The sequence below is a fragment of the Aquarana catesbeiana genome, linkage group LG01 (assembly GCF_042186555.1).
Source record: "Aquarana catesbeiana isolate 2022-GZ linkage group LG01, ASM4218655v1, whole genome shotgun sequence".
Classification (NCBI taxonomy): Eukaryota; Metazoa; Chordata; class Amphibia; order Anura; family Ranidae; genus Aquarana; species Aquarana catesbeiana.
The window spans coordinates 141310738-141369353 of NC_133324.1; the positions used below are offsets into that span (position 1 = coordinate 141310738).

At 40.5% G+C, this 58616-nt stretch overlaps 1 protein-coding gene across 2 annotated transcripts; it reads left to right on the forward strand.

Moving 5' to 3' along the window:
- The first annotated feature begins 17476 nt into the window (after positions 1-17476).
- On the forward strand, positions 17477-50373 carry ZNF366 (zinc finger protein 366). 2 transcript variants are annotated; one of them, XM_073624379.1, is made up of 5 exons: positions 17477-17653; positions 32460-33744; positions 38828-39019; positions 44651-44825; positions 46937-50373. In XM_073624379.1, the coding sequence occupies exons 2-5, from the start codon at positions 32467-32469 to the stop codon at positions 47359-47361; spliced, it is 2070 nt and encodes a 689-aa protein (XP_073480480.1). In that variant the 5' UTR covers positions 17477-17653; positions 32460-32466; the 3' UTR covers positions 47362-50373. The 2 variants fall into 2 exon arrangements, with proteins under 2 accessions (XP_073480480.1, XP_073480487.1); XM_073624386.1 differs by lacking the exon at positions 38828-39019.
- The last annotated feature ends 8243 nt before the right edge of the window (positions 50374-58616 follow it).

Genomic DNA, 58616 nt, shown 5'->3' on the forward strand with positions numbered 1-58616 from the left:
CTGGGAATAGCATGCTATACTTGATCCCTTTCTCTCTCAGCATGGCACGGGACATGGTCAAAAAGACTTCCGCTGTCTCTGTGTCTCTACAGAGTAGTCTGGAAAAGATGAGAATTTTCGTGTTTTCATAATGTAGTTCTCCTTGCAAGCGGCCAGAGCGGAGCACGGTATCCCTGTCTCTGTAATGCAGGAGTTTGAAAATGAAGGTGCGCGGCGGCGCTCCCTGTGGGCCTCTGCTGGCAGGCATTCGATGGGCGCGTTCAATGGAGAAGTGCGGGGAAAATTGTGCTTTTGGGAGAAGAGTTGGCAGCAGTTTTCTCCATAAATCCGACCGGGTCTGTCCCCTCTGCACCCTCCGGGAGGCCGAGAACTCGGAGATTATTCCTCCGATTCCGGTTCTCGGCGTCCTCGGCCCTGAATTCAAGTGCTCTCACCTTCATTTTCAGAATCTGAATGTCCTCATGGTGTTCCCTCTGCACATCTTCTGTAGTGGAGATCCGCCGTTCCACCTCCCCCACTCGCTCCCTGAAATGATCCATGTCTCGGCGAATGACATGGACGTGGACGTGGTCTATCTTGATGGTGAGAGTGGCCTGGCATGTGGAGATAGCATGCATCAGGGCCTCAAACGCCTGGGATCCAGCCTGGATCATGCCGTCCGGCGGGGCAGATGTCTGCGTCTCCATGTGGCGAGCCTTAGGAAGAGAAGGCCCGGGCTTCGGCGGCGTTCGTGTATTCTCAGGAACTCGCGGTTTCTGTGCCCCCTTTTTATATCTGCGCATTCCCTGAGTCACAGGGGGGACCTCGGTGTATTTGGCAGGGCAGTAGGTGCAAAATCCACACCAGGATTTTAGAAGGATATAAGTCCGGAATGGGAGCTCTGGTACTACACGTCCGCTCCCAGCGCCATCTTGGACACGCCCCCGGTGAGGCAGCATTTGATGGGCGCTGGTGAGGCAGCATTTGATGGGCGCTTCATTAAAAAGGTGGGGTATACATGGGCAGGACAAAGTGGGTGGAGCCAGGGTGGGAGGCGGCAAAATGAGGTTTTGCCTAGGGTGTCAAAAATCCTTGCACCAGCCCTGAGTGCATATTACTGTATACCGTGCATGGACATACTTTTCAGTAAACAAACATTTCTGTATTAAAAATTATTTTTTTATTGGTCTTATGTAATATTCAAATTTTCTGAACATTTTGGGTTTTCACTAGCTTTAAGCCATAATCATCAAAATTAAAAGAAAGAAATGCTTAAAAATATATCACTCTGTGTGTAACACATCTAAATAAAAATATATGAGTTTCACTTTTTGAATTTAATTACTGAAATAAATTAACTTTTTGATGATATTCTAATTTTATGAGATGCACCTGTAATTTTACATTCCTTAAATACCGCATGCCTGGACCACTACTTAATTACTGCATACATTTATTTATTTATTTATTTCCTTCCGTGAATTTAGTTTAAAGTGTTTGTTACCATAAAAAAAAGATCCTGTTCCTTTAAAGCATGTTATACAGCACAGTGCTTGTGCTGTGTAATTTAGCCCCTTGTTTCACCTGAAAAACCTGGCTGATCCAGGTTGATTGAAGGATGAAGGATGATTGAAGGATGATTGCAATCTGGCATGCAGAAAATCTATTATTAGCAAACCAGCATAAACTTGGGAAGGCAAAGAGTCTTTAATTAGCCCAGAGATCAGCATGTAACTCATAGGAATAAATCTAGTTGATCTGTTTTTTTAATTTCCTGGCTTTAAATTTAACAGCCTGTTATGAAGCACCCAGAATGATTCACATCACTTCATGCCCCAGAGGAGCTTACAATCTAAAGCCACCATTAAAGTCATACATACACACTTTACTGTCAATTTAGCAAAGAAGTCAATTAACTTGTCCCAAAAAGTGGAAATGTGGCCACCTCTATCTCACACTGCTCTGCGCCAAGGTTCACTGAGATGTCTAATGTAGTATAAAGCAGCTGCTTAGATAAAATCAACGTGTATATATATAAGCAATAAAATTATAGACACAAAAAAACAATCAATGCACAAAAAGTCTCTATTCTCTTATTGCAGCAGCGCTGTGTGCCAAACCGGTCCAGACACATGAAAAAACATAATTGATCAAGAAGACCCAGGAAAGTTAAAAAAACTGTGTTCAGTGGAAGTGAGGAGCTTCTTTCACCAAGGGTATTCACCACGTGCAGGGGGGATCCCCCCAATGAAATTGCATTTACCAGAAATACAGTATTGATAAGCCTTAATGATGTTAATGATTAATGGCTTTCCTTCTCCTTCTTCCAACCACCAGGTGTCAGTGCCAGTCTCAGTTGATACCGCATAACATATGGAATGAAATGAGATGACCAAATAGCGTAATATTGCTAAACAATTTTATTCAATCATCCACAATATCCCCCCCTTTATAAGCTGCGTACCAAATATAAGATAAAAACGAGCATTTGTAAAAGTGCACTGTGCCTGCCTTCTCCCGGGAGGTCCTCCTGAGCGTATACTGGATGTGAATACCAGTCCACTTCCTGGTTCCTCTCCGGTGCATGGAATGCACACGTCACTTCCGGTGGATTACGTCTCTGACGCGTTTCGTCACTTCCGGACGTCGTCTGTGGGCGTAATCCACTTTTTGACCGGCCAGTATTTATGTAAATGGTGGGTGCGGTAGCCAATCCAGTGGACACTACTGGCGGGACCCCGCCCCGCTCACAGATAGCTGTCAGCAAAGGGGGGATGTAAGCTCCGCAAGCCATTGTCATACTTTAATACACCTGTCTGCCGCATACCCATCCTCACTGGCTGCTTCACGGAAAATGACCCACATGTCTGTTACAGGGAAGTGTCATGGATACTTTCATAATACTGCACGTGTGGAATTAGCATATAAATATGGTTCTTCACATATAATAATTTGAATATACAGACCGCAATCCACAAGCCTATATATTTCCTATAACTACTCCCAGCATGTGTGATATTCTGATGGGATATACATATAGCACGTATGTTAATGCCTCCTACTTCAGTTTCAATGTTACTACGAGTATAAAATATACCTATAAACATCGAAATTACTACGGCATTCACAATAAAATGAGCATAATAAAATTATCGTAATAACATAATTATCGTAATGACGGTTATGTAAATATAAATATTAAAAATCGAAATATTTATACCCATAAAGGAGGTAATGTCAAATAAGATGATATATTATGGCATTCACAATAAAATTAACAATAAAATTATCCCGATGCCCTAAAAATATAGGTCAAAGATGACCATCACTCAAATTAAAAATATCTAAAATTGGAAATATCTAAAATTGGAATGACAACCAACAAATAGAAACTATCTAAAAATAGAACATGACCTACATGCAATTTAAGAAAGATTACGATCTAAAATAAAGTGTAAAATATAGAATTACACTAAAAACTGCATATAATAGATGTATCAAAGACTCTTCGGAATTGTATGTGCTGGTCAGTACTATATGCCCCTACTACAATACATTATGTATCACTAATGAAACAATTGATATCCAGGTCAATGTTCAGGCCTTTGGGGGAGAGTACGTCCACAGAATAAATCCACCGAGTCTCATGTTTGGACAATTCTCGAATGCGATTCATACCTCTCCAGTGAGTTTGGAGATGTTCAACACCCCAAAATTCCAATCCCGTTGGATCCATATTATGTTTCAACTTAAAATGCAATGAGACGTTGTGGTCCTTATACCCTATTTTAATGTTGTTAATATGCTCAGAGATTCTGACTCGTAGCAATCTCTTCGTGCGGCCTATGTACATAAGACCGCAAGGGCATTTGAAAGCGTAGACCACATATGTACCATTACATGTTATAAATTGTTTGATGTCAAAGGAGCGATTATTCACAGGGGACACAAAGTTGTCAATTCCCTTTAATGGTCTAGCGACTTCTTTGCATGCTTTGCATTTTCTGCATGCGAAGAAACCACTTTGGTCCCAAAATGACTGAGGGCGTTTTGGAGGGTCTATAACCTTTTTAACCACTTTATCCCCAAAATTCGTTGTTTTTCTATAGATAAATTCAGGAGTGGGCGGGAGGACAGGACAGGAGCAGGGGCGTAACTAGAAATAGCAGGGCCCCATAGCAAAATGTTGTATGGGGCCCCCCTGCAAACAGCCCCCCCCCACAGCTGCCCTAGTGTCAATGCAGCGTGACCTGTGCCCAATGCCGCGTGACCTGTGCCCAATACAGCGTGACCTGTGCCCCATACAGCATGACCTGTGCCCCATACAGCCTGGTCTGCCTGTGCCCCATACAGCCCCACCTATGCAGAGGAAGAGGCAAGCCACCCGGATCAGCAGAGAGCGGGATTGCCCGCTGTAATAGCTTTCATTTGAAGTTCCTGTCTTCCCGGGGCTCATCGTCACATAGCCCCACCTCATGGCCCGACGCCTTTGATGACGTCACATGTCCTGCATTGGATCGGCGTTCTGTCTATCAAAGGCATTGGGCCAAAAGGTGGATCTATGTGACGTGAGCCCCGGAACACTGGAAGTTCTAATGAAAGCTCTTACATCGGGCAATTCAGCTCTCTGCTGATACGGACAGCTCGCCTCTTCCTTTCCTCTCTCTTCCCCTGGCTGGGAGACTGTGCCGGCAGTGCTCTTATCCTCACTGGGCCCCACTCGGCTGCGGGCCCCATAGCGCCCGCATGGGTCGCTATGCTGGTAGTTACACCCCTGCTCAGGAGGACCTCCCGGGAGAAGGCAGGCACAGTGCACTTTTACAAATGCTCGTTTTTATCTTATATTTGGTACGCAGCTTATAACGGGGGGGGATATTGTGGATGATTGAATAAAATTGTTTAGCAATATTACGCTATTTGGTCATCTCATTTCCTTCTATATGTTATGCGGTATCAACTGAGACTGGCACTGACACCTGGTGGTTGGAAGAAGGAGAAGGAAAGCCATTAATCATTAACATCATTAAGGCTTATCAATACTGTATTTCTGGTGAGTGCAATTTCATTGGGGGGATCCCCCCTGCACGTGGTGAATACCCTTGGTGAAAGAAGCTCCTCACTTCCACTGAACACAGTTTTTTTAACTTTCCTGGGTCTTCTTGATCAATTATGTTTTTTCATGTGTCTGGACCGGTTTGGCACACAGCGCTGCTGCAATAAGAGAATAGGGACTTTTTGTGCATTGATTGTTTTTTTGTGTCTATAATTTTATTGCTTATATATATACACAAGTCAATTAACTTGTAGGTCTTTGCCTTTAGGGTGGGGGGGATTTGTGAAGGTTATTTCATGAAAGGTATTTGAGACTGACGTATGAAAAGTGTGCTAATAAGATTTATGTTGTTGTTGTTGTATATGTATAGTAGTTTAGTAGCAATCAATCAATCTTTGTTTCTTTACCTCTCCACTGCAGAAATGACAAGTGCACACTGATTGGTTACTATGGGCATTCATTCTTTTTGTTTTGAGCTTTTTTTGTAGCGTTGCTTTAAAAAAGATAAAAAAAAATTTACTTTGTTTGCAAATGTTACCGTACTTTTGAACCAAAACTGTAGCGTCACATTAAATTTTTTTTTAATTTTTTTGATGTGCTATAGTAGCGCTTCACTTCACTACACGATATACACATTAAATGAAACAAGTCCTTGAAAAATAATTGTACTTTGCATCTACAGCACTACTAGTTGATTTAAAACCTTCATTGATAGGCATTAGTAGGTGGCACTGATGGGCACTGAAGGGCACTGGTAGGTGGCACCGATAGGCGGCACTGATGGGCACTGATAGGTGACACTGATGAGGAGTCACTGATTGACAGCATTGATGAGCACTGATTAGCAGCACTGTTGGGCACTGTTGGTACTGCACTGATAATCGAGACACTGATAATCAGTCCTCTGATTATCAGTTTAGATGTTCCTTTCACACAAGCCAGTTATCGGCTCTCCCCTCCTCATGCTGTCAGCATGAGGAAAGGAATGCTGATTGCCGGCTTGTGTTTACATCATGACCAGCTGTCATTGGGCACAGCTGATCATGTGGTGAAGGGCAGCTGTGATTGGCCCTTTACCCCGATCTGTAATTAGCTGTGTCCTAAGGTGGGCAGCACGATCATGGGAGGACGTCCTCCCAGCAATGTAACCCCGCACTGTAGCCATTTTTCGGCTATAGCACAGGCGGGAAGAGGTTAATCAGTCAAACACTTCTAACAGGAGAATCTGAGAATTTTCCCATGATTGGTGGGCAGCTAATGTATAAAATTGGAAAGTGGGTATGGCGCTGCTCTGTAAGTGAGGTTATAGGTTGATTGGTACTGTGTTGGCAGGATGGAAGTGAAAAAACCTTAATGTAATAATGTGTAGTTAAAAACACACTAATTACCAGGCAGTACTAAATAAGTGCCAAGCGCTGTAAACCAGAAATCTGTGGTAGAAACAAATTCTTCATTGGTGTATATGCATACACTAAATAAATACATAAAAATAACAATTAATATAAATGCAAAGTGTGAGGAGTTCATAATAGTGTCAAAAGTGCTAAAATATATCTACAAGTTTAGCGATATAATAAGTCCATAAATAGCTGTTTTTCAAATAAAGTGACAGGTGCTCATTAAAGTGCTATAACAGCTATGGGCGTCCACAGAACTTTTTTCAGTGGGGGGCATCATTTTAAGGTCACCCATGCTCCGCCCCTTTTGGATAATGTAATGAACGGGAGGGGCTTAGTCATTATCACATAAAGCTTAAAAGAAGGATCAAGCTGCCATTGTCTGATTAGCAAGTTCTAATCTTTTTTTTTAGTAGACATGTTTGGTTTGTTTAGTACCAAATTGAAATTCGGATGAATGTTCATTTTTCGGGAAATTCGGATGTATATGAATTTCCAAATTACAACAGTACCAAATTTAATGTATTCCAAAATAACGGAAAAAAATTTGGACAAAATTCAAATTCGAAATGTTTTCAAATAAATTTTGAATACTTTTTTAATTCAAATAGTTTTCGAATTTGAAAGGTTTTTGAATTTTCAAAGAGAATACAATAGAATAGAAAATAAAGTAAGAGAATAGAAAAAAAAATAATAGCGTAGAAAAAAAATAACAGACAATAAAAGAATAGAATATAATAGAGTAAAACAGAGCAAAATAGAATAGAAAATAAAAGAACCAAATAGACTAGAATTTAATAGAAACAAATAGAATAGAATAACATAGAAAGGATATAACCATCTTCTGAAGTTCGAATTTCAAAGAATAAATTGGAATTTGAATACATTAGAAAGGAAAACAATAGAAAAGAATAGAAAAAAAAAAGAATAGAATAGACTATAATAGAAAAGAAAAGAATAGAATTAAAAAAAACAATGGAATAGTATAGAATAGAAAGAATATAACTATTTCCCAATATTCAAATCAATTTGAATTTGAATAGAATAGGAAAGAATAGATTAGAATATAACCATCTTCCGAAATTAGAATTTTGAATAGAATAAATTTTAATAGAAAATAATAGAATAGAATAGAATAGAATAGAAACGAATAGAATAGAAAATAGGATAAAAGAATAGAAAAGAATAGAATAGAACAAAGGGAAAACGAATATAATTAAAAAAACAATAGAATAGAAAGAATATAACCATTTCCCAAAATTCAAATAGAATCAATTCGAATTTGAATAGAATTGATTAGAATAGGAAGATAGTTATATTCATTCTATTCTATTTTGTTTTTTTTCTCTACTATTGTGTTATTTTCTATTCTATTCTACTCTATTCTTTTTTATTCTATTCAAATTCAAATTGATTCTATTTCAATTTTGGAAAATGGATATATTATTTCTATTCTATTCTATTCTATTGTTTTTTAATTCTATTCTTCTCTATTCTGTTCGAATTTCAGAAGATGGTCATAATCTTTCTACTTAATTCTATTCTTTTTTATTCTATTCTAATCTACTTCATTCTATTCTGTTCTTTTATTTTCTATCCTATTTTGTTCTGTTTTACTCTATTATATTCTATTGTTTTATTTTCTGTTATTTTCTTTTCTGTGCTATTATATTTTTTCTATTCTATTCCTTTATTTTCTATTCTATTTTATTCTCTTTGGAAATTGGAAAACTATTCGAAATTCATTTGAAAACGTTTGGAATCGATCTGGAATTTGAATTTGAAAATTTGAATCGATTCGAATACAAATAAACAAAACTAATTACAAAAAGGAATTAAGCGGATTAAACAAATTTAACTAAACAAATTTATGTAAATAACGAATAGAAACAATTTTTTTCGTTCTGCACATGTCTAATTTTTAGAAGGTTAGCAATGATATCTCCCGCTTATCTATCACAAAATAATTAATTTAACACCTTGACCGCAATTATACAAGTAGTGCTGTTAGATGAGCACCAGAGCATGGACACAGGCTACCTCACCTCAGACAGGTACAGGTGGACAGCTCACACTCAGCTCTTCAGGCATGCTCCCTTCCTTCCCTCAGCCTCCTTTCTGCCAAGCAGACCTATTTTATCACTCTCATTAGCACCTTAGCATCCCGTCCCCGTCAACTCTTCTCTACCTTCAACTCTCTACTTCGTCTTCCACCGCCTCCACCCGCCAACTCACTCACTGCCCAGGAGATTGCCAATCACTTCAAACAGAAGATTGATACAATTTGCGCGGAGATCTCTACTGTTCCGATACCCTCCATGCTTTACACTTCATGCCCACAGGCACAATCATTACTTCCCTCTTTCAACCCCACCACTATAGATGAAGTTGCTAAACTACTTGGTAATGTCCACCTTACCACCTGCCCTCTGGATCCTGTTCCCTCACAAATGCTATGTTCACCCTCTGGCTCTATGCTACACTCTCTAACCCACATCTTCAATCTCTCCCTCTCTTCTGCAACCCTCTAAAACATGCACTTGTCAGATCCATACTTAAAAAGCCCTCACTGGACACATCCAATCTTAAGAACCTACGCCCCATCTCCTTGCTCCCCTTCTTAACCAAACTCCTCTAACATCTGGTCTACAACTGACTAAGCGTCCACCTCGCTGATAATAGCCTTCTTGATCCCCTTCAGTCTGGATTTCGTCCTCAACACTCCACAGAAACTGCTCTCCTAAAACTAACAAACGATCTACTAACGGCCAAAACCAATCAACACTATTCTGTACTCCTACTCCTGGACCTCTCTGCTGCCTTTGATACGGTTGACCAACCCCTCCTCCTTAAAAAACTCCACGCCTTTGGTCTCCGTGACTGTACACTTCGCTGGTTCTCTTCCTAATTATCCAACCACACCTTTAGCGTTTCTTACAACTCTTCTTCCTCCTCTCCTCTTCCTTTCTCTGTTGGGGTCCCCCAAGGTTCTGTTCTTGGACCTTTCCTATTTTCAATCTACAACTCCTCCCTGGGTCAACTGATAGCCGCTCATGGCTTCCAATACCACCTCTACGCTGACAACACTCAAATCTATTTCTCTACCCCTCAGCTCACTCCCTCTGTCTCCTCACGTAACACTAATTTACTATCATATATATCAGTCTGGATGTCACACCACTTCCTCAAACTCAATCTATGCAAAACCAAACCTATAATTTTTCCTCCCCCATATGCCCCTTCCCCTGATCTCTCTGTCAAAATTGATGGCACAACTATAGGCCCATCCCCACATGCCAAGGTTCTAGGTGTCATCCTGGACTCTGAACTCTCCTTCAAGCAACACATCCAATCACTGTCCAAATCCTGCCGCCTCAACCTCCGCAACATCTCCAAAATATGCCCCTTTCTAACCAATGACACAACAAAGCTCTTAATTCACTCGTTGGTCATCTCTCGTCTTGACTACTGCAACTCCCTTCTCATTGGCTTACCTCTACACAGTCTATCACCTCTTCAATCCATCCTGCCAGACTCATCCACCTTACCAATCGCTCTGTGTCTGCTACTCCTCTCTGTCAATCCCTCCACTGGCTTCCGCTCGGCCAAAGATTTAAATTCAAAATACTAACAACTACGTACAAAGCCATCCACAATTGCCCCAGCTACATCACTAGCTTAGTCTCTAAATACCAACCTACTCATTCTCTTCGTTCCTCTCAAGACCTCCTGCTCTCTAGCTCCCTCGTCACCTCCTCCCATGCTCGCCTCTAGGACTTTTCCAAAGTCTCTCCAATCCTATGGAATGCCCTACCCCAATCTGTCTGCTTATCTCCTACTTTATTAGCTTTTAGACGATCCCTGAAAACCCTTCTCTTCAGAGAAACCTACCTTACCACACCTAACAACTGTATTTTCATTTTCTCCATCAGCTCATCCCCCACAGTTATTACCTTTTGTTTCCACTTGACCCTCCCTTCTAGATTGTAAGCTCTAACGAGCAGGGCCCTCTGATCCCTCCTGTATTGATTTGTATTGTAAGTTTACTGTCTGCCCTAATGTTGCGCAAACTGTTGGCGCTATATAAATCCTGTATAATAATAATAAGAAGAACACAGGGGATAAACCACCAAAAGACATGTTATACAATGCCCAGAAGTTGGCGGGCTCTTCAGGACAGGCCACAGGGGAAGATTTGGCTGCCACACCAGCAATTTTTGACACTGGGCCTGCAGATGATCACCCAGTGCAGGCCTCCAGTGATAGTACAGACTATACCCATACTGACACGGAGGAGGAAGAAGAGGAGGGGAGCAACCCACCCTGTCTAAAATACTGAGAGCAGTAAATAAATGTACAGCCTCTGTCAATACCTTAAAAGAGCACTTTGGAGATTTAAAGGAAGGAAGTGTTCTTAATAATTCAGGACTTACAAAAAAATGAGAGAACGCACCACTGCAGCAGAGAGCAGAATAAGTTATATAGAAGATAAACTGCACCCCCTTTTAGAGATACTCAAAATCTAGCACGCCTGGCTAGAGCCACAGAGATGCAAGCAGAAGACATGGAGAACCAAGGGGTAATAATGTGCGGATTGTGGGGCTACCTGAGAAGGTAGACGGGAGGGACCCCACGGAATTCGTGTAACGTTGGCTCCTGGAGATATTCGTAAAAGAGGCATTCACTCCTCTATACTCGGTGGAAAGGGCGCACAGAGTACCGCAGAGACCTCTCCCTCCAGGCCGTCCAGCGTGCACTGCTCTGGCATGCCTGCTGAACTATAAAGACAAGGAAAATATCCTTTGTAAGGCCAGAGAGAACTGTAATATCCAATATAATGGTGTAAGAATATCCTTTTACCCAGACTTCTCCGCAGAGGTGCAAACAAGCAAGGCACGCTATGTTGATGTTAACCGCTTGCTGACCAGCGCGCGCCGATGTACGTTGGCAGAATTGGTGCTGGTAGGCAAAAGGGCGTACAGGTACGTCCCCTTTAAGTAGCGGTGTCGCGGGCGCACGCCCGTGCGCCTGCCGCGGTCTCCGTGACCGTGACCGCAGGTCTCACGGACTCGATGTCCGCCGGCTGCCCGCGATCGTGTCACGAAGAGGAAGAACGAACAGGGAGATGCTTTTGTAAACAAAGCATTTCCCCGTTCTGCCTAGTGACAGGACAAAGATCACAGCTCTCTGTCATCGAGAGCAGTGATCACTGTCCTGTGTGTTAAAGCCCAGCCCCATAACAGTTAGAATCACTCCCTAGGACACACTTAACCCCTTCACTGCCCCCTAGTGGTTAACCCCTTCACTGCCAGTGTCATTTACATAGTAATCAATGCATTTTTATAGCATTGATCGCTGTATAAATGACAATGGTCCCAAAATAGTGTAAAAAATGTCCGATGTGTCCGCCATAATGTCGCAGTCCCGATAAAAATCGCATATCGCCGCCATTACTAATAAAAAAAAATTGAAATAAAAATGCCATAAAACTATCCCCTATTTTGTAGACGCTATAAATTTTGCGCAAACCAATCAATATATGCTTATTGTATTTTTTTTTTACCAAATATATGTAGAAGAATACATATTGGCCTAAACTGAGAAAAAAAATAGTTTTTTTTATATATTTTTGGGGGATATTTATTATATCAAAAAGTAAAAAATATTGTGTTTTTTTTTCAAAATTGACGCTCTTTTTTTGTTTATAGCGCAAAAAATAAAAACCGCAGAGGCGATCAAATACCACCAAAAGAAAGCTCTATTTGTAAGAAAAAAAGGACGTCAATTTTGTTTGGGTACAACCTTGCATGACCGCGCAATTGTCAGTTAAAGCGACACAGTGCCGAATCGCAAAAAGTGCTCTGGTCAGGAAGGGGGTAAAATCCTCCTGTTTATATTATTATTGAAACCTGATAAAGACACGCTGGACCCAGGATCTTACAGACCCATATCCCTATTGCAAACAGGTATAAAACTTCTGGCCAAGGTTTTGTCCCTAAGGCTGAATACTGTCATTTCCACTATAATTAATTCAAACCAGACAAGATTTATTCCCCAAACATCCACGGCACTTAACCTATGCAGGTTATACCTCAACCTTCAATCTAATGCAGATAATAAGGGAGATAGGGCCTTTCTATCGTTGGATGTCCATAAGGCCTTCGACAGTGTTGAGTGGGGGTACTTATGGGACACCATGGAGAAATTTGGCTTTGGGGCGAGGTTCTTATCATGAGTCCGTTTGCTGTACAGTTCTGCCCAGGCGGCAATTGGAGTAGCAGGCAGACGTTCATCTCCTATCTCCCTGGGCAGGGGTATTCGAAAGGGATGCCCGTTGTCTCCTATTTGCTATAGCCATTGAGCCACTGGCAGCCATGATCCGGTTAATCCGGCTATCAGGGGCTTTCAATACGGGGATGTACAGGACAAAATTATGTTATACGCAGACGACAACTATGCTCCTGCTGGGAGACACCGATGAATTCCTGCGGGAAGCAATGTCTCTTGTTAATAAATTTGGGAAATATTCTGGCCTCAAAAAAATTGGATGAAATCTGCCATTATGTCTCTGGATGCTGTACAGCAAGACCCCACTACAGCCCTGCAAAATATTCCAGTATCCACAAGTTTAAGTACTTAGGAATATATGTCACTCCACGACCCCTAGACCTTTTCTACTTGAATTTGTCACCTTTGCTCACCCGCCTGAGGAACAAAGTTACAATATGGACTACTCTCTGTAGTAGGAAGGACTAATCTATTGAAAATGATTTTTATGCCACAGCTTCTTTATGTCTTACACAACTCATCTGTAGTTATCCCCCTAAAGATGTTTAGAGTCATCAATTCCATCTTTCATTCATTAATACTAATGAATACTAAATACTAAACCCCCAAGAATTAAGCTGGAACAGCTCCAAAAATCTAAAGAGAATGGAGGCCTAGCACTGCCCAATCCATGGCTGTGCTATCTAGCAGCCCAATTACAGCACATCTCTAGAGCCATGCCCCAGGCCAATGAGGGTTTGTGTGTCATCAATCATATACTGCATCATGTGATGGGGCGAATGATGTCGCTGTGGGATTGGAAGGCTTAAAATACAGTAAGTCTAATAAACTTTTCCCCACATATACCCTTATGCAGAAAGTCTGGAATAAAATGAGACAAATGCAGGAGGTGGTAGGCTTTACTAAATATAGTCCGATATGCGGCGATGCACATTATGAAGAGTTGAATTCATTGCAATATGGAGCTTAGTGGCATCAGTATGGTATAACGAGATTGTCCCACATTTTTGAAAATGGCCTGTTGTGCTTTTTACCCACTTTGCAATCCAAATTTCAACTTCCACAAAATATGTACTTCTACTACCTGCAATTACGGCATGCTGTTCAAACGCAAACTGGGGAGGATACTTGGGTACAATCCCCAACCCCAATTTTAAATTACGTGGTCGAGGTTGAAACCTATAAGGGTTTCATATCACATTGCTACTATTAATTATTTTCTTGAAGGACTTCCCCTCATGGGCGGAGGCTACAAGATGTGGGGGCATTTGAAGAGGAACAATGGGAGGAGGCCCTACAGGCTGTACAGATGTGCTCACTCAATGTTACACAGCGACTATCACAGTTTTACATCCTTCTTCGGGCCCAACTTACGCCAGCGAGGCTTTTTATAATAGGAATGAGAGAGGACCCCATATGTGCCAGGTGCTCTAGAGACCATGGGGATTTAAATCACTTACTATGGAGATGTCAGAAACTTCACTTATATTGGGGAAAAGTCCTAGACAGGGTGTTTCAAGTGACTATACCAAAGGACCCTAAACCTTGCCTCCTGGGGGTCTTAGACAAACTCTTGGTGGAGGACCCAACCAAACAGGCCATAGCTCAAGCTCTGTTTCAGGCTAGAAAATTAATCTTACAGTGGAAGTCGACTGAAACCTCCCACATGGAAGGAGTGGTTAGACGCTATAGGGCATACATTATGCATGGAAACATACATATTCCAACATAGGGGGTGCTCGCACAAATATCAAAAGGTTTGGGCACCCTGGCTTGATACCCCGGGACTCACTCCAGTTGATCTAATCTTAGACAGAATTCTGTGACTGTAAATATGATTACTGAGCAATAGTATGGGAAACTATGGCTGGGTATCACCACTCAGGGTATGGAATGGTGACTGCTTTGTTGAATTGAAAGAGTATGTGATGATATGGGGTTCTTGTAATGTTGTATATGTTTATTGGCTGAAACATTTCTGGAACAAATTTTGGATGTAAGTTTATAAAACTTTTCAATAAAATACTTCTTTAAATTAAAAAAAAATCTATGGCCAGCTTTAAAATAGCAGGAAAGGCTAACTAACAAACGGACATTTAGGGGAGGAATAAACACCGGTGAATGCACCCGCACTTAGATTAGATGTGAGAACCCCAGTAGGGGTTCCCGTGATTAGCTGCAAGAGGCAGCCTCATTGAAAGCAAGGGGAGGCTGCCAACTCCCACAGCTAATCGTGGCCACTCACATGTATTCCCTCATGCAGTGATCACATTTAAGTGATCATCCTGAGGTTCTCACATCTAATTTCAGTGCGGGTGCATTCTCAGGTGTGAATGCACCCTAAACCTTTCCTCACCTTTTCTCCCCGTGGCCCTGCATGCCTTTAATCACAAACTGTAGTGTCAATATCTTTTTATAGCTGCTTTTCTTTGCAGTCACCTGACCACAAAGTTGCAGCTTCTTACTGTAAAGCAGAGGGCCAACAACTGGGATGAATTTAATACTGCAGTGACATCACCTGATGGCATCCAGTGCAGTAGCTGTTGTTGGAAGGGAGATGGTCTCCTCCCACTAGCTGCAGCAGCCATGCTGTAAGGCAAGAATGAGAACAGGTATAGATTTAATTGTCAGTTAGTTAGCATTTCTTCTACTTCATCCCTTAGCTGGTCAAATGAATAGGCAGTGGGCGAAAGGATGGATATCAGAGTATGGTCGGAATTGGGGTTCGTGTGGAACAGAAGCTAATCACTAGTGTTATATCACAAGGCTCTGTGCTAGGTCCTGCTCTGTTTATTCTGTTTGAAGTGATATAACTTAAGGCTTGGTGGTAGGTCTTTTTCTGAGGACACAAAGGTGTGCAATAAGGTTGATATTCCTGAAGGTGTCTTTAATATGGAACACAATTTGGCATTGCTGGAAGATTGGTCAAATCAGTGGAAACTGCAGTTCAGTTATTAAAATAATGTCCCTAGGGAAAAAAGGATCTTCTGAATAATACAATATAATACAATACAGTCTGTATAGAGGGGATACAATGTTGACCATAACTGAATAGGAAAAATATTTTGTGGTGCTTATTTCAGACCATAGCAAAATGAGCAATCACTGTGGCCTGGTAGTGAGGAAAGCAAATAGAATTCCAGGGTTTCACTAGTGGTATAACAAGCTGAAGGAAGATGGTACTCATTCCACTAAATGGATCTTTAGTTGGACCTCATTTTTAATACTGTGTCCAGTTCTGTAGCCCTCACTTACAAAAAGATATTTATAAGATGGAAATAGTTCAGAGGCAGGCAACAAAAATGGTGAAAGGTCTGAGGTATAAAACATATCAGAAGAGACTGCAGGAACTTAATATGTACAGTCTGAAGAAAAGAAGGGAAATAACGTGACCCAAATTAGTTGGAATAAAGTTCAAAACAAATCTTAGAAAGTAACTATTTTACAAAAAGAGTAGGTGATGCTTGGAACAAACTTCTGGAGGTAGTGATTCAGTCAACATCAAGTCAATATAATATGCTTGGGGGGGGGGGCGCACTTGGTATCCCATACCTGGTAGCAGAGCCTAAAATGATGAGGAAGGCCTCTTACACCTCTGGCTCGGAGCCCCTGGTAGTGTGAACAGAAGGTGACAGGAGTGCAGAGTGGCACGAGTGCCTGTAGGTCTTGCCAGTTGCAGAGCGGGTATCTACACCAGGCAGGAGAGGTCACCAGTAGTCTTCAGTGAAGCAGACAGGCTGGTAGACAGCTGGAGGAAGGCAGACTGAAGCAGGCTGGTACTGGTGACAGCTGGCAGGTGAGATGTGCTGGTATCAGACAGTGGAACAGCAGGCAAAGCAGAATGTGTCAGGAAGCAGGATCAGGCAAGCTGGGTCATACACTGGCAGGACAGATCAGGTACAAAGGAGCAGGCAATAGCGTGGTCTGGGTACAAGCTGGGTCAGGAGCCAATCGGTGCAATAGAAGCCAATGGAGAAGACAGAAGCGGAGGTCAAAGACAAGCCGTCAGAGCAGACAGAGTTTAGAGAGTGGTCGGACAGGCTGGGTCAGCAACTGGAATCAGGATACAGGATAACAGGAACACAGGATGCGGGGAAGGCTGAAAGACAAAACAGCACTGACACTGAGCACTGGCTAAGCCTAAATGGCACCAACATCTGTCACAGGTGCGCGCATGATGGCTCGTGTGTGTGTGAGTTTTAGCCTGTGCACAGAAAGCAGACTGATAGAGAGATGAGCTTATCACAGTGCTGCTTCTCTATTCACTGTCCATTAAATGGTTGGGACAGGGCCAGGATGACCTGGTCTCAGAAGAAGTGGGTTGAATGATGCTGGCCATCAGACTGAGGACATCTAGCAGCAGAAAAATAATACTTCAGGGAGAATCTCTGGATTGAAGCTAAATAATGTAGCAAAAGTTGCAATCTTTTTGGCTTGGACAGGTTACTATACATGATTTGGGTTTGCAATCCACAGTGTTTGTTAGTTTTAAGGACAGTGGCAGGGTTTAGAAAGAAACAACCTTTAAATCCAAGGATTCCCACAATATAGTTGTAACGTCTGCTTGTCTTTGTGCTTGTTCCTCAGTACTAAGGACTGGAATGTCACTGGAATTTCTTTTCAGTTCTCTTCTTCTGCCAAAATTTTTTTAGAAGAAAAAGATGTCTATCTGATGTTTCCTTATTTTTTTCCAGGAAAACATAGGGTTGTTGACTTCCTCTCCCCTCCCTTCCTTCCTTCTTTCCGAAGGTACTCATCTGAGAAAAAGGAGAACCAAATGATTGTTCCTGTTCTCTTTCTTAAGTCACTTTTATGCACTGTCCATACTATACTCAGTGCTAAACCTCACACACAGGGAGAGCAAAAGGACACGAGATTCATAAGAGGGCATTCTGAGAACCAGGGAGAAGACACAGCCCTCCCTTCTCAGGGACCAGTAAGTAGATTTCCTGCTTACTTTCTAATGACATCAAGATGATAAGTGATAAATAAACACTATACAAATCTATATATATATATCTATATCTATATAGATATATCTATATATATCTATATATATCTATATCTATATAGATATAGATATATATATCTATATAGATATAGATATATATATATGTATTATTGTTTGTGCAAATATTATTTTGACACATTATTGTGTATGGCACATTTCATATCACATATAATAAATGGTAATTTGTTCCAATGTGCTTCTTACATTTTTTAAACCTCGGTGTGCTCTCAAGTTATGGGTGCAGTTAACTTTCTGCAGAAGTTTTGTCCAAGTTTGTGGCTGATTTATAAAAAATATCACAAAAGAAAAAATGACTAATTCGCATAGCAAGCAATAAGGCTTTATCTTTTACTATCTAATGAGTGCTGAAAAAATATAACATTTGAAAATGATTAATTGCTATGGGCAATGGCTAAATTTTTTGCTCACGCTTTAGTTAACTACTCTGCTAGGTACGTAATGATAACTAAGCTGGAGCTGTTGGTGGAAACAGAGAGAAAATCTTGATGCTAGAAAAAGAATATTCCAGCAATTGAATTGATTTAATAAAGCCAATGGGTTGTTCATTTTGCAAGGGAATTTACCCTTAGATTAGTGAATGTGGTAAAAATTCACTTTGCAAAGAATACCCAATCATGTGCAAGGAAACTAAAATAAAAGAAACACTATTTTTTTCTTAGAATTATTGAATGATGGACGTTAGCAGACGTTTACCTCATTTATTAAGCCAAGAGAGATTTTGCTTGCAAAGTGCGCAGCCACTTTGTCTTTAAAATCATCCAAATTCAGGGTTCTCTTCAACTCTAACACCACATCATAAACAGTCTGCACAGGTAATGTGGGCAGCATTGGATCATTGAGTAGAATAAGGTCATAGTAAACCATGGGAAACAGGCTTTCACTAAGAAAGTGTTGTGTGTGTGTTTGTGTGTGTGTAGCGTAAGCGTTTAATAAATCAATACATTAATCTAGTTATTGGCTGTTTTAAAAAAAAAATATTTTTTTTTTAATGAAGCATAACATATAAAAAGCCTATGCTAAAAATTCCCAGACATCTGCATTCAGAGAACCGAGTCTGTGGCTGGTGCATAGCAGGTACTTATTCGGTTACAATTGGAAACATTTAGTAAAGGAACAGAGAATACTAATTTTGTAAATTGTTCACATAGCTTCGTGAAGAAAGTGAAGCTGTGTTCATTTCAAACACACACTCACGGGTAAGCAAAAAACATTTTTTTTTTCATTTCCTATGCACATAAGTGTGTATTTAAAGTTAATGCAGCTTTACCTTACTAAGCTAAATTAAAACACTTTGCAAAGCAAACATTTACTATGCTAAAGCTGGCCATACATAATTCAAAATTCAGCTAGTTCAGCAGGGACTGGTGAACTTGGATCATTGTATGGGCACAGTGGTTGTACAGAAGTTGATCTACCACTTAAAAATAATGTATTGGCAGCCTAAGTGAACAGCCTCTTCTCCTTTAGTAAATTGAACCTAATAACTGGCCATACATGGGCATAGATGATCAAAGTTTCCACACCTAAACTCAGTTCACTGTCCTTCTGCCTTTAAGGGGGCCAGAATGGGGCATCAATGAAATTAAACAATACCCAGGCTTGAAGGTCAGTGGAAGTAAAAGATGATCTAGCGCCTTAAGTCAGTGAAGGGAAAAAACAATGCCACATTGTTGGTGCCAAGGGAAGGAACAGTGCACTATTGTTGGTGTCAGTGGAGGGAATAGTGCTCCATCATTGGAGTCAGTGGGAGGACTAGTGCCCCAATCATTGATATCAGTGGAAGGAATAGTGCCCATCATTAGAGTCAGTGAGAGGAATAGTGCCCCATCATTAGAGTCAGTGAGAGGAATAGTGCCCCATCATTAGAGTCAGTTGAGAAATAATGCCTGATCATTGGAGTCAGTAGGAGGAATATTGCTCCATTGTTGGTGTTAGTGGAGGACATTATTTTTGTTGGTATTAATGGGATGATTTTTGCCTGTCACTGGTGTCAGTGGGAGTAATTGTACCCCTCACTGTGTCAGTAGGAAAAATGGTATCCCTTAGCAGGTGTCAGTGGCAGAAATTGTGCCCCATTGCTGGTGTCAGTAGAAGGAATAGTGTTACTAGTTAAGTACAAGCAAAGGGCTGCAATTTGGACCACTGTGCTAAACCTGCCACTTTATCTACATCTCTAAATTCCATAGAGGGCCATGTGATTTATTCTATTTATATCTATCTATCTTTACTGCCCACAAATACAATGTAGAAAACACCTTTTCAGGAATAACATATCACAATTAATTATTGTACAGGGAAGAGAAAGACAGAAATACGTTTGGCCAAAGGTAATAAAACATATGAACCTATATTTGACAAGCGGAAGGTGACATTTTAGTGTTACTTTTTTCTTATGGCATAAAATACAGTGTTAATGTGACCTACATCTGGACACCTGTCATAGCACTTCCTCCAGCTGCTGCACTGCTGCGTTTGGCAAATAGTATTTTAGAATTCTGGCAGATCTCTGCTTGCACGTTGAGCAGCTCTAAGAAACAGTTTGATGAAAATACGTGACATAGCACAAAGCATGTACATAAAAGAGACTTGTTTGCACAATTATCAAAAAGCTATACCAAAAAACTTAGACGATTATATTTAATAAACTGCAACAGAATTAAAATCTCAAATGGCAGTTTGATAAAAGATCACCAGAGTATGAAGGCCTTACAGGATTTGTGTGCTTCTGCCTATGGTATAACTTTAATCTCTGAATCCAAGTATTTTCTTATAAAGTCATTTTCTTTTAATATGATTGGGTGCCCTGTCCATACAGTCAAAAATGTTTTTGAAAAGAGAACTAAGACGTAAACCTTAAAAACGGATTAGGGAATATAGTTTTTAACTACATTCCTGAAGAAAGTGTAAATGTTTCAGCAAATTTATCAGAACAGAAGAAATGCAAATATGAATATCAATAATTATATGAACAAATGGCATTAAAGCTTAATTTTTGGACTGATGGGGGAAATAATACAGTGCCTTGCAAAAGTATTCACACCCCCCCCTGGCTTTTTACCTATTTTGTTACATTACAGCCTTTAGTTCAATGTTTTTTTTAATCTGAATTATATGTGATGGATCAGAACACAATAGTCTAAGTTGGTGAAGTAAAATTAGAAAAATATATACATAAAACTATTTTTCAGAAATTAAAAACGGATAATTGGCATGTGCGTATGTATTCACCCCCTTTGTTATGAGGCTCATAAAAAGCTCTGGTGCAACCAATTACCTTCAGAAGTCACATAATTAGTAAAATGATGTCCACCTGTGTGCAACCTAAGTGTCACATGATCTGTCATTACATATACACACCTTTTTGAAAGGCCCCAGAGGCTGCAACACCTAAGCAAGAGGCACCACTAACCAAACACTGCCATGAAGACCAAGGAACTCTCCAAACAAGTAAGGGACAATGTTGTTGAGAAGTACAAGTCAGGGTTAGGTTATAAAAAAATATCCAAATCTTTGATGATCCCTAGGATCAAATCTAGCATAACCAAATGGAAAGAACATGGCACAACAGCAAACCTGCCAAGAGACGGCCGCACACCAAAACTCACAGACTGGGCAAGGAGGGCATTAATCAGAGAGGCAGCACAGAGACCTAAGGTAAACCTGGAGGAGTTGCAGAGTTCCACAGCAGAGACTGGAGTATCTGTACATAGGACAACAATAAGCCATACGCTCCATAGAGTTGGGCTTTATGGCAGAGTGGCCAGAAGAAAGCCATAACTTTCAGCAAAAAACAAAATGAGACGTTTTGAGTTTGCGAAAAGGCATGTGGGAGACTCCCAAAATGTATGGAGGAAGGTGCTTTGGTCTGATGATACTAAAATTGAACTTTTTGGTCATCAAAGAAAACATTATGTCTGGCACAAACCCAACACATCACATCACCGAAGGAACACCATCCCCACAGTAAAACATGGTGGTGGCAACATCATGCTGTGAGGATGTTTTTCAGCAGTCAGGACTGGGAATCTGGTCAGAGTTGTGGGGAAGATGGATGGTGCTAAATACAGGGATATTCTTGAGCAAAACCTGTACCACTCTGTGTGTGATTTGAGGCTAGGACAGAGGTTCACCTTCCAGCAGGACAATGACCCCAAACACACTGCTAAAGCAACACTTGAGTGGTTTAAGGGGAAACATGTAAATGTGTTGGAATGGCCTAGTCAAAGCCCAGACCTCAATCCAATAGAAAATCTGTGGTCAGACTTAAAGATTGCTGTTCACAAGCGCAAACCATCCAACTTGAAGGAGCTGGAGCAGTTTTGCAAGGAGGAATGGGCAAAAATCCCAGTGGGAAAGTGACTTGACTTTAGGGGGGTGAATAGTTATGCACATTTCTGTTATTTTGTCCTATTTATTGTTTGCTTCATAATAAAAAAAATCTTCAAAGTTGTGGGCATGTTCTGTAAATTAAATGATGCAAATCCTCAAACAATCCATGTTAATTCCAGGTTGTGAGGCAACAAAACACGAAAAATGCCAAGGGGGTGAAAACTTTTGCAAGGCACTGTATATGTGGGAAGGGTGTGTTATATTGCAAAAGCCTCATCAAATGAACACAGTTTTCTGTTTTCTCACATTTGATTAGTTATTATAGGTTTAAGTACAGCCATGTTCACATCTGTGCGGTGTGTTTTTTCCGTGTCCCTTTTTATGAGCGTTATATGCGCATTTTTAGGTGCGCTGCCATTAAACTGTATTAGAACACATGTTTTATGAAAGTGCATCAAAGATGCACCAGGCAGGACTATGACGCGCATTATTGAAAGGGGCATTCTAATAGAGTTTAATGGCAGTGTACCTAAAAACGTGTGTAAAATGGGCACAGGCATGCAACATAGAAAAAACACACAAGTAAATGTGAACAGGGCCTTCAATTCACCTTATCCTTAACTTTTACCCTGCCTTAATCAATATATCAGCTGACATAGAAAGGTCCAATAAGCATATGTTCCAACATCATGTAGTTTTATTGCCAACTTCCAATACCTAGACTTTTCCACAGGCGGGTGAATTTAAAGGAGAATTACAATATCAAGGAGAACTCTTATTTTTTTAAACATATACTGTATGCTGTTATTAGTGGAAAAAATTATTCTTACCTCTCAACAGGGCCGTCTTTAATATTGACTGGACCCTGGGCAAACATTTTTTTGGGCCTCCTCTTCCATGCAATTTCGCTCTCCACATGCTTTGAGACATACAATAAATAGCAGCTAGACTCAAAATCAATTTTCTGAATCAGATCAGGCAGTGATTGTAATTGGTTGCCAGAGGTTACAGTGTATCATTACCGCTCACTGACTGGCTGCTAGATGTTACAGCACACATTATGGCTCACTGTTTATTTTCTAGGGGTTACAGCACATGACTTCTGCTTGTTGATTGGCTGCTAGAGATTACTGTACATCAATACTGCTCACTGATTGATTGCTAGAGGTTACTGGACATCTATACCACACACTAATTGGTTGCTAGAGGTTACTGCACATTATTACTGCTCACTGATTGGTTCCTAGAGGTTACTGCATATCCTTATTGCACATTGATTGGTTGCAAGAAGTTAGTGCACAGCATTACTGATCACTGATTGGTTGCTAAAGGTTACAGCACATCATCTCCTCACTACCTGCACACCATGGACTGGGGAGATGAGGGGACCCATCAATAGACAGAAAACTCCTAGGAATCCTAGGACTCCTGGAATCAGTCGCAGTGCTGGGGGGGGGGGGGGTGATCAGTGGCAATGCTGGGGGGTTGAGGAGTTTCTACACTGGCCACCACGGTAATGGGGATTTACACTGACCACTAATGTAATACGAGCATTCACAGTAACCACCAATGTAAAGAGGGATTTACACTGACCACCAATGTAAGGGGGACCTTCACACTGGCCACTAGTGTGAATGAAAGGATTGTACACCAAAGCCCCAATGTAATGAGAAGATTTACACTGACCACCAATGTAACTGAGACATTTAGCCTGCGTTCACATTTGTGTGTGTCGGGAATACATGAAAAATCACTTTCCTGACACCACAGAAACATGCTGCCCTTTAGCAGATACACAGAAGTGCCATTAATTGTTAATGACACCCTCATGCATCGGCTGAGATGTGCGTATTCACATGCACCAAAATTCAGGGTGCTGTGGAACCATGTTCTTTTGAAGAAGGGTTCCACCTCCAATTTGCTTACCTTTGCAGAACAGGCTGATGTTAGGCTTAATGACTATAGTTGTAGGCAGGACTTTCAAGCATGCTCCTTTACCTCCCCAGTGGGCAGCATTCAGCAGAAGTGATGGTAGATATGACCTCAGGGAGACATGATATACATATGAATGCTGCCTCTATTTACACACCAATGCTGCGGTCTGTGACTATTTACATATTAATGCCGCCGCGATTTACATATCAATGCAGGTTATTTGCATGCAAAAACAGGGTTTGCAGGTGAGTCATCTGTACATGGCAATAGGGCAGCGCTGGGCAGCATTAGTAACAGAACACTGAGATATCGGGACACAGTAGGGGACTAAAACTTCCAGGGATAAAGGAATTTAAACTGGGATAGTTGGCAAGTATGAGGCAGCTGCTTTGGGCCCCACAATAATGATGGGGCCCATGGCAGCTGCCCCTTTTGCCCTGCCTTAAAAACGGTCCTGCCTCTCAGGTAAGAAAAATAGACTTTTTCACTTTGCAATAGCCTTTTCCCTTAGTTCAGTGAATGTGGTGAAAATGTACCTTCCAAAGAATGCCCAATAGAACTGAAGGATAAAAAAAAAAAGAATTTTTGCTTGCACATAATTGGATGATGGACGTTAAGTAGAGATTCACCTCATTCACTAAGCTAAGGAAACATTCCCTTACAAAGTAAAATTTCTGTCGCAAAGTGAGCGGCCTGTTTTCCTTCAGTGAATCAACCATTCGGGTGCTGTAGCTATCTAACACTTCTGGGTGTGCCAGATTACATGTCCCCCCGCTAGACATTGTTCTCTCACTGATCCCTATGTCACTACTGTGTTCCCCTGGAGTGTTAGGTATCAGCACTGTCCGTAGCTCTTCGAGAGTGTGAAGTACTGTCTCCCAGAGAAGTTAGAAAAAAGATTCTTCTTTTATAGAGGACTGCTGTTGTAAATTTTTCCACCTGGCAAAGAGATTCCCAACAGGTGCATTTTAGACAACAGGAGGATAAAGGATATGCATTATTTCTATGCATTATTTCTTTTTAGACTTTAGAAAAACAGCCACGCTGCTAAAAATATATATTATACATCAAACTTAATAAACAGAAGTTAGGAAAAAAAACAGTAAAATCAATGCTTCCATAAATATCAAGCAAGATACCAAACATTAATTCTGCAATTATTATATTACATAATACTCAGGTGGAGAGCCTCACCATTGGCATTCAGTATTAATCACGAACACAGAGATTAAACCAGTCCAGAATTCTGTACCGGGTCCTCCGGACAGCAGAGTAAATTCTGGACCAGGTCCTCCGGACATCAGATATGCCTACTTACATTAAGCCAAGCTGGTGCAATTTAAATGTGCAAAAATATAAAATAAATAAATAAATTCAATTTGTGGAGTTCAGCTTTAAAAATGTTTATTAATGAACGTGGAGGAAGGAACCAGGGAATTTAGCATATAAGCAGATTCAATTTCAGCTATAAAAAGTTCTCGCAGATTTTAAGAATGCTTTTTGGTGAAATTAGAATTAAGTGCATTTTTATGCCATAAACCAGCATGGATATGTTTCTTGTTTAAGGTGATAGCAATACCAAGTGGAACAATGTTCCAATACATTTCAGCACTCATTAATAACGTTTCCATCCCAAGAACTTAATGTTACTTTCATTTCCTGTTGCTCATCTGAGGCTTCCTGGACCTCAAACTATTTATGCAGCTTGAAAATAAAGGCATGTGGCCAAAACAAAATACAAACTCTCTAATATGTATTTTGTTCTACCTGGAATCTAAACTGGCACAAAATCCTGAAACATGAACCTGATTTGTCAGCGAGAGACTCTGGGGTTTGCAAATTAACATAACATGAACATAAGTAATGTAAAATAAATATTAAAAACTATTATCTGCAAGCTTTTTTTTTTTTAAAGTTAACTTTGATTGTACAGTATATAAAACATACACATATATATAGAAAACAAAGACGCAAACTTTTTTGATATTTGATAGGCAGCATTATTTCATCAAATATATATATATATTTTTTTTTACCGTAACCCCTAACACAAAAATATAAGCATACTAAACAAGAAAAACGCATCCATGAACAACCCTTTTGAAAATGACTATATTGTCAATTCTATCGCTAGGTTGTAACAGCCTGTGTAGTTTTAGATTATGGGGTTGATTTACTAAAGGCAAATAGACTGTACACTTTGCAAGTTCAGTTGCTCCAGAGCTTAGTAAATGAGGAAAAGCTCTGCTGACTTCCATCATCCAATCATGCACAAGCAGAATGGTGTTTTTTAATTTTCCTTATATGTGATTGGGTATTCTTTTCAAAGTGAAGCTTTGCCTCATTTACTAAGCTCTGGAGCAACTGCACTTGCAAAGTGCACAGTCTATTTGCCTTTAGTAAATCAACCTCTATGTATACATTGTGTGCACTGTTTACAAAGAAACAGGAGGTTCTTCCCCCCTCCATTCATTGCAGTTTCCTCGGTTTTGTAAAGTAGGGTAGGGTAACTTATGGCAGAAAAGGGGCGGTATAGTTGCTCTACTATATTGTGACAACAGATTGCCTTTACGTCATTGTCTTCATTAATATATTTGTTAACTAATACAACTTATTTTGCTTACCCTATACACACATATTAAAGCAGAATTCACCTAAAAAGGCATGTTCTGCTTTTCCTTCCTCCCTCCCCCCTCCCCTTCCTCTAAGATGTTTGGAGTTTTTCTTTTTTAAGGGAGCGAGTACCTGTTTATGACAAGTACCCGCTGTGCTATTGCTCGGATCGCCTATGAGTTGTTTACATCCCCCCCGCCTGCAACCTCCAACGTGTCGTCAGAGGTCCCAGGAGACTGCAGGTCCATTCACAAAGCACAGAGGGAAGTCACAGGTGGCTTCACACATCCAAGATGGCGGCACAGAGGATCCAAAGACCTGTGATGAACCGGCCTAGGTGAGGACAGTGCTGGATTCCTGGACTGGTTTCCAGAATGAAGATCCTGTTTAAGTTACATTTTTCCCCATATGTATTCTTACTGGTTGGTTCAGTATACTGCTAAAAGAAAATACAATGCAGATTTTGTTTCTTTTGGCTTTATTATAGCTTTCAGATATGCATGCCTGCAATGCATTTTATGTGGGAAAGTTCTTGACAAAATGTAGAGGCATTTTTGAACTATACACGCACAGCATGAACATAAACCCAACAAAATAATTAATGTCAAGGCAGGGAAAGGGTTAATTGTTTGAGGCAGAATCAACTTGTGGGTAGATAGCTCTCACCAAACCAGTGGTTTAGATATCATTGTTCTGCAGTGGTTGTCATTTGCAGTCCTTGCCCCTCCCATGTTGCATTACCAATATAGGTCTGTGACATTTACTGTTTTGTTTGGTTTGTATTTATTATAAGTCTTTTTATGGCTTTTTTGACATTTTGGTTAAAAAAAAGAAGAAAATTTGCTTTTTGGATTTCAATACTGTAACATCTTTCTTCTCTTTGTCCTAAGGTAAAAACGTTCAATGTTCACAGCATACTTATTTTATTTTATAATGTAAGCATTGTAATAGAAATACAAACAATAACGATCCAATATACTCTTACTTGAAAAATCTTCTTTCATGTTGTGCGCACTGTCTGTCCACTGGCCATCTATTTTCACAACTTCCTGGATTCCCTGCATGCTTTGCAGTTTTTCCCCTGCTCTTTCTTTTTCACTTTCTAAGAACTATATATCCCATGGTACCTCACTGCTTGCAAGCAGTGATTCCTGCACTGATTCTGCCTCTTGAAACTCCTCCTCTCAGCGTCTCTGTAGTTCAGAAGGCAGGCTCTGCAAAATATGTCACATAGCAGAGCCTATTCACACTCATAGTAAATACGTGTCAGAGAGTTCAAAGAAGTACGTTTATGAACTTCAAGATCATCCATATTACTAGGAGAATTGTTGAAATACAATGTGGAAATGAATACAGTATATGAGTTTAAATTTTGACCAAAGATATACTTTAAAGGAGTTGAAGTTAGAAGGTTTTTTTATCTTAATGTATTCTATATCCAGATCTCGCCTTCCCCCATGTGAATGCATATGGGGTACATTTTTTTCACCCCAAAAAAGTGTCAAAAATAAATAAAAACAGTACACAGTTTTTTGTCAACGTTCTTTATTAAAAATGAAGAATGTCCCCTGTCATAGCTCCGTGTCTTCTTTCTCTGGTGATGTCTTCTCCCTCTGGTGATGTCTTCTTCCCATGGTTCTTCTGCCTCCACTGATGTCTTCTTCCTCTGGTTCTTCTGCCGTATCTTCTCCCTCAGTTGATGTCTACTTCCTCTGGTTATTCTGCCAGTTCTTCTCCCTCCACTGATGTCATCTCATGCTCTCATACTTATGAGTTCCATGCTCTAGCACATCCTCAGGGGTAAAAAAAAACCTGATGCGCTAGAGAAACATGTTGGGTGGAGCTAAAGAGCGCTGAAGTCTTGCTGCCGCATGGCTTTGCATGTGGCAGCTATCCTAGAGTTTTTGTATTTTTGCTTTTTATATTGGTTTGTTGAGACCAGTTTTTAAAATGAATACTACACTACATGCTGGGCCGACAACATCACAAGGGGGTCTGGCCACCCATGACATCAGCGGGTGACCCCTCCCCTTAGTTATTTAAGAACTGTCAGATGGCGGAGCTTGCAGGCGGCAGGAGTGGACTGTTTTTTTTTTCTTTTTACAGGTTGGCTTAGGTGTCGTGATTAATGATGGATCTACATCGGGGGACATTGTTTTTTATTTTTGTTTTTTAAATTGAGGACTTGTCAAAAACTGCCTACTGTCATTTTTTTCATTACACCTTTTTTTGGTAAATGAGTAGGGGTAGTATGTATCTCATACTCATTCATATGGGGGGCTGGGATCTGGCTTCCAGATTCCAATAAGCCCCCTGCCCACAGACCCCACAACCACCACCCAGGGTTGGAAGAGGCCCTTGTCCCCATTAACATAGGGACAAGGTGCCTTGGGGTGGGGGGCCCAAAGCACCCACTCCCCCATGTTGAGTTCATATGACCTGCCGGGCTGCTTGCTCAGAAAAAGGGACTAGTATGGATTTTTTGGGGGGGGATTTCTTTTTTTTTGGTGTGTGGTTTCCTGTTTATTCTTTTTAATTTTGCCATTGGGTTCCCCCCCTCAAGCTTCATACCGGACTTAAAGGGCCTAGTGTGGTCGGATCAAAGTCGGATCCTGTTCATTGAAGTCGCATGGAAGTCGGACATGAAGTCGTAGTGAAAAGTCGGATAGGAAGTCATCCGACTTCCAGGTCAGAGCTGTGTGAACTCGGCATTAAAGTATATCCTTTCCAAAGCCAATACTTAGATACAATAGGGAAGGGCTAAAACACCTGTATCCCATTTAGGAAATTTCCCTTCACTTCCTATCCCATCAAGACACAAAAGTAACTAAAAATAAATCTCTCCAAAGTTAGGGAGATCCTCTCTAAAGCTGGTCATACATTGATGATTTTTTTTTTCGATTAGCCAACAGGCTGATTGAAATAAAACTAAATGGATTCCCCCATGCACACATACAAGTTAGATGCGATAATCCTTCCCACTAAGTTCTTGTATTCTGACAATCAGACTCCACCACTGTCACAATACGCTAATTAGCACATGCAGCCGACTGGCTGCATGTGCTGATTAAATTAATATTTACTAAGTGTCCTGTTCTGATGAAGTCAGTCTAATGATTGCTTCCTTTCAAATGGGAATGGGCATAGATGGATTGAAATCTCTACCGAAATGGCCAAATTTCAATCCATCTAGCCAGCTTTAGACAAGTGTCCACCATCAGAACCCCTCCCTTCATGTTCTATAACAACTCAAAATATTGGATTTCCTTCATTCTCAGCCCAGGGGACAGTGATTACTAGGAGACACAGCAGTACAAACTCAGACAAGTTTTGTAGCCCTTCGCTATTCTATCCTCTTTTTCATGTTCAACTCAAAAACTAAATGGATTCCCCCATGCACACATACAAGTTGGATGCGATAATCCTTCCCACTAAGTTCTTGTATTCTGACAATCAGACTCCACCACTGTCACAATACGCTAATTAGCACATGTAGCCGACTGGCTGCATGTGCTGATTAAATTAATATTTACCAAGAGTCCTGTTCTGATGGAGTCAGTCTAATGATTGCTTCCTTTCGAATGGGAATGGGCATAGATGGATTGAAATCTCTACCAAAATGGCCAAATTTCAATTCATCTAGCCAGCTTTAGACAAGTGTCCACTATCAGAACCCCTCCCTTCATGTTCTATAACAACTCAAAATATTGGATTTCCTTCATTCTCAGCCCAGGGGACAGTGATTACTAGGAGACACAGCAGTACAAACTCAGACAAATTTTGTAGCCCTTCGCTATTCTATTCTCTTTTTCATGTTCAACTCAAAATATTGGATTTTCTTCCAAAACTAGAAAAAAAGTTTTAGCTCCATGTACAATTTAAATATTCCACACACAAGGCAATCAGTCATAATCCAGTTTTTAGCAATTTCCTATGGGAAGACAAGCCTATAAAAGCTGAAATTGTTGGGATGCCATAGGATTGGTGGCAGTAGCTCATCAGTCTCTTTAGCCTGTTTTATAATGAAGGTCTGTGGACATCTTTTCTTCTCATCTAAAAACTTTATAAATCTGATTGGCTACTTTGGGTAACATTTTCATGTTTGCCTGTTCATTGTAAGGCATATATGGCAGTCTGAATGTGCATAATTTAGAATTATAATGGTCACAAGGGGTTGGTACAATACCAGAAGAGAATAGGGAGTTTACAAGAGTGCATCATAATGCGTTTTGCTTTGTATAAGTGTCCCACAAACTACATTTTATCACATTGTAAAGAGCAACTCACTATAGTTCTCTGTATGATTTATCAATCTAAAGAATATAACATTATGCTGTAGACTTCATTTCTTTTCTCCCATGACTGTGTTGTATAACATTGGCAACAGACACTCATGCCGCGTACACACGGTCGGACTTTTCAGCTACAAAAGTCCGACAGCCTGTCCGACAGACTTTCGACGGACTTTCGACGGACTTGCGGCGGACTTTCTAACGAACAGACTTGCCTACACACGATCACACAAAAGTCCGTCGAATTCTTACGTGATGACGTACACCGGACTAAAATAAGGAAGTTGATAGCCAGTAGCCAATAGCTGCCCTAGCGTGGGTTTTTGTCCGTCAGACTAGCATACAGACGAGCGGATTTTTCAACCGGACTCGAGTCCGTCGGAAAGATTTGAAGCATGTTTCAAATCTAAAGTCCGTCGGATTTGAGGCTGAAAAAGTCAGTTGAAAGTCCGGAGAAGCCCACACACGATCGGATTACCAGCCAGCTTTAGTCTGTCAGCGTCCGTTGGACTTTTGTAGACGAAAAGTCCGACCGTGTGTACGCGGCATCAGTCTTAGAGTATATGTCAAGTCCATCTCCCTGCGCCATTGGGATCATTATAGTGCTATGTGTCACATGCACAATACTGTAAAGCCAGCTGGCTGGCAAAAGAGTGAAATGCTGCCCAGCCCAGCTATGTAGGCTCAGTACCCGATTTCCGCCTGATCCAAGGACTATGTTTGGTTATATATTTTTGCTTTGGTGAGTAAGGGGCAATTGGGTTTTGGTTACTTTTAAGTTCACATATATAAAAGGGAAATATATAGGTTGCCATTGCTGACCACCTCCTGTAAATGCTAGTAGCCTGGTTCCCTTGCTAATCATCTGACTGTATCCCAGAAATGTTTGAATATAAAGATTTCTGACTTCACTAGTTGCTTATTTCTATGTGGGCAGTGACTTGTATTAAAACCAGAGAAAGCCAAGAACTAGCATTATCAGAAGGGGTTCAGCAACTGCATCCTGTGTTTCAGGTTTACTTTAAGGGATGCCTATATACTCTTATATACTGTATTTTGGACTTAACAAAAGGCAGCTCCAGGTGTTAAGTTTCTGGTATTTCTACTTGCCTTTACCATTTCTTGAATTTTCTAGAGTATTTTATTTTACAGCCTACTATCTTGCTTGACCTAAATTACAAAATATGTGCTGATACAAATCTGTTGTTGCTATTTTATGCAGTAGTAGTGGAATTTTTCCTTATTTATATAAAATGGGATTGATTTACTAAAACTGGAGAGTGCAAAATCTGATGCAGCTGAGCATTGGTAGCCAATCAGCTTCTAACTTCAGCTTGTCCAATTAAGCTTTAACAAAATCTAGAAGCTATGCGGAAATGCACCAGATTTTGCACTCTCCAGGTTTAGTAAATCAGCCCCAGTGTGTGTGTGTGTGTGTGTGTGTGTATATATATATATACAGATTACGTATAACATATTTGAGTGACTCAAATGTCCTGTAGTTACATATTCATCATATGTTTGTATATTTTTCTCTGCAGTTGAACAATGCAGAAAGACTCGTATGCCATAAGGGACTATACTTCATGTTTCAGACAACCGATGCCTTCCTTTATAAAATGTAGTAGACTGTCTCCTTTAATTGAGGAATACAAGCCCCACTTTCCACATTACCAGTATGACCACCCAGTGGACAGCCTGCATCGTTTTCATGAAGCTTTTGCAAGTGGGTCACACAGAAGAAAGAGTGCTCCTTCCAAAATGCCCAATGATATTGACACCAAAGACATTAATGGCCAAGTGGAGTCAAGCAATGAAGAAGACAAGCATTTTCTTTCATCTCCTTTTCATTTACTTTATCATTTACCTCCTCTGTCAACTTATGATGCCAAAATGATTGAGTTGTCAAACATTGGTCTGCAGTACTGCAGAACAATGGACCCCTTTTGGCTTAACTCTTTAAAACAAGAATCTATTAGGACTAATATAATGTGGCCACCTGGACACCTGTATTTACACCCATCATATCCCTATTTTCACAAACAATATCCTGAAACAATGTTCCCTTTCCAAATACCCACCCCAAGCTTTCACATGTGTCACAGCCTTAACGTTGGTCTCTCAGACAAAGGAGTCATAAGTAAAACCCAAACTGATGAAAGTGAGGACCCCAAGCAGACGGTTGAGAGAGTAGACATCAACATTCAAATTGACGACAGTTTCTATGTGGAGGTTGGAGATCAGAAACGTTGGAAATGCCCCACGTGTGAAAAGTCATATACGTCGAAATACAACCTGGTGACACACATTTTGGGACACAATGGCATTAAGCCCCATTCTTGTGCCCATTGTGGCAAGCTGTTCAAACAACTGAGCCACCTACATACTCACATGCTAACTCACCAGGGAACCAGGCCCCACAAGTGCCAAGTCTGTAATAAAGCTTTCACCCAAACCAGTCATCTAAAGCGACATATGATGCAGCACAGTGATGTGAAGCCATACAACTGTAGGATATGTGGCAGAGGGTTTGCTTACCCAAGTGAACTTAAAGTTCATGAAGCGAAACACGAGAACGGCAGAGAGAACATTTGTGTGGAGTGTGGACTAGACTTCCCCACACTTGTACAGCTTAAAAGACATTTGACTGTACATCGTGGCCCCGTGCAGTATAACTGTACTGAGTGTGATAAGACATTTCAGTACCCAAGCCAACTTCAGAATCATATGATGAAGCACAAGGACATCCGACCCTATATCTGCTCTGAGTGTGGCATGGAATTTGTACAGCCGCATCATCTCAAACAACATTCCCTGACTCATAAGGTCAGTTACACGCATGACTATTTGTAATGATGACAAAAATCTTCTTCTACCCCTTGTCACTCTAAATGCACTTTTAGCAACATTTGCAGTTTCACTTGTATTAGGCTTATTATCTGAAGCTTAACAGACCTGACACCACAGATTTGGGCTTCACAGAAAGCAAAATCCATTAACGTAAACCTTGAAGTGGAACTCCTGCCAAAACAGTTTTCGTACTGCTTTTCGATATAGTAGCAGAGGGTAAAAACCTCTGTAATTTTTTTTCTGTTCAAATAAAAACACTTTTGCCAGCTTTTGTTTGCTCTGTGCAAAGTCATTCCAAATGCACCCTACTTTAAAAGCTAGTTATAAATTGGGGCAGTTGCCATTTTTGTTGAGATTTTTTCTATCTGTGTTCCCATTGAGGGATTTTCTCCTCATTTCCTGTTTCGGTAACCACACGGGTTCTGAAGGAAATCTCCTCACTGGGGAAATAGCCATTAATAATTAAAAGCTGTTGCAGCCCCTACTCACACGATTAAAAATCTTGCTTATGTTGCTCTCCTTGTCTTTTTTGAAGTAGATATCTCACTTCCCTCATGGTGTCTGAGACAGGAAGTGTGAATCGTCCCCATGGGACATAGATAGCAGTAGATTTTAGGCTTTCTTTACTCTTCCTAAAACTTTGAAAATCATTTTTGGCTGATGTTTCACTTTAAAGCGCTAAAGCCTACTATACTGTATATTGACTGTTAAAAGTATAAAAGTAGCTATAAAAAATACTACAAACTTCTCAGTTTGATTAAAGTAGGAAAAAATGTTTGCTGATTCAGTCCATCCAAACTGGGTATTTTAGATATTTGTCAAACACTGGCTTTGTAATCATTTGGTGGCCTCTTTTTGAAGATGCCAAAATTGTTTCTCCCCTACACCATTTGTTTTTCTTATTGTTCAGCCAGTGGGCTAAATGAAAAAATTAAACATATTTGCCTACTTCACCAGCCAAATTTTGATCCATCTATGGCCAGATTTACTATGATGCATATTTTATCAACGTTAAAGGAAAACCAATAAGAGTAAGGGTCATGTAACAACAGCAACATTGGTAGCAGCTACAAACCTCTTGGTTTATTTTCTCCAGTGATTTGTAATTAGCCACACATCAGCAACTTTAACTGTTACAAATGATTTATGAGACATTATCACTGTCTGCTCTTGATAATCTTAGTGGATACTAAAGCTGGCATTTCTGGATAGCTTCAACACTACAGAAAGTCAAACACTTAGCAACTGAGCTAAAAATTGTGGCAACACAGGCTTTTCATTGACTTCATCTCTAAAAAAAAAAGTGCTAAGGAGAGCAGCTCTATAGCAGTTACCAATCACCAGTAGCATAATCTGCTACCAAAATCACTTGTGTGTCATGGTACTAATGATATCAGATTGTCATAGAAAGCACAGACTTTAATGGCACCACAAACACAAACTATTAAAATGTACATATTTTATTCACCATAATACATCACAAACAAGATAAAGGTTAAAAATGTTATGCTCATTTGCATAATATGCCAAAAAATTGCCGGTACACGTTACAGCCCTGATAAAGAATGTGCCACCAATCAGGGTAATAGATGAGAAATGTACTATACCCTAAACACTCTCATGGTCGGGGGGGGGGCAAGAATCAGGGGTAATTCTTCTATATGAATAAAGATAGAGAAATAAGCATCATATACAAAAAAAACAAGTAAGTCATAAAACTACATAAACAATTTAATCAGCAAAAGGGCATTAAAACACCTACAGTGTAGGAAGGAAAATGACCTGGGGGTCCTAGTAGATGACAGGGTCAGCAATGGCATGCAATCCAAGCTGCTGCAAGCAAAGCAAACAGAATATTGGCATGCATTAAAAAGGGGATTACCTCCAGAGATAAAAAGCAATAATTCTCCCACTCTACAGGACTCTGGTCCGGCCGCACCTGGAGTATGCCGTCCAATTCTGGGCACCAGTCCTCAGGAAGGATGTGCTGGAACTGGAGAGAGTCTGAAGGGCAACAAAACTAATAAAGGGACTGGAGGACATTAGTTATGAGGAAAGGTTACGAGCACTCATTGTTCTATCTGGAGAAGACACACCTGAGAGGGGATATGGTTTCAATGTACAAATACCGTACTGGTGACCCCACAATAGGGATAAAACTTTTCAGCGAAAAGGAATTTAAAAAGACACGCGGCCATTCACTAAAATTAGAAGAAAATCGGTTTAACCTCAAACTGCGTAGTGGGTTTTGTACTGTAAGAGCAGTAAGGATGTGTAATTCTCTTCCACGGGCAATGGTTTTAGTGGGTAGCATGGATAATTTCAAAGAACTATTAGATAAGCACCTGAACAATCACAACATACAGGGATATATAATGTAATAATGACATAAAAGCACACACATAGGTTGGACTTGATAGACTTGTGTATTTTTTCAACCTCTTCTACTATGTAACTATGTAACTATGTAATGAAAACCTAAGGCAGGTGGAAAGTAATGGCTGAGGTGGAGGTGCCCACTTGGTCCCAAAGAAAGGTGGATATGGGGGGTGCATCTAAACGCAACAGAAGATATGGGGTAGAACAGGTAAAGTATAATACATAAAGATGTTAAGAGGTCCAAGCTATAAAAACAATCCCGCTTATATAAGGTCCAATCACTAATTCCTGGTGGTGTATATAATGGAGCGAATTCAATCACAAAGTGGGTAGGATCCTAGGATCCTAGGAGTAATAATACAAATCATGGCCACAGGAGTTAGCATTGGGATCATTACACATCATAAAACAGGAGTATATATCAGACACCAGGAAGCGCAGCCTATGGGATGGCCTTCAAGTGCTAGGGATATACAGTGGGGACGGAAAGTATTACCCCCTTAAATTTTTCACTCTGTTATATTGCAGCCATTTGCTAAAATAATTTAAGTTCATTTTTTTCCTCATTAATGTACACACAGCACCCCATATTGACAGAAAAACACAGAATTGTTGACATTTTTGCAGATTTATTAAAAAAGAAAAACTGAAATATCACATGGTCCTAAGTATTCAGACCCTTTGCTCAGTATTTAGTAGAAGCACCCTTTTGATCTAATACAGCCATGAGTCTTTTTGGGAAAGATGCAACAAGTTTTTCACACCTGGATTTGGGGATCCTCTGCCATTCCTCCTTGCAGATCCTCTCCAGTTCTGTCAGGTTGTATGGTAAACGTTGGTGGACAGCCATTTTTAGGTCTCTCCAGAGATGCTCAATTGGGTTTAAGTCAGGGCTCTGGCTGGGCCGTTCAAGAACAGTCACGGAGTTGTTGTGAAGCCACTCCTTCGTTATTTTAGCTTTGTACTTAGGGTCATTGTCTTGTTGGAAGGTAAACCTTCAGCCCAGTCTGAGGTCCTGAGCACTCTGGAGAAGGTTTTCGTCCAGGATAGCCCTGTACTTGGCCGCATTCATCTTCTCCTCGATTGCAACTAGTCGCCCTGTCCCTGCAGCTGAAAAACACCCCCACAGCATGATGCTGCCACCACCATGCTTCACTGTTGGGACTGTATTGGACAGGTGATGAGTAGTGCCTGGTTTTCTCCACACATACCGCTTAGAATTAAGGCCAAAAAGTTCTATCTTGGTCTCATCAGACCAAAGAATCTTATTTCTCATCATCTTGGAGTCCTTTAGGTGTTTCTTTAGCAAACTCCATGCGGGCTTTCACTTTTGTCGGGCCACTCTGCCATAAAGCCCTGACTGGTGGAGGGCTGCAGTGATGGTTGACTTTCTACAACTTTCTCCCATCTCCCGACTGCATCTCTGGAGCTCAGCCACAGTGATCTTTGGGTTCTTCTTTACCTCTCTCACCAAGGCTCTTCTCCCCCGATAGCTCACTTTGGCCAGCTCTAGGAAGAGTTCTGGTCATCCCAAACATCTTCCATTCAAGGATTATGGAGGCCACTGTGCTCTTAGGAACCTTAAGTGCAGCAGAAATTTTTTTGTACCCTTGGCCAGATTTGTGCATTGCCACAATTCTGTCTCTGAGCTCTTCAGGCAGTTCCTTTAACCTCATGATTCTCATTTGCTCTGACATGCACTGTGAGCTGTAAGGTCTTATATAGACAGGTGTGTGGCTTTCCTAATTAAGTCCAATCAGTATAATCAAACACAGCTGGACTCAAATGAAGGTGTAGAACCATCTTAAGGATGATCAGAAGAAATGGACAGCACCTGAGTTAAATATATGAGTGTCACAGCAAAGGGTCTGGATACTTAGGACCATGTGATATTTCAGTTTTTCTTTTTTAATAAATCTGCAAGAATGTCAACAATTCTGTGTTTTTCTGTCAATATGGGGTGCTGTGTGTACATTAATGAGGAAAAAATGAACTTAAATGATTTTAGCAAAAGGCTGCAATATAACAAAGAGTGAAAAATTTAAGGGGGTCTGAATACTTTCCGTCCCCACTGTATACAGATAACCATATTCACCTGAAAAGTATGTTTTTTCTATCTTTATTCAATAGAAGAATTTTAATAATCTCCTGAGGAAGCACGAAATGTACATTTCTCATCTATTACCCAAATTGGGGGGGTATATTCTTTAACAGGGCTGTAAGGTGTACCAGCAATTTTTTGGTATATTATGCAAATGAGCATAACATTTTTAACCTTGTTTTGTTTCTGATGTATTATGGTGAATAAAATATGTTCATTTTAATAGTTTATGTGTTTGTGGTGCCATCAAAGTCCATTCTTTCTATGGCAATCAGATCTAATTGAAATTAGGACGAGACACAGTCTACCTATTTATGTCCACAGCACTATCCTGTGTTGACAAAAAAACTCACTCTTCATGATACTAATGGCCATGCTGGGTGACTAAATATGGAAATTCAAGCACAGATGTATTTTCTATGCAATCTCCAGTGTATAAGAAGCCAATGAGTAAGTCAACCAGCCAGCATCTATCCAAACTTACAATCAAACAACATTAATGACTGTTCAACAAATAACTACCATACTAATCTAGGAAATGCCATATAAACGATATTCATATGTTATTTCTGAACGTAGGGTGTGAAAGAGCACAAGTGTGGGATCTGTGGTAGAGAATTCACCCTTCTGGCCAACATGAAGAGGCACATTCTAATCCACACCAACATCCGAGCCTACCAGTGTCACCTCTGCTTCAAAAGCTTTGTCCAGAAACAGACTCTGAAGGCACACATGATTGTCCACTCCGATATCAAACCATTCAAGTGCAAGGTGAGAGAGTGTGTTTATCCTCTCCATTCATTACAAGGCATTTACGGTTACCAACAATGCCAAATGGAAAATTTGAGATTTTTAAGTCAAATGAATGTACTCAGTGTACATTTTCATTGGTGGCATAGTGTACTGTGCATTTATAGTTCACCCACTCTGAGTCCATATAACAAGGATCAAACTTCTAGCTGTGTAGAGAGACAGTTTGCACAATTATTCTAGTTGTTGATTCTAGGTATACTGATACAGAGTAAGAAAACTGGCACTTTTAGCCTGTCCAACTCCAGCCCCCTGGTATGGCTTGTGTGGCTATGTTTGCTCCTGATAATGTTATACCAGGGCTACAGTAGGAAGAGGGGCAGCTGAAATTACACAGTTGGCCATGGGGGGCAGGAAGTAAAAATAAGGCTCTGCTCATATGTCTTACTACTAGAGTTGTCTTTGTCCATTACATTTTTCCCTTATAAGAGACACAAGCGTAGAAAGGCTATCTAATCCCAAGTTAAGAATAGCAGCATTTTTAGGGTGGTGGAGGAGGTTAGGGTGTTCTTATCTTCTATTAATATTTTATACAATTTTGCTCTTATAATAATGAATGATGAAACATTGAGCCATTCATTTTTAATAGCCAAGTTCAGAGGGCAAAGGTGTAGTGCAGTTAGAGTTATCAGCCATCCTGTTTTGAAAAGGATAGCTTGGTTTTTGGCCTCGCTGTCCAGTGGTAATGTCTCTTTCTTGTGACATACCCAGACTGATACTTCACAATGGAAGAGAGGAACCATAAACCATTCCACCCAGTTAAAGATGACTGAAGGAATCACAGAATGTGATTTGCAAAGTATGAAAAAATACTGGTGTCAAAAATTTTTTTTAATGGTGTTGGGCCAATATTATTAGATTTTTTCCATTTTATGTGTTTTAAAAATAATGACACATCTTTTCTATCCATTTCTATAACAACTCTATTTTATAAATGAGTGTTTATTATGGGGTGCACCCATAGCAGTTGTGTCACAGAGCATTATAGGATTTCTAAATAAAGAGCATAACTGAACATGTTTTCCTTCGGACTGTCTCTCTGTGATTGACTCTTCACGTGACTCTATTAAAAAAGAGCAGTAAAGGAATGAGGGATAAGTCATTTATTTCACTGTAACTTTAAGCTTGAGCTATTGAGCTCTGCAAACAACAGACTTTTTTCAATGAAGCAGCCAATAATAAACAATTAAAATGTAAAAATTAGTCTAGAACTCCACCCGATAGATGGAAATAATTACTTATAAACAATAGTACATAATACAGGATTAAAAAATGAAAACATATTTGTAAACATTTGTTAGTCTGTAGTTCTAAACATATTAAGGAAAACAGAAAAGATACATTGCCTTTAAACTGATTACCACAATCAGATTTTAATTGATGCTCATTTGCTGCTTGCCTGGCATAGAGTGCCTCCTACTGGACTAACGCTATTACATGTAGATAATACTTGCTTGTCTGTCTTTTTTCAACCCCGCTATGGTAAGTACTACATACATGAGTAATCCTTTCAGGCCAATACATTATTACACAGTAAAGGGATTTTTTTTTCTTCCTGTTTCTCATTAAGACCAGCTTGTGCCCTAGCACTGCCAGTGTTCCCAGTGCTTTGTGAATATAAATGATTAGAAGGAAACACAGAGGGGACATGAACAGGCTTTAGTTCCCACATTACACTTGTCTGGTGAGATGTTAACACTTGATTTGTCAGACCCTGCATGTGTCGCTTTCATCTTCAATAATGGAAAAAGAACAAATAAAATGTGTTTTGGCTTTGATATACCCCCTGCCAACATGGCAGAGAACTCAAAGTGATCTAGGTGGCGTTGACTCTCTTTATCTGGCCTGTGTTCAGTAGGATTAAGGCAATGACCAGATAGCAGCATTCTGGCATACAGCTCCTCCTCAGGAGAAGGAAGGATATAAGTGCCTGAACTGCCTTCATAACAATAGTTCACATGTCCCCTGAGACTGGTTTGCAAAGAGATTTCATCTTGCTTTCTCTTATACATCTCAAGGCTTCCTGTTTTCTCACGGTCCTTTTTGGACAATTTACAGTCATTCTTATTCTGGTTTTCTCTATCTGGCTCTCTAAGGAAAGAAACACCCCTCTTATAAGGGAAGACGGCTCAGCAGCGGCCTTTGTAGCTCTCTGCAGGCCTCTGGTTTCCATTGCTTGGATCTCATACTGAATGTGAGATGCCAAAGGAAGAATGATGCTGTGCGGAGCATTTATGTTAGTTGTATGCCATTGTGTTACATAACATTCTTTGCAAGTATTTCAGTTTTGTATGTTATTTAGTTCTTAATTTTTTTTACATAGTGCAATAACCAGACCAAATGGTTGATGGCCATATAATGCTAACTGTCTGAAAAATTCAAATGCATCAGTGCAAGCTATATAGAACTGCTGTTTAGTTGTACATCCGCAAGTAAAATTCCCAGAGACAAGAGATGGTTTAAATGAAAAGCAAAGTATTGGTTTTGCTTTTTTCTCCCATTATGCTTACCTAGATGGATGCAGCATCGGCCCGATGCTGCATCTGTCCCCCGCTGGCTCTACACTGAAAACTGAGCCACCGAACATCGCCAATGGCTCGGTTCTCAAAGCTCCCCAAGCAGAGAGCTGCTGACTGTCAATCAGCAGTGCTCCTCTCTTCTCCTCCATGCTCACTGGAGCGCTGAGCTGTGGGCGGGGAGCGGCCGTCTCAGCGGCTCCCTGGGAGGCTGAGACACCCATCAGTTCAGGCACCTGGCAGATCCAGACTTCCAGAGTCAGGATGATGCGGTGCCTGGACTGATCTGTGTGACGTCAGCAGAGAGCGGACTTCAGACTGCTCTCTGCTGAAAATGGGTCACAGGAGTGCAAAATGAATTGCACTCCTGTGACCCATAGGAGAAGTCCAGCCAAACGAACTCAGGCTGAACTTCTCCTTTAATGGGATACTTGAACTGCAGGGTGTCTTGTCATCCATAGCCAAGAAAATGGGCAAAAAAATGTTAGCTTTAAATGAAAAACATGAAAAAACAGTGAATAAAAATGCAGAAATTAAGCTTTGCAGACCGAAAAGCATCAATGTTATGAACAGTCTCACTAACAGTAATGCGTTTGTGGTATCACACACTAAAAAAAGCTTGGCTTTGGCCAGACCATTAGCTGTATTTGCAATTGAAAAATGCCTTTGAAAGAGTGAATTGGCCATAAAACTGTCACTTAAATTGTATGTGTAGGCATTACCCCTATTAACCCCCAGACCTACCCTGTGTCCTCTAGAGCATGCCCTGGCATTATACAAATTGATTTTGCCTTGATTCTGGTAGTGAGAAAAACCTTTTAATACTCCATGTGACATATTTACCAAGGACTGTTACCGGGAGCTAATTTTCTATTGCTATAGTCATGCACCTCAGTACCACAACCTCCCAAGAGCCCTTGTCCTACACACAGTGTGTGTAGGACAAGGGCTCTTGAGAGCCAGGGTGAGGAAAGAGATCAATGTGTAGGTGGGGTGCAGCGTGGTGCAGCCGCAATAATTCACACAGGTGCAGTAATAAACTTGTATTGAAGCAATGCAGCAACAGTTCACAGCAAACCTGGTTGGAACACTGCCCAACCAGGTGCATTATTGTTTACAGCAATGTGAACAGAGCAGGTCCCAGCTGGAATGACAGCGTCTGTAGATAGGGGCTTAATGTGGCCTGGCCCTGGCTTAATGTGGCCTGGCCCTGGCCTGCCCAATCAGCAAGATGTCCAGAAGAGATGTGACCCTATGCTTTCCCTCCTCATCAGGAACCTTTACCTACCACTAGTTCTGTCCCTATCAGATGGGGTACCTTTCCCTGCACTACCCACTCACAAAAGTGCTCTGCCTGACCCAAGATGGCTGCCAATGTCATATGGGGCAACAGCATCCAACCTGATTGCTTTCCCAGTGACCCAGGAAACCATAGTTGCAGGAAACCATAGTAGAACCGCATTTATCCTGACTTCCTCTCCAGCTGCAGAGCTGCTGCGGTTGAACGCCACCTGCAGTGGAGAAAATAACCTACATCTGCCTACCAACGTATGCTTGTGGAGGAGGACAAACAGAAGTGGGGATTGGTGCAGCTCTGTAGCCAAGTAAAGCCAGCCATAGATGGATCAAAATTTGCCTCTTTTAGCAGGGACCAGACAAATTTCGATCTATCTAGGGGCAGGTTGGTTGTACAGATGTTAATCCCTCAATTGACTTCTGTACAACCAGCCTGGTGGAAAATGTTTGCTCGATCAGTGCCGCTGGCTATAATTGATGCTGATGAATGTATTCTGACAGAGGGGAAGCCTCCCCATTGTCAAAATACAATAGCTCAGCAGGAGAAATGTGTGGATGGGGAATTCAATTAATTTTCTTATGTGAAATCCACTGGTTGAACAAAAGAAAATGAATCATGTATTGCCAGCCTATGCAATGCTCACAACAATGATTGGCATTTCAGCTGGGGCTCCTGATCCTGGTTTCCTCACCTAATATAAGCAATCTTGAACAAATATTTGCATATATGGTGTTCCAACAATTCTCTGCTTGTATGCGAGTTTTGGGTTATTAAAGTTGAAGTCCAGTCAAATACTATTTAAGCTCAAACCTGCTCCCACCTCCATTCCAAGCCCTATACTAACTACCGCGTAAAGGCAAGCTGTCTATACCTACCTATTCTGAAAGCACTCTGGTCCGGTCACATGATCCCCCCAGCGGTTAGCTTCAGTGAAGAGGAGAGATCATTGACAATAGCTGCAATGCCAATGCAATGATGTTAGCCATCGGCTTGCTATGGGGCATCTGTTATTGTCAGCTGTCTCTCCTCTACACTGAAGCTGGCGCTGGGAGCGGATCATGTGACCGGATCAGAGTGCCCTCAGAATAGGTAAGGATAGCATCTGTTTGGATCCACGATTGTGTATATATGCATGGTATGCATTTATTTATTACTTTATTGTTATATTTATTAAGTCCCCATCTCACATGCATACCCTGCACACATACTAGGGGCAAGTTAGAAAGAAGTCAAATAACTGCATGTCTTTGAAGTGAGGGAGGAAACCTATACAAGCACTGGGAGAACTTTCAAACTCCATGCATGACGTGTCCTGATTGGGCTTCAACCCAAGAACACTAGTGCCACAAGGCAGGAGTGCTAACCACTAAACAGCTGTGATGCATTGTGATTTTACAACCCTGATCAGGATTCTGTCTATAAATTGCTCATGTTTCAGTTTAGTAAAAAAATCAGTACATTCAAAATCTTAAAAGTAGTAAAATGATCATAGATGCAAAACCAATCCTATTTTACATGTATTGATTAATTTGTTTGTCTCATGTCAAATCCCTCATTGCTTCTACATCCTCTGTTCCAATAGACTATCCACAGTTGGCATCTTTGGAAAATAATTTTAGTAGTCATGGACATTTGTCTTAGTACTTGTGTTCGAATAATGTTCCCATTTGTGCAGTTGTACTGATAATTAGCCTGCTTAGGACTGCTTTACACGTGTTCATTTATGTGTAACGTTTTTCTTTGGTATGACATTTCATAATGCTTATAATGTTTTCACAGCTGTGTGGAAAGGAGTTTAATCGAATGCACAACTTAATGGGCCACATGCACCTTCATTCAGACAGCAAGCCCTTCAAGTGTCTCTACTGCCCCAGCAAATTTACTCTGAAAGGAAACCTCACCCGCCATATGAAGGTTAAACATGGTGTCACCGAAAGAGGATATCACTCTAGAGGTGAGATCGCACAGCAATAATCATCTTGTCTTTGGATTTGACTAGATATGATATGATCATCAGTGGTTATTTGCAGTAATAAGACCATAAAAGCACTTGGGAAAAAAAGAAAGGTTGAACTGGATGGAAAAAAATTAAAAGGTCTCCATTTAATATTTAATGTAGTTCAGTGTTTCTAAACTACCCCAATACCAGCATGTTACACCCCATTTTTTGTAGGCCCTTCAATGCTGTGATAGTTTGACTGACAATTACTCAGTAGTGCAACACTGTACCCAAATTAATTTCACATATTATTTTTTTTAGACAGATAGAGCTTTCTTTTGGTGGTATTTCATAAACACTTTTTTTTCTTTAAAATGTTGAAAAAAATAACCTGTTTCCCTTATTTTTGCTATAAAACATCTCAAAGAAATAGTCTTTTTTTCAAGTATTTAGACCAAAATGTATTCTGGGGTATTATAAGAATGTACCCAAATCCATAGCTCCACTCAAGACTAGCTCCTCCTATCATACATGGACAATCTAGGTGCTTGCTACTATAGCCCATCTGATCTCCATGCTCCATTAAAGATAGGAAAAATGATCAGCCACACTCCAAACTTAGCTTCTTAAAGTGACTGCATACAACATATCTCCACCCGAAAACCAACCTTCCTTAGCGCTTTTCACTACTTCTGGCTTGCTTAAAAGAATAAGGATGTTTGCTGTATCCTTCTAAGTAAGCCAGGAGTGGTAAAATGCATCATGGAAGGTTGGTTTTCGGGTGGTGATGTGTGTAGTCACTGCTGACAATCAATAAATACAAGAGGAGCTACAATAAGTTTGGAGTGCAACTGATATTTTTTCATATCTTTGCTGGGGGTGTCATACTCAGACATATACAGACAGGAGGGCAGCTCCTTATGACATCTGCAGACATCCCTGGTCAAGAATTTAAAATGGATCAGCCAGATATTTGCTTAAGATCCAAGGTGTTCCTCGCCTCTCAACAAAACTAACCAGTTATGGTAGGGACAGAAAGAGTACCACACCAAATTCCCAATGGTTCTAAAGTGATTGGTGGGATGATGAAAGGTGAGTGTTCCTAAAGGACATAGTTTATTGTGACTCAATTCTTCATATTCTCCAGCAACAGCTTCTTTTGCTCCTCTCAGCAGGTCTGAACAAGGAGTAGGTAGCTAAATTATGTCTGATATATGTCACCAACTACAGATCCTATTGTAAATAATGTCTGAATGGTGAAGTCACAGTATCTCCACTCAGGGATACCAGCCAGACATATGGTATCTTATTAGTACTGGCCTGGGGGAGCAACAGCATTTTAGCCTCCCAGCCCAGACCTCCCTGATGCTCATTTCTATTAATTTCCCTCAAATGACTCACAATTACTTAATGCACCATTTAAACTAGAAGTATGACTCATCCCAAAAAACATATGGACATGTGAGGTGGTGTTTTGAGGTTTAGGCCCAGTTCACACTGATGTGGTGCAGGAACTGCATGCGATTTGGACCGGAATCGAACTGCATTCCTGTTAAAATCACATGCAATTCTTCAGCAGTGCGATTTGAGGCATTATTCTGTATAGCTCAAATCACACAAAAAGCACGCAGGACCCTTTTTTGTTCGCACCAGAATTGGATATCATGGGTCTGTGTTGTGCGAACCAATTTTGGGGTGTTGTTTCCCTAAACATACACACCTGCAGTGGTTCGCATGAACGGGGTGTGATTTGGATGCGGTGCGGAATCCGCAGAGAATTTTCAGCGAATTTGCACCGCATCAGTGTGACTTGAATAGATGCATTTTTTTTTTTATTACTGCCAATTAACTTGTATGGACTGTGTTGTCTTCCTGCCAGCTCAAACAAATTCTCTTCATTCAGGTTTCTTCATTGACATCTTTCTTATCTTTCTGCTCTGTGATATACATGAGTAGACAGGACACTTTACACATCTGACTTCTGTATTTCCAACATGTCAATGAGAAATGGTGAAAGTGTCAGTGCCTACTTGCAACCACTGTATATTTCTGGAATTAATTCCAATGCCATATAGAAACAGGCTCACCATAAAACTTAGCTTGATCCCAGTTTCTTCTACCCCTAGGTCTGAGCAGAGGAAGAGCGGGCCTCTCCCACTCAATTGTCTTGCGGAGTCTGGAACAGAAGGAACCTTTTGACCTGTCTAGAAAGCGAAGGGTTAAAGAATTAAGTCGCAGTTTAGATGGGGAGAGAATAAAGGGTAATTATTTCCAAGAAGAGGAGGAAGAAGACCAGTCCAGTATTTCAACAATGCACAAGCTGGATGTTCACTGTGAATCAGAGCATGGATTTGAGGAACATCATAATGTAATGAAGGTGAAATGTAATAAAGAGAAGTATAATCTTCATATAGAAAGAGATGCAGAAAAGACAAGTCACCACCACCACAAAGAGGAAGAAGAAGCTTTTACAGCTCAAAATGAGGGAACTTTGGGACTATCTGTTCCTGATTACTTATATTTCAAGAACCGAAACACAACCGAAACATAAGCTATAGGTGGACTGAATTCATAAACAGAGCACTGACAAAATGGATTGCGTATCTAATAGTAATTGTGTTGCTTGGACACATTCAGGTGTAGTTAGGACAGCGCAAAAAACAATCGAGATGTGCAAAGTCTAACCTTCCATAGCAAACAATCAGAAACATCTCTTAAGCTGGCCATAGATTTTGCAATTTTCTTTTCTTCAACCACCGGCTGAAGGAAAGAAAATTGTGCAACAGTTAGGCTTCATGTACACGGGACGTTTTTACAACCTCTCCTGAACGATTTAACTTGACAGATTTTTTTTTTTTCAAAATAGCCAAAAATGAAAAACGCCTGTAAACGAAATGCGGCTAAACGCGAGTTACCGCGTTTAGAAGCGCTTGGCACTTGAAATGCCTCTAAACTCAGCTTCTGAACCCATTTTTTTGCGTTCCAAAAAAAGCCTCTGAACTCAACTGCCTAAAAACGACTGTAAATGACCCTGTGTAAATGTACTGATAAGATAACATAGAGGAGAGTTCAGTAGCAGTTGAAAAAAATGTCCAACTGTTCCTAAACGTCCGTTTAGCAGCAGCAGTGTGGATGAGGCCTTAGTGTTGATGGGGGAATCCCTCCCACTGCGCTATTGTATTGTGACAGCGGGAGGTTTCCCCGCTCCCAGAATACAATGGTCACTGCTGGCGGCTATAGCCACTGACTGTATAAAAAAACCTGACAGGCTAATTGTATGAAATTTGTCCTGTTCCTGCTAAACTAGCCGAAATTTGAACAATCTATGACAGGCTTAAGCTGTTGCTGATTTTTGCGCACAATCATTGTTCTTTGCACTGTCTTGCCAGTTTTCTTCTTGTTAAACAGAACTGGATTAATACCGCATGGAGCCTGGGTAAAGTGACTGCTTTGAGTACCCTCAAATCCTCAGATCAGCAACTGAATAACAGTTTTAGGTTGTGTACAAAGATCAGTACCAAGCATATTAAGTAGCACAATTACAAAAATATGTTAATTTTTCTTTAAGATGATCTGCATGCATTTATAGAGTCTGCAGCCACAACACAGACACAACAAGACATGTATTGTTACTTGATTGGTACTCGTGTGAATATCATATCCACCTTGTGGTCACCATTGCAACCAACAAAAAGTAGTTTTTAAGACAGGCAGTTGAGGACACTGAGCTCAAGACATTTCCAGTTTATTATGCAGAAGTGCTAACTGGTGGATTAAGTTCATCTGCACATGGCAAGCCATAGGTTGTCCACCCAAAATGTGCCCAAGATTTAGTTTACAAAGGTCTATGAACTCCTTCAATATAATAGTACTGCTGTTTGGTAATTGACCCAGCACTACTGCATGGAGTAAGTCGGATGCTGCACCATTCTGGAAATACCAAGTAAATTCTTCGCTCCTGCCAGCTGAACATACCAGTAGTGAAGGATAGGTTGTTCTTTTGCAAGAAAAGCAGTTAATTATCTCAATCCCTGCTTGTATATTAAATTCCTAATTCCTATTTCTTCTAGACTGGAGAGGCATAGAGTATTCAGTACAGGGGAAACACTCTAGCCAATGTTTGGTACCCTGAAAAGAATATGTTAACTTTGGAGGCAAGACTGATTTTTTTTTTTACAGACCAGAACAGAACTTTAAGCAGAACAATGACAGTTTATAGATGCAGATCTTGGTTGTAGCAAATATTTAAATGAGAATGAATATTCCAGAAGCATTCCTTATAGAGGGCAGTTGAACGTGGGTCAGTTGGTCCTAAAAGATCTTCTAATAATTAGTTTCAGGTGTACTGATGCAGAGTAGGCAATCTCTTTCAGCCTTTCCAGCCCTGGCATGCTTTGTGTGGCTATGATGTTTTATCTCATCAGTAAGAAACTATGACTAGCTAAGTGACAGGAATACAAAATAAGGGTGTCAGAAGACACCTGGCCTTTGGGTGTAGGAGGTATATATTATGCCTTATTTGGAGCTAAGAACCAGGCAATGGTAGTGTTCATTTCAAAGCTTTTAAAGCTAAAAAGTGCAAAAAAAAAGCACTGCCTTACCCGCCCTAAAACTATCATTAAAGTGAACCGTTGCTTTGCGCAAGCAGAGCAAAACTACAGGTTCACTTAAATGCCTGGCTTTCAAGGTGTTTACACTAACCTTCTCACATTACCCCATTTCTTCTTTTCACTTGTGGAAGTTAAGAAACCTGTGTAGAGGTCTAATGACTTCCTGCTTAGGCCCCTAGCATCATGGAAGAAAATGGAGAGGGTCGCTTGTTCCCCGTAGCTTAATGCACCAGGCATTAATCTTAATTCCAGAAGGCCAAACAGGGAGGTAAAGGAGCAACAGGAAGGTAAATATATGCAGTGGGCAGGCAACATTTAAGTGAATTTTCTGCTTTGCCTCATGAAAAATGCACAGATTTACTTTAGCTTAATTATTCGACAGAAACCAGATGTTCATCCGGCTTATGTCAGACTGTACACACGGGGCGAATGTCGGCCAGTTTCTATTGCACCAACCGATACCGCCCGATATTCAGCCCGTGTGTACAGCCTTCATGGCACTATGATTTTAGCCATGTAATTTTCATATTTCATTGAGCTCAACTGAAAAGAACTCACTTTTTTTTAAAATAAGGATACTTATTTTGGTGTGTTGGTGCTGTATTTGTATTCACTCCAAAAGCCTGCAGTAATTTACAAGCAAACTATCATAAAACTACTGAAGGTATTCCGGTGCAGTTCCCATATTTTGTAAGCATTGTAGCACTTTTTCTAACTCAGTGATTGTCTATTTCATGAAATGCCTGCCTACACTGTAAGTTACAGAATCACCTAAACTATTGCACTTTAAGCCACACTCTGCACAAATATGTGACTTTTTATAATGCCTTAATAATAGCCCTGGGATTTTAGTGTTCTACAGGAAGTTTAAGCAACCCTGAATGTAGTAGTATATTCAGAATGCCTTATCAGTATGTAATATTTGCAATACAAATAAATATATTCATTTTAAACTATTGTCATGTGTTTCATTGGTTAATAAATATAAAAAAAATCCTCTATTATGTAGGCTATTTTATTTATGGTAAACCAGGGATTTAGACTATGTGCATTATTCATATAAGATCTTCAATGCACAACCATGTTAAAAAAACTAAACAAAAAAAAAATCATTTGATCCTAACATATCACAACACGTACACCTGTAGACACATGCCATGCATTATGTTAGAGTGTGCTAAAAGAACAGAGTCCAGTACCTTCTTTAATGTGTGGCTGTGCATATTTTTAAACCCACAGGAAATGGGTGAGTGCATGCAAAAATACATTTACATATGTCAATGGATATCAGTACATCCAAATGCACTTTGCGTGCACAGGTGCATATGCAGTAAGTGTAAATGTGAACACGGTGGTTCCCTATTGCCGTTGGCTTTAAAGAGAATCTGAACTATGAAAGCTGTGCCCAAAAACAACTAGCAGAGAGTAAAAGACTAGTATTGCCTGTGATCTCTCTGCAGCTGATATTCCCCCATTTCAATCATTTTTTTCTGAAAGTTTTCCAAAATTACAAAGATATGATAACAAACTCAGTTACATAAGTTCATAGAACATTTGCACAAGTAGAAAGAAATACATCTCCAAAAAACTGGAGCACCAGTCTCCTAGCCCTTTCTATTTCAATTAGTAGTTAGCATCAGAAGCTATATTCCTTTGTCTACTAAGACGTTAAAGGTAGGAGATAAATGCGGTGTGTCATTTGGAAAAAAAAGGCACAGAAAAGAGTGGGGGATGGGGGGGGGGGGGGGCAGATCTGCACCAATCTGTGTAAATATTTAAAGGTGGCATTTAAGATATTTACAGTGTCCAACCCATGGGGTTCAAACCTTTTGAGTAAAAATGATGTTGTTTTTTAATTAATTTGTATGATTATAGGATTAGAGGACCACAATGCTTTAGCTAGCACTTGTTCTGCTGTGGTTTATAAGAATGTTAGAGGGCAAAACTGTGAGTTTGTACATTCTGCTGATTTCAGAACATTTGGCACAGATTACTCACGTATCTCCTGATTTTAGGGCAGTCACAACAAATACAAGAGCCTGGGGATTGGCAGCCCCTGAAGCACTTGAAAGAGGAAGTGGGCAGAAACTTAATCAGTCACTCCAGGAAGGAAAAGCTTTGGAGCTTGTCCTTCAAGGTGTGAATTATAAATTAAAAGTTATAATTACTGTAGAAAGGGGACATGCAGACATATATGCTTGAAGATATTCAAGCTTTGCACAGAGTGAGTGACAACGTTTTTTATTTGGAGGTATCAAGTAAAACTGCAGGGGCTTTGTCAGAGCTGTGTATCGAGTTCAAACTAGCAGACATAAGGGTCCTGGTATTGTAAATTCTGTTAAGTATTGGCAGGCAGATAGGGGTGGGGTGGGGTGGGGCAGAGAAAGCAGTAAAGAAGCATGTGATCGGGTAGGTACAGTGAGGGCAAAAAGTATTTGATCCCCTGCTGAACGTTTGAACGTTTGCCCACTGACAAGGAAATGATCAGTCTATAATTTTAATGGTAGGTTTATTTTAACAGTGAGAGACAGAATAACAACAAAAATATCCAGAAAAACGAATTTCAAAAAAGTTATAAATTGATTTGCATTTTAATGAGTGAAATATGTATTTAATCCCCTATCAATCAGCAAGATTTCTGGCTCCCTGGTGTCTTCTATACCGGCAATGAGCTGGGATTAGGAGCATTATCTTAAAGGGAGTGCTCTTAATCTCAGCTTGTTACCTGTATAAAAGACACTTGTCTACAGAAGCAATCAATCAATCAGATTCCAATCTCTCCACCATGGCCAAGACCAAAGAGTTGTCCAAGGATGTCAGGGACAAGATTGTAGACCTACACAAGGCTGGAATGGGCTACAAGACCATCGCCAAGCAGCTTTGTGAGAGGGTGACAACAGTTGGTGCGATCATTCGCAAATGGAAGAAACACAAAATAACTGTCAATCTCCCTCGGTCTGGGGCTCCATGCAAGATCTCACCTCGTGGAGTTTCAATGATCATGACAACAGTGAGAAATCAGCACAGAACTACACAGGAGAATCTTGTCAATGATCTCAAGGCAGCTGGGACCATAGTCACCAAGAAAACAATTGGTAACACACTACGCCGTGAAGTATCTGAAATCCTGCAACGCCCGCAAGGCCCCCCTGCTCTAAAAGCACATGTACAGGCCTGTCTGAAGTCTGTTAATGAACATTTGAATCATTCAGAGGAGAACTGGGTGAAAGTGTTGTGGTCAAATGAGACCAAAATCTATCCCTTTGGCATCAACTCAACTTGTAGCTTTGGAGGAGGAGGAATGTTGCCTATGACCCCAGGAACACCATCCCCACCTTCAAATATGGAGGTGGAAACATTATACTTTGGGGATGTTTTTCTGCTAAGGAGACAGGACAACTTCACCGCATCAAAGGGACGATGGACGGGGCCACGTCCTGTCAAATCTTGGTCGTCCCTTAGCCGGGGCATTGAAAATGACCCAAAAAACACAATCAAGGCAACAAAGAAGAAGCACATTATGGTCCTGGAGTGGCCTAGTCAGTCTCCAGTCCTTAATTGCATAAAAAAATATGTGGCGGGAGCTGAAAGTTTCGAGTTACCAAACCTCAATGGAGAGGATCTGCAAAGAGGAGGGGAAACAAAATCCCTCCTGAGATATGTGTAAACCTGGTGGCCAACTACAATAAACGTCTGACCTCTATGATTGCCAACAAGGGTTTTGCCACCAAGTACTAAGTCATGTTTTGCGAAGGGGCCAAATACTTATTTCACTCATTAAAATGCTAATCAATTTATCACTTTCTGTCTCTTACTGTTAAAATAAACCTACCATTAAAATTATAGACTGATAATTTCTTTGTCAGTGGGCAAACGTACAAAATCAGTGGGGGATCAAATACTTTTTTCTCTCACTGTATTCACCGACCACCAATGTTTGAATACTTTATACAAAGAAGACTTGATTGACGTATACATTTATAAAGTTTAAAGTTTGTACTCATACAAGAAAAGTACAGGAATGCAAAATATGTATTAGAAATGTGTTAAACACACACGGAATGCCACTTAGTGTCAGTATTAATAACCCCCAGCATTGGTGTCAGTGGCAGTAATAGTAACTCCCAGCATTGGTGTCAGTAGCCACAATAATAAGCCCCAGCATTGGTGTCAGTGGATGTATTATTAACCCTCAACATTGGTGTCAGTGGGTGTAATATTAACCACCAGCAACGGTGTCAGTAGATGCAATGATAACTTCATCATTGGTGTCAGTAATAACACCCGGCTTTGGTACAGTGGTGGCAATAATAACTATTCTGACAGTGGTGGGTGCTGCTGTTAGAATGCAATGTCCCAGCGGGAAGTGGGGGAGGAAACCCTCCTGTTTGTGTATGGCCAGCATATGATGATCTCACACCACAGAGATACAGCTATTGGGCACAAGGCACAGAGGCACCTAAGTAGAGAAAATGCCTAGATACACAGGTACTGTTATTTTTCAGGAGGAATTTAGGACAAAAGTTAGATTTAACAGGGTACTGCTTTGGTACAATTAACATTTCTATATGTTCCCTATCTGACAGCAAATCTTCACTTTTTGAGTTCAGATTGACTTCAAGGGAACATTCAAAAAATCAACCATTTTTATAGGGTTAAAAAAAAAATTGCGGCTGGAATCATTTTAGAAGAAAAGTATAGTACAGTAGGTATTTGAAACTCACAAAGAGAAGTGAATATTGTAACATATTAGACATGCCAGAAAGAGAACATGAAACAGTATTAGAAGAAGTGGTTTTTGTAGGTCTGAAAAATAAAAAAAGAGTCCTATTTGCATGCAAACCCAGAGAATTAGATATTGTTCATATGTAAGGCTTATATTGAAAGTGACATATCTAGAGATTCAAAGCTGAAACATATGTGAACTGTCTTGTCTGAGAAAACCTACCGTAATTTGAATTTTGTTTAGCCAGTTTTCTAATCCAGACGACCCTGTTAGAAAATGCCAACCCATGACTGGATAGGGAAAGGGCAGAAAAATACTGACGTGATCCCTAAGTTCTCCCTTCCTATCGGCCAACTCTCTGTACACTGTATGGTGTAGTAGATCTTGACGGGCTTGCAGTCATCCCACTGACTGTCAATGTTAGGGGGCTGTTTTCCTCTACCGACTTCAATAAAAGGGTGTTATTTTCCTCCCAGTGTGTAAAGGGTTTTCTACCTCCCATTGAATGCCAAGTTAAGGGACATGTTTCATCCCACTGACTACCAATGTAAAGGAGGATATTTTCCCTCCACTGACACCAATGTAAGGGGCATACTTTTTTCCACTGACCACCAAAGTAAGATGACAATTTTAATATCATTGACTATCAGTGTAAGGCACACTTTTTTCTGACACCGATCACCAATGTAAGGAGTTAATATTTCATCTCACTGACTAACCAATGTAAATGACCACTTTTCCATCGACCACCAATTTAAGTGAGCTATTTTCCCCACTGACACCAATGCAAGAAAGATAATGCAAGAAAGATAATTTCCTGTGACTAAACACCCATGTAATAGGTAATTTTACTTTCACTGATCACCAACAAAGCTGACCACCAAATGGAATTCTTTGTGTCACCAAAATAGGGGAATGCTTGTACACTATCCACCAATGTAAAGAGGCAATATACACTGACCACCATGGTAGCTCAAGATTAACATATGGGAATTTACACTGACCACTGATATAACAGAGGTTTTTATTAGAGGGGGGCTATTGACCATCAATATAAAAGGAATGGGAGAATAGGATGGTACATAGGTCAACACAGAGCATAAGCAGGAGGTACAAATATATGCCACCAGTGGCATAAATAAATGGCAAATACCAGCTTCTGCAAATAGGTTGCTGAAAATGGTGTCGCAGAGGAGTGGGGGGACATAATCAAAATTATGATATAGGGCACTTTGCAGCTATTCCCCCCCCCCCCCCCTTTCACCGTGGGGCATACAGGTGGAGAAGATCAATGTAGAGTAATGAGAGGCTCGTTACACAGTACAGTAATTCTGTAAGCTGTGCTCTCAGTACATGTTCATGACCGCTGTGCAGAGCCACCATCAGTTGGTGACAGCTCATACACTTCTAGGGGGCCCAGGCATCCCAATGGGCCCAGGCGCGGGTAAAGGCACGGGCAAGTGCTTGGTGCTCCATGGCTGCACTGGTTTTCTGTAAGGCAGCTCCTGCTGCTCTGTGTCATTGAGCTGACATTGGGCTCTTTGCTGCCACCTCTGGCTACTTCCTGTATATGCACTAGCCATGTGTGGTGTACTACCTGTACTGTATCCTGGACTGCAGCTACTCTCTGTATCTCAGCTACATATGGAAACCAGAGCTGAGACTAGGAAGACCACCTTACAAGTAAGAGCTGTTATACAAGTGAAGGGGGGTGTGGGTGTGTGTGTGCATGTGTGTGTGTGTGTGTCATGTATACACATGTGAGGGGGGCTGAGTGTGTACGGGTGTGAGTGCACGTGTCTGTGTCATACAGTGTATACACATGTGAGGGGGGCTGAGTGCGTACAGGTGTGAGGGGGCTGAGTGCGTACAGGTGTGAGGAGGGGATGAGTGCGTACAGGTGTGAGGAGGGGATGAGTGCGTACAGGTGTGAGGAGGGGATGAGTGCGTACAGGTGTGAGGAGGGAATGAGTGTGTACAGGTGTGAGGAGGGAATGAGTGCGTACAGGTGTGAGGGGGCTGAGTGCATACAAATGTGAGGGGGGCTGAGTGTGTACAGATGTGAGGTGGGGGCTGAGTGCGTACAGGTGTGGGGGGTCTAAGTGCGTACAGGTGTGGGGGAAACTGAGTGTGTACTGTGCTCTTATTACATATTTTCAGACTGCTGTATTCTGTAAGCTGTGCTGTATGTTACATACATAGCTCCCAACTGTTCCTGATTTCGAGGGACTGTCCCTAATTTGGAGCAAAGTCCCTCTGTCCCTGTTTCCTCCTCAATTGTCCCTCATTCTGGTCTGATCTACATAAAATGCACTTTTTATCTTTCAGAAAGTGTTTCCCAGTGCTAAACATTTCATCTAATGTTTAGCATTGGTGCATTTGTAAAATTCAAAAGCCAATATAAAGGAATAATAGTGGTAAATAGCAATAAAAAAAAGCCCTTGTGGGTTTATCTAAACTTTTTGGGGGGTTAATTCTCCTTTAAGGGGGCGTGACCTATTTCTACATACTTTTGCTAGTAGGTGTCCCTCATTCCCATCTCAAAAAGTTGGAAGGTATGTACACATTGTTGCTCAGCCCACTGGCTGAATGAAAAAAAAAAGATCCACCCAAGGCCAGCCTTAGATACATATGTTATAATTTTTGATCTGCTTCATTTGCAACACATTGCCATCAGTGTGCTCCATTTGTCAGACATCAGTCCAATGCTTCTGTTCCCAAAGCATTCTGTGTAGCAGAACCCAGGTGGTTTTATAAATAGGATGTACTCTACTCACATATTATAATGCTGTTTTTTAACTTGAACTGTAAGAGAAGCACAACATTCAGAATAACGGAACAGCTGGATGGGCAGAAAATATGCTTCAGCCTTCACTATCTTAAAATCACTGGTGTGGTACACGTGTTTAAGGACAAAGAGTAATTATTCTTTACTCTCCCTTACTGACAATTGCCAACCTTGGATGGATTATTTCCGCACAATTCCACAAGACCATTGTTAATTAAACAGGGAAAGTGTTCCAGAAAGACCAACCAATCATCCAGAATATTTCGGTCTCAGGGACTGTTGTGGTGTATTCATCTTCCTGCAGCTTTCCATCATCCACTTATAGATTATGAACCACACCTAACAAGGGAACGGGTCAGGGAGCCCCCTTTGTCACAAAAAAATATGTTCTAAAAAAACAGCCATACATAGGAAAGGGCTAAAGGCAAGTGTTAGTGCATTGTCAGTGAAGATTTTTTAAAGATTTTATAAAATATTCAAAAAAATGTTTAGATTGGACATGCTTGTTGCTTCATTTTTGATAAATAGATTTTTAGCTATCATTATATCCATAAGGAGCTTGTGTACAGTACATGGGTGTGTACCTCTGACCTATACACTCAGAGCCGTTTGTAGGTTTTAGCTTGGATTTTATGCAGCAGTTTTCACTTTCTGAGTACTGCAGCTTTTGCTATGTTCTGTATTTAGATAAAAAGTCAACGTGACAGCAATTCAGATAATATTTTTTTAATTTGACTTGCTCCTGAGGCTGACCTGGCATGCCAATACCTGGCAGACACTAAGGAAATATAGAGCCCATATAGGAAAACAAATATATCAATTGAGGCAGTGCTTTTTTTTTTAAGCATTAAACTTTTAATAAAACAATTAGAACAATAGAACATAGTGATGTGTGTTAGGTACTGGAATAACACATACAACACATCTGATTCCTCAATCATTTGGGATGAAGGAAATTCAAAAGTAAAAATTTGCAATACTAATTTCAAGAGAAAACATAATTACAGTAAAAATGGAAAAAATTAAAAAAGTGGAGGGACTATTCCCCTGAATTGAGAATGATCACATCTGAGAATGAATGAAATTGCTCCTTAACCACTTGCCCACTGGGCACCTAAACCCCCTTCCTAACCAGACCAATTTTCAGCTTTCAGTGCGCTCACAATTTGAAGGACAATTACTCAGTCATGCAACACTGTACCCATATGATTTTTTTGTCCTTTTTTTCAAACAAATAGAGCTTTCTTTTGGTGGTATTTAATCACCAAGGGTTGAAAAAATGCATTTTCTTTGTTTCTGTAATACAATTTTGCAAATTTGTAATTTTTTTTATAAATTTTAGCCAAAAGTTATACTACTACATATCTTTGGTAAAAATATCCCAAATCAGTGTTTATTATTTGGTCTTTGTGAAAGTTATAGAGTCTACAAGCTATGGTGGCAATCTTTGAAAATTGATCACACCTAATGTACTGACTGACTCATTTCTTGAGACACAAGCCAGGAAAGTACAAATGCCCCCCAAATTACCCCTTTTTGGAAAGTAGACATTCCAAGGTATTTAGTAAGAGGTATGGTTACTTTTTTGAAGTTGTCATTTTTTCCCACAATTCTTTGCAAAATGAAGACAACACATAGCATGTACATAGCAAAAATGACACCCCAAAATACATTCTGCTACT

Excerpts from the sequence above, each read along its gene's own strand:
- ZNF366 (XM_073624379.1), top strand. The coding sequence starts at position 32,467 with ATGCAGAAAGACTCGTATGCCATAAGGGACTATACTTCATGTTTCAGA. Across the intron at positions 33,745-38,827 it reads AACATTCCCTGACTCATAAG|GGTGTGAAAGAGCACAAGTG; the intron begins GTCAGTTACACG and ends TTCTGAACGTAG. Across the intron at positions 44,826-46,936 it reads AAGAGGATATCACTCTAGAG|GTCTGAGCAGAGGAAGAGCG; the intron begins GTGAGATCGCAC and ends TTCTACCCCTAG.